General features: G+C 37.8%; 1 protein-coding gene, 1 long non-coding RNA gene and 2 other non-coding genes across 10 annotated transcripts; 2 read left to right on the forward strand and 2 right to left on the reverse strand.

Annotated features, from left to right (window-relative positions):
• Positions 1-14,994: 14,994 nt before the first annotated feature.
• Positions 14,995-16,976, reverse strand: LOC110007702 (uncharacterized). Its single transcript, XR_002281782.2, has 2 exons — positions 16,827-16,976; positions 14,995-16,185 (listed from the first exon to the last, which is right to left on the reverse strand). It is a non-coding gene; the product is annotated as an uncharacterized LOC110007702 (long non-coding RNA).
• A 1,864-nt stretch (positions 16,977-18,840) lies between these two features.
• Positions 18,841-34,659, forward strand: LOC18439063 (uncharacterized). Of its 7 annotated transcripts, none has more exons than XM_088854634.1 (7): positions 24,552-26,679; positions 26,768-26,843; positions 30,209-30,263; positions 30,348-30,662; positions 30,755-30,913; positions 31,778-31,903; positions 34,221-34,659. In XM_088854634.1, exons 3-7 carry the CDS (start codon positions 30,261-30,263, stop codon positions 34,371-34,373), a joined length of 756 nt encoding a protein of 251 aa, XP_088710760.1. In that variant the 5' UTR covers positions 24,552-26,679; positions 26,768-26,843; positions 30,209-30,260; the 3' UTR covers positions 34,374-34,659. The 7 variants fall into 7 exon arrangements, with proteins under 7 accessions (XP_088710762.1, XP_088710760.1, XP_088710759.1 ...); XM_088854633.1 differs by having other exon boundaries at positions 24,552-26,459; positions 26,553-26,843; XM_088854635.1 differs by having other exon boundaries at positions 24,552-25,995; positions 26,103-26,843.
• Positions 34,660-45,345: 10,686 nt separating this feature from the next.
• On the forward strand, positions 45,346-45,493 carry LOC148779472 (small nucleolar RNA snoR135). Its single transcript, XR_016046645.1, has one exon. It is a non-coding gene; the product is annotated as a small nucleolar RNA snoR135 (small nucleolar RNA).
• Positions 45,494-60,255: 14,762 nt separating this feature from the next.
• LOC148779473 (small nucleolar RNA snoR135) lies at positions 60,256-60,404 on the reverse strand. The gene has a single exon (XR_016046646.1). It is a non-coding gene; the product is annotated as a small nucleolar RNA snoR135 (small nucleolar RNA).
• Between the last annotated feature and the right edge of the window lie 11,685 nt (positions 60,405-72,089).

Below are 72,089 nucleotides of genomic sequence, written 5' to 3' on the forward strand. Positions count from 1 at the left end.
GATAGCTTCTGGTGAAGGGCGTGGTGATAGCCCTTTGTGAAGCGCACGATGATAGCTTCTGGTGAAGCGCACAGCGATAACTTTTGGTGAAGCACGCGGCGATAGCCCTTTGTGAAGCACGCGATGATAACTTCTTGTGAGGCACGCGGTGATAGCATCCGAAGGACGCAAGGTGATAAGTCATAGCGATAGCAACATTTGGCAGCAAATTCATGAGGCACAGTTGGCAGCGATTCGCATTCGGGCCTCGGGCATGACCCGCCCCGGCCTGGACTTATCACCATCTAAAGACGAGGACTTGGAGCATCATTTCAAACTTGTGAGGGGCATTTTGTGGCACTTCATACTATAAAAGGGGGTAAAACCCCATTTTACTATTTTATCGAAAGATAAAACAATGAAGAGAGTTTTTAGAGAGAGCCAGAGCTTCCATCAAGAGACTTTCGACATGAGTTTCCTGGCCAAAACCCACAGTGTGCAGGCATTCAGGAGATCTCCAGGAAATTTCAACGAGTAGTGAGCCTTCAATGAGCGCTTGCGAACTTCTTCAGAAAGTGCTGAGACCTTCTGTGCAGGGAATAGGGAGCTTCACAGGGGTTAACCGAAACTCTAGCAAAACTGTAAGGACAGTGGTTCGTTGCCAGAGTTCCAGTGATCTTTCGGTCGTTCTGTGGTTGCCGACAGGTTGCAGAGAGGCCAGGGGACTCTGACGATTCTTCTAGTTATTGAAAGAGAACAAGAAGGAGCTGCAGTGAGCTCATCGGAAACACAGTGAAATTCTGGCAAGTTGAGGCATGTGAAGAAGGGAGAAGGGAAACCTGCTGGGTCACAGGGGAATTTCTACAGGAATTCTGATGGTTTTTGTTAACTTCAATAATCGGTGGGAGAGAGGGAAAATCCTGGTAAGGGTTTCTTGGAGAGTAAGAGCGAGTTCTCGACGAGGAGAGGAAATGCTGATAGGGGAAAGAACAAGGTCAGATGGTGGTTCTCGGCAGATGGAGAAGTGTTTCCGGCAAGGAGAGGAAGCGTCGGTAGGGGAAAGAACAGGGTTAGATGGGGATTCCTGAAGGACGGAGGTGAGTTTTCAGCGAAACCCGAAGGATTGCAGGGGAGGCGAAAGGTCGTGAGAAAGTTGACCGTCACAGAGGGGTGATAGTTGGGGAAACCGAAGAGGGGTGAGGGTAGGTTAATGCCCCCTGGGAATTGGGGACTGTGGGAACTGAAACACGACAAGGGCATGCACGACATTAAGTCGCATGTAGTGCTGCCTTCGCACGGTGTTAAGCTTCTCGCAGCGACAATCATGCTCGGTAGCATGCCGCTCGTGGAAATGGTCGCTCGTGGTGTTGGCCTGCCCATAGTGATGGTAGAACACGGCATTGAGTTGCGCACGACGATGGTTGCGCACGGCATTGGGTTGCACGCGACGATGACCATGGACGGTGATATCTCGTGGGGATAAGAGTGATGGAAAACGAGAAGTCTCGATCACTGTGGTTTGTTGGAAGCCAAGTCCTCCAGCACAACAATGAAGTCCATGTTTGTTTGGAGGAAGGGAATCCATCATAGGTCAGCTCCTCGGCAGGGAAGTCTACTTTGTATGTCTGATAGACTCTATCAAAGTATTTGTTCCCTCTCTTGGAAATCAATCATACTTCGTCAAATGAATTGAAGCTGACTCAGAAATGGTTGGTCCTCCTTGGAAGCAAGAGTAACACTTCAACAATAATCCTCTTTTTCTCTGAAGCAAGAGCAACTGTTGATACTATATTTGTAACTTCCTTAATAATGGGTTTTTGCAATAAAAGAAATGAATTTCTTTTGAGTTGGGTTGCTATTTTTCCTTTCTTTTTACTGCATGCACAACATTTTGAGAGCACATCAGGGATAGTACGTCTTTAGGTATCGCCCATTGATAGGGGGCATTGCCTCTTCTCCATCAAAGTTTGCCATTATATAGGCCTCGTTTGGCGTGACCTTTTTTATTATGAAGGGACCTTCCCACTTGGGTTCAAACTTTCCTTTGCGGTGCCCCATGCATGACAATTGGTCTCTTGACTGCTAAGACTAGATCTCAACGAGCGAGCACGCGAACCTTGACAAACTTCTCAAAGGCTCTCTTCAATCTTCCTTGTTGAGCTTGAGGTTCTACTTGGGCTCTAGTCTCTTTTCGTCAAGGGCATCCAACTCTTGATAACGGAGCTTGACCCTCTCACCTTTAGTCATTTCCTGATGTATAGCGACACGGAGTGAGGGTATTTGAACCTCGAGGGGTAAAACTGCCTCACCTCCATAAACAAGGGAAAAAGGAGTAGAGTTTGTAGCATTCCGAGTGGTGGTGTTATAGGTCCACAGAGCTTCAGGAAGCCTCTCATGCTAATTCTTCTTTGACTTCGAAACTGACTTCCGGCGCACCCCGTACAAGGTTTTATTGAATGCCTCAACCGAACCATTGGCTCAAGGGTAGTACATGGTCGAGTACCTCCACTCAAACCGAATTGGTTAACTAAGCGATCAACGTGATGGCTTTTGAACTGAGGGCCATTATCAGAGATTATTCGGTCTGGAATCTCGAACCGGTATATAATGTGGTGACATACGAAGTTGACCACAATGGCCCCTGGAACGTGCTTGAGAGGGACCGCTTTGGTCCACTTGGAAAAGTAATCTGTCACTGCTAGGATGAAGACATGACCCGAAGAAGAAGGAGGGTCGATGGGTCCTACAATGTCCATACTCCACTGGGAAAAGGGCCATGATGTCACTGTAGAATGGAGAGGCTTTGGGGACTGATGAAAGAGGCTTGAGTGCATTTGGCACACCTGACATCTTTTAGCATAGTTTTGGGCATCAGCCACCATTGAAGGCCAGTAATAGTCGAGTCTGTGTATGCGTTCATAGAGCCTATGGCTGGATTGGTGAGCCCACAGATACCTAAATGCACTTCTTTTAGTACTTTATTTGCTTCTAGTGCATCAACACATCTGAGTATAATTCTGTCAAATGATCGGTGAAAGAGAACATCCCCATCGAGAAGGGTGTACTTGGTAGATATCCATCGTATACCGTTGCGTTTCGCCCAATCCTCGAGCAGCCTTCCATGCTTTATGAAGTTCATGATAGGATCCCTCCAGTCTTTGGAGTTGCTTTTAGCTCGTCATTTTATTCTGGCGAATTAGAAGTAGAGGTAGAGGCTTCATCTTCGGGAGATGACACCATGACCTCGGAGAGGTGGTAAGGTATACTTGGGTAGATAAGAGTCAAGGGGAGGATATTGCCTTGTCTTTCCTCTTCTTTGAACATATTCATAGTCATTTGCCCAAGGTCTTCAACATCCTCATGAGACGAGGGTCATGTCTCTCTCATAGGCTTTCGATCATCATCCTTTGACCTTTCTGGTGCTAGAAAGTGTGTGAAATAGTACTTAGCATCAACATAATGAGTCTCAGCTACAGGGAGCGGTCCCTTATCAGCATAGACCATGTGATGTATCCCATCTCGACCGTACTTGAAGCATTGGTGGAGCGTGGAAGGGACCAACCCCTGATCATGAAGCCAAGGGCGGCTGAGCAAGACATTGTAAGATGCATCGCTGTCGATTATGTGAAATTGGGCGTAATCGTTTAGGTCACCGATCTTGAGGTGAAGATGAACTATCCCAGCCGGCTTTTCTCCTGATTGGTTGAACCCTTGCACAATGATGTGGGTAGGAGTGAGGTCGTCAGATCCTAATCCCAGTCGGGTGAGGATCCTTCTTGGGATCAAGTTGATTGCTGACCCTCCATCCAGCATAATCTGATTGATAAGGCAAGCGTATAATTCACCATTCACGAAGAGGGGGCAATTATGAAATTTGCCTCCCAACTGTAGGTCATCTTCGGAAAAGGTGATTACCAAGCACCCACCCAGGATGGCTAGGTCCACCTCAATAGGCTCTACCTCAGTCTGGTATACTTTTGGGTTAGAAAGGGCTTGAACCAGGGCCATACGATAGTCTCTGGACAACATAAAGGTGTCATAGATCTTAGAAGGGCTAAAAGCTTTTCAAATGCCCAATTACGTCATATATCACCTTATCCTCATTAGCCTTTTGTGTTCCTAATCCAGTCACTGGTTTGGGTGGTAGGATAGGTTTAGGAGTAGGTTTTGATTGAGTTTTGATTTGTGACACAGGCCGACTTTGTTGTTTGGTCGGTGCTGTCTGGGCTCACTGGGAGGTAATAGGGATTTGTATTAGGGATGTAGAGGTTTGAGGTTGGGGTTTAGGGAAAAGAGAAGGATCAGGAAACTTGAGGATCTTGAGCTTCTGAGGTGTGGGCTATAGCTTCTTCCCTGATCTTAGGCTCATTTGCCCCATGCTGGATGGTTCTTCCAAGATCTACACGATATGGGAGGCCACCTTGGAACAGGAACTTGAAGATGGCTAGGACTTGGCTTGGGCTGCTAGGGCGTCGGTGACTGACAAGAATCTAGCTGCCTGGGTCAGCATCTTGCTTCTGCTGCGATCTGCTGATGTTGGTGTCTTCGAGCTCTCTGTTTAGAGTGTCGAAGTCTGAGCACTGTCGAACTGCACCTGTGAAATAAATAGAAGAGGAGGGTGGAGAAGAAGGCAAAGTGGAGTTAGAATGTCCTGGGCAACTTTTTACATAGTCGCCAGAATTGGATGTGTGCAAGGGGTATTTTAAGCCTTGCCCTGGCTCTGACTGTTGTGGGGTGCTTTTATCGTCGTCACCCGTATTGGATGAGTCTAGAGCAGCTGATGACTCATAAATGTCCATATGATTGGATGAAGGGATAAGGTGAGTTGCGCTTAGGATGAAGTCCCGTAAGGTCAAACAGTGGAGGAAGGGGCCCGAGGAATTCTTCCTCTACTGGAAGCTGACGAATATGATTTCTTCGTTGAGCTAACCTGGGTGCTCATCTCCTTTTGGATCCCTAGGGAAGTGTTTAGTTCGTCCTATCGAGCTGATGAGTAGCCCTGGCTTCATGCTTCTAGGACTTGAGCCTACTTCGTTCATGGTAGACTTCCTAGGGCTGAGAAGTCGAGTGCTCTGAAGGGTCTAGTGTAGACTCATAGAGGACCTATAGTGGGACTTCCTCTTGGATGGAAGTGATGGCTTGAAAGAATTTCGGGAGAACGACACAAACAATGTGGCCTTTCTGTACCTTCTCAGTGACTATAGCTTTGAACCCAGAGCATTCTGCGAGCTCATGGCCCCATACCTGGAGACATGGGCACCAGAGATTTTCTGTACCTTGGGCAAGAAGCCTAGGTTGCCTGACGGGCTAGAGAGTGACGAGACCCTGCTGGATCATCACCTCAAAGAGGGCCTGCAGAGGGTATAACTCACTTTGCTAGGCTTGTGTCGAGAGGTCTTCTTGCACTGGTGGAGCAGGGACTTGAGGGTGTCCTTCTGGTTTACCATGAAATTCTTGGTGCTGTTGCATCTTCTTTGCCAAGAGCTCGTGGAAGCCAGTGCATTCACTCAGGTCATGGCCTCGTATCAGATGATACGGACACCAGAGGTCCTCAGTTCCTAGAGGCAGGAACTTAGGCTGCCTTGTCGGCTTCGGCGTGATGAGACCTTCTTCAAGCATTACTGAGAATAGTGCACGGAGGACAGCGGGTGTCTTGTCATCCTCTTGGATTGTCACTATGTGGGAAGCCTCAGTTGCCCCGAATGATTTCTTTAGCTCTTCGCGCTTTATCTAGCCCTTGTTAATATGGGCTTCAATAATGTCTTTGAGCGTATAACACTCTTGAGTGGGGTGGCCTACTTTCTTGTGATAGGTGCAGTACCTCTCGTGTGTCTCCTGTCCAGTTTGTTCTGGGGTGTTGACCTTTGGCAGCTGGATCATGTTTTTCTTTAGTAATAATCGAAGCAGCGCAGGAACCCAATCCTTCGTGAAGGGGTACACCTTGTTCTGGTGTTGGATCTAGTAATCACTTCGATTTATATTTTTAGGGGTGGGACTTTGTTAGAAGACCGCTGCTGCTGGCCTCCAGCCTGAGGTGTCTGTGCCTTAGAGTGGTTCAAGGTTTGAGGGGCGGCTTTCTTAGTGTCAGTGACAGCCACACTAATCACTGCTTTTTGCTGGTTTTCCCCGATTGTTGAAGCGAGAATTGCCCTTGCCCTGATCATTTTTCGAGCTAGAGGGCTGCTGACGAGATCCACCATGGTGTTTGGATAGACCTTCTATGCAAACCACTTTAGAGATGAGCTCTGACATTGAGGGTGGATTGGAAGCCTCAACATGCAGGGCAATCTCGTTTAGCATATTCGTATGTAAGTCTGAACTACTTCTCCTTCAGTCATGGGAGTGGCGTAATAGGTTGCCAACTCTCTCCATTGGGCGATGAACTTAACAACTGGTTCACTAGGGTCTTGAGTCAGGGTGAGGAGCTCGATGGTTTCCATGTTTCTCTGGACTTCATAGAAGCGCTGGTAAAACAATTGCTCCATTTGCTTCCATGTGTGTATCGAGTTTGGTAGCAACTGAGCATACCACTGGAAGGCTGGCCCTTCGAGTGTTTCGACGAACTGACGGAGGAGGAGTCGCTCATCAGTTGCCGTCTCTAGACAAGTAGCTTGGAAGTGAGCGGTATGTTGGTGTGGGGAGAGCTTCCCTTTTTTATAGTTCTGAGGAAACAACACCCGGTCGATGTACGAGGGGTATGGCTTTTGGTAGAGCGGTGCCGCTTACATGCCTGGGACTTTATTCTTGAGACTGTGGGTCACCATGGCATCTATATCGGCTTGCGAAATCTTGTGGGGAGCAAAGCTGTCTTGGGAGGCCGGTGGGGGAGCTTGTTCAGGAGCTGTGTCCTCTCCAGGCTAGGAGTTGGCCTCTTGGTGAGGAGGAGAAGCAGGGGACTTGGAGGCCTCCAAGCGATCCATCTTTTTGAGAATGGACTGCATCATTACTTCGAACTTGTTCATCCGCTCTTCTTGGGCATCATCCGGGTCGTTGATCACCATGACACTAACCGTTTCTTTTGGAAAGCCAAAGCCAGGTGAAGTAGTGGACTGCCGGGGTTGGCGAGTTGTACGCGACAAGTCAGTCTGTAGGGGCTCAGCATGCCTTGACTGGACTCGAGCCTTGTATGCTGATCATGTGAGGACCGATTCTTGACGGTCTTAGGACCGTGATTTCTTAGCAGCTCGTTCTTTTGCTGTGACGGTGACCACCGAGCAATCTTGGACTTCTCGCTCAGGTTTGGAATCCAAAGAGGTAAGAAGAGATTGTGAGGCAGGAGGTCATCAAGAGTGATAGCCTCAACTTCCTTGGGGGCCTATCTAGTCAGGAGCTGCAGGCCTCTCTTCTGCTTAATCTTGAGGCTGCAATAGACTTCAGTCCAGAATTGAGCTAGAGATTTGGACTGCCCCATCTTTCTTGAGCACGTGAGGGCTGTGTCTATTAGCTGGGGCAGAGAGTGAGGTCCCAAGACAGAGGGCAATCTAGGCTGCTGCCTTAGAGGCTGTAGGCTTCTATCTTCCATTAGACCTTTGCCCCGAATTCCTTTGTGAGGTCCGGGTGCATGGCTGACATGAAGATTGTACTCTTAGAGAAAACCTTTGAGTACCAGGTCTTGAGGTACTTTCTTGGTGAAGGAAGAGCGACAGAAGAAGGAACTGGTTCACAACTCTGCCAGAGTCAGGATTCGGAAGGAACCTGTGAAGCTGGTGCGTGTTTACCTTTGGAGTTCGCCATCTAGGTGACTTGGGGGTCAGCCTAGGCTCGATTTGCTGGTTTGACCTTAGAAGGCCAAGACCTACGAGCTCGTGTCTGTTAGAGACCAAGTGGGAGCTCATCTCTCAAAGGGTGGAGCTGTGTGCTGAGAGAGACAAAGTGGTCGACCCTGGTGTGCTCGAGTTGGTGCGGAATTGGCGCTGCCCCAAGCTATGGGATGCAGATCCATGATGCGTGCAGGGTTCGGCCTGAGAAGGCCTCTCCTTGGACACAAGCTCAAGGCAGCATGAAAGTTGCCCCCAGCTGTGGCTCGAGTGGTTGGACCACGAGCCATCAGGTGTGTGCGAGAGGTGGAGGCCCCAGGATCTCCACCTCTGTGTGTCGAGCCTCTAGGCATAGAGGTTCGGGGTGGTGAATGAGTATGGGGAGTGGCCTTGCAGCAACCCTCAGAAGCGATGGCAACCTGCTTGCCTTTCGCGAAAGCGGATAGGGCAGTCTTTCGGTGTACCTCAGCAAGATGACTGGGAAAGGACTTGCCAGTAGCAGGGTGCATGTTGTGGGTTCTAGAAAACGTGCTACCAATGCAAAGGGCCTTGGTGGAGGGTCCACCAGGACTAGAAAGTGGGGAGATAAGGACCTTCAAGTCCCTTCTCGCACTAACCTAGGAGAGAACTTAGGAGCCGGACTGTGAGTCCTGACTCAAGAGGAGTGTAAGGAATGAGGCTTGAGAAGCTCGCTTCACTGGGACGGTCACGAGTGTGGGAATGAGAAAATCCCCAACTCGGATGAACGGGGTGAATAACCTAGATGCCATTAATGTAGTACAGAAAGTAAAAGGTGATCCTACTGGAGCAAGAGCGAATCCATGAAGGGGTAATAAGTCCTCAGTGCAGTCGCCAAGCTGGTTAGGTACCTCGATCTTACCTTCTCAGATCTAGGTGATCTGGTGATACGTGTCTTAGGTTCGGAAGACCCGGGACCTGAGACTGCTCTCTCGGGAAACCTCGTTCACAGAACAAGGGCAGGTGCCCAACTGGTGAGAGAAAAATTTTAACATGAGGTGGGGATTGTCTTATTCGGGCTGACTCGCGAGGGTGTCGTCTTAGATCATGACGGAAAGCCCCCCGACTGCTTCAGCTAGTTCGGAGTCACGTCCCTTGATCTGTAATCTCATTACTTTCTGCACAACACTATCATGGTTAACTTGCAAGACAAGTGGGCTGAAGGACCCACCTTTGTCTTAAGGCAATGCACATTCATGAGAAATTAGGATGATGAAGAAGAGAGTTTGAATAAAGAGAGAAAAGAGAAGAGGGTTTGACAAGGGGACAAGACTAACATGATAGCTGAACCAGTACAATGACCGACTCAGAGTGATAGCAAGACGGGCACGGTAACTCAGACCGGCACGACAGCAATACTACTTGAAACCAAGGATGACATGACTATCCTGATCTGGTATGGCAGCACGACGGGAATTGTACTCAAGGCTAGCACGATGGCAATACTACTCGACAACCAGACTGCTATGACAGTGCTAGACTGAGTCTACCCTTCAGTCAAGCGATAATGATGAGAAAAGAGAAGAACAGAAGGGGAGAGACGATGATGAGGGACGGTCCCGATGGTGTTAAGCATCGCCACCACTGCCATGGATTAATAGTGTTACAACCGTTGGACGGAGCTGGACATGCTGCTTATGGCAAAAGGGGTAGGCAGCGAACCTCAGATGACGTTAGGCATCACAGTTGGCAACACGAAAAGACAACACATCCCTCCGCGGGCGGTGATAGGCATCGCCGTTGGCAACACGAGAAGGCAGCACATCCCTTGCAGGCGGCGATAGCTTCGGGTGAGACGCACGATGATAACTTATCGTGAAGCACATGACGCTAGGCGTGGGATGCAAGAGAAGTCTGTGGACAGCGATAGGCATCACTGTTGGCAACACGAGAAGGAAGCACATCCATTGCGGGCGGCGATAGCTTTTGGTGAGGCGCGCAGCGACAGCTTTTCATGAAGCGTACAGTGATAGGCGTGGGACACAAAAGAAGTATGTGGATGGCGATAGGTATTTCCGTGACCCTTCGCGGGTGATGATAGACATCACCATCTGCGATAGGCCTACAACAGGGTGAGACCCCTACAGGCGGCAATTAGCATCACTGTCTGCGCTTACGCGGGACGTTGAGGATACGCCTACGGACAATAAGCAGCGTCGTCTTCAAACCTCATTGAGAGATAGAGACGAATGATGAGAGGGAGAAAGAAGCTCGCGTATGGGGCTGCTATCACCATGCACAACCTGTGAAACCACTGCAGGGGGAAATAAAGGAAGAAGCATGCACGGCATTGCCACTACTGTGCATGGCCTTTGAGAAAAGCTCGGATGAAGAAGAAGAAAGAGAAGAGGAGAGAGAAGAGAGGGAAGAAGAGAAAAGAGATAAAAAGATTTACATTAAGCCTTAGGGTACTGAACCAAAAGTTTCTCTCTCCTTCTCTCTCTCAAGATGTGACCCAACAATGAGAAAAGATGAAAATTTTGTTGAGCAAAGTACGAGTCGATGTACAATAATAGTACGTGATATATAAAGAGTTTTTCCCAAACATGGGTGGATTGATCAAAATTAAACGTAATTGCCAAAAATTGATTAAATAAAATGAAAAAATAGGGTGCAAAATGATAGATTTGCCCCTTCTTAACAATTGGACAAATTTCAGAATAGTCCCTACTGCTGCCCTAGAACGTGCGTGATCTTTCATGGATGATCTGGTGTTGCTCTGGTGCCCACTTGTCCGAAAGATGATTGTTTTCTTGTACGGATCGGCATGACGATCGATTTGATACCAACTTCGAGCCATAAATTATGTTTTTAAGCCACGATCATGTGACTTGAAATTTGGATGAATCTTGTAAACTTCGGATCGATAATGTGCTCGTTTCTTGATGTTTTTTTGTGATTTCTTCACTGGATCCAATTGAGCATGCCGTCACGATCACGTGGCAACAAACACAGCTCGATTTAATGTCCGGACGAGGATTTTGCAACTTTGGAGTTTTAGCCAAAATCTGAAATTCTAGCGTCGGAATTTACACTCACTTCATCGGCTTCATGTATAAAATCCGACCGTTCATCATGTGCGACGTTCGAATCAGTGATTTTTCTACAACTTTCTTCACGAATCGACAACTTCTCTCTAGCTTTCCTTCATGCTCGGGTATTATCACGGGGCGTGCCACCTATGGAAACGCTCATCTCGACGCGAACATGCTCCAACAAGTTTGAGCATGATCCAACCTCGAATGAGTGAGATACGAGCATTGCAAGTCACTATTCGTGACTGCCCCTTTAATGCAGTTTATTTGCAGGGTGGCCGCACAGGAATAGTGTGCAGCTACTCTTGTTTTGATCTTTTACCCGGAACTTCTTCCTGGAGTGTTTGTTTAAGCTAAAATTGACCCTTGAATGTTTTCAATTATGTCAGTTCTAATGGAGGTGGTCCCACAACCGTTTAATGCTCCGAAAGTAGGATTCCTATTATAGGGGTCTTTTTCAGGGTGCTAGAGGCTGATTCTGCCGAAACTGTTTCTCAGTATTCACTGCCTTAGACATTTCAAATGCGACGAAACTTGGCAAAAGACTTTTTGGAGTTCTTATGAAGATCATGACCTATTCTAGGGCCATTATGAGACTGTCGATATTTCCGCTGTCTGTCAGGTTTTAAACAATGATGTAAAAGAAACCCAATCACATCGAAAGAGAGTGAAGACGTTAAAAACCCCTTCTAGTCTAATACAGGTGATGACCCCAAAAGCTACCTGGCTCAATCCAATTTGAGTGATGACCATAAAAGCCCTCTCCCCTATTCTATCTGTAATTCTTTAAACCCTTATTCTCTCAACCCATCTCTCTCTAAACTCACTCTTGAGTGCCCAAACGTTGAGGTCCTTGATGAATAGCTTAAGAGCTGTAATATCAATAAGCCATCAAACGCAAGTGAAGAAGATGGTCGCACAAGCTGCTGGTTTTCTAGTTGTTGTTGACACTCTAGCCTCCAGGTCCAGAAAGAAACCCTGCCCACTCTCGAAGAGTTGATTACGCAATACCCAAACCTGAGACCCAAAATGTCTCGATGGCCTCTCGAGCCCAATCCAAAACAGCAATGGACAGATACAAAAAAGAAAAGTTTATCCTCTTATGAAGCATGCCATATGGTGAGAGTCACTAGAGGGATGGTCAATGTCAGTTAGATCGATTTGAGATCCGGGAAAAAGCTTCAACCACTCATACAAAAACCAAAGCAACCAAGACTCTTGAAATACCTAGGTCCACAACTGATGTCATACCCAAACACTCCATCCAATGCACCAGCTCTCCTTAAATACCCTAAACCACCATTAGTTCCATACACAAACCCATCCCCAACTTTCCTCATAAACCCTCTATAGTCAAACCAACCTCAATTCTATTGCCACCTGTCCCAGCTATGCAACCAAGCCCGCCTGTACCGATTCCACCCATCTCATCTGATGAATCTACACCTACCACTGCTGTGTAATCACGCCAATCTATTCAACCCGTCCCGGCTGCACAATCTAGCCAGTCTGCACTTACTCAACCATACCATCAAAGCCAGTGGCCAACTCAGGAGTCCATGAACCAAATGATGACAAAGTCATGTATGATGTGGTTGGACACCTAATGAGACTCTTTGCCCTATTGAGTGTCTATGACGCTCTCATGTTGTCAGGTGATTACTGCATGGCTCTCATACAAGCTCTCTCCCATCACGAAGTATACGAGACTGAAGTTAAGCAGATTGAAGTGGATCCAACAATCCTTAACAACAATATGGCTGTCACTTTCTTTGAGGACGACCTTCAGTTGGGAGAGAAGTTTCGCAATCGGCCCCTCTTCGTGACTGGCAAGTTGCATTCCCATCCTATTAACCGAATAATGCTCGATGGAGGTTCTGCAGTATACCTCAACCCAAATAGAATTCTCACTCACATAGGGTTGGGGCCTGGTGATCTCACCTCAACAAACCTCACGATCCAGGGGTTCAATCAACCAGGGGAGAAGCTAGCTGACACTATCCATCTTCGTCTCAAAATCGGTGACTTGAACGACTATGCCCAGTTCCATGTGATTGAGACGGATACCTCGTATAACATCTTGCTCGATCGTCCCTGGATGCATGATCAAGGGGGTGGTTCCATCCACACTGCACCAGTGCTTCAAGTACAGCTGGTATGGGAGATAATACACGGTCTATGATGATAAAAGACCTTTTCTCATCATTGAAACTCATTACTCGGATGCGAAGTACTACTTTGCCAACCTAGAATCACCTCAAGAACTAATGACACCTGCATGAGCAGATCCCATGAAGAAGGTGGAGGGGTCTTCTCATGATGATGTAGAGGATGTGGGAAGGACACTCCTCAGCATGTTCCAAGAGGATGAGAGGAATGGCAGAACACTCCCTTTGACTTCGATTCATGCAAATATCCCCTACTCTCCCTTGGAGGAGCCACCCGGATGCCATGAGGGGCAAACCGCATCCCCCATTCTCCCAACTTCAGAGTCACACCTAGTGACGACCGAGTCGGAACCCGGTGCAAAGAATGGGGAAGTAATGGACATTGACACTACCACGGTCACTTACATGCTAGATTACCAAAAAGTCCTATGTATTGCTATCTCCCTCCTAAAGGCAGACGCATCACGCTGAATCATTGAGGCTAACCAAGCCAACCACAAGGTCTTATGCATCCCAACCTCCTTAAGAGGGGAGGACAACATTTACCTTACCCAAAGGTCAGCTTACATGTGTGATTCACAAAAGGTCTTGCACATTCTGGACTCCTTGACTAAAAAGGATCTGATTAACGTGGTTACAAATGGGACTTCCTCATCACCAGCTCAAGCCTTTAGCAATGTTCCACTTCCTCAGCTTGACCACTTAGATCGGGCAACTATTGGTAATCTAAAGAAGCAAGCTCAAGAACTTCTTGGTTTATTGGAGGTCATTAGAAAAGGGAAAACTAGGCTAGAAGAGGTCCCCTTGAAATTTACAGCTTCGAAACCATTGCTGGGGTTTCATTTCATAGACTCAAGATCCTGAGGTGCTTGGGGCCACTAAAGGACCACCCTACAAAGACGCTAAGGTGCTACCATAATGGGGTCTTTATAGTCACCAAGCCCATCAAATCATGAGGAAGATGGATTATGAGCCCACGACCAATCAAGGACTAAAAGACGACAGAGGGACGATTTCTCCATTCAAAGCCATTGAGGTATCTACTGCTCAACATGACACAAGAACAAGGATGGGATATTCCAAAATCTCTAACCCAATGTGAAGTCTGTCATACAATCAGTATGGTGGCCCTTCCGATTCATCACCCCCATATTCTAAACCTTCAGCCCCATCTCCTTCATTCATGAACCTCCCCTCTCTCGATATGATGTTCACTAAGCTACCCAAGCTCCTCAAGATCCTTCCCTCTCATCTTCTAAGCCCTTTCCCTTTGACCCAAGTCTTACGGTCTTAGAGGCAAGACCTTAAAACATGCTCTCAGGTCTTGGTGTACGACCCTAAAATACACTACCATTACGGTCTTGGAGGCACAACCCTAAATACGCCCTCAGGATACGACCTTAAAACACACTACCATTTCAGTCTTGGAGGCATGACCCTAAACGCACCCTCAGGTCTTGGTGTACGAACTTAAAACACACTACCATATGGTCTTGGAGGCAAGACCTTAAACTTGCCTTCAGGTCTTAGTGTATGACCTTAAAATACACTACTATTACGGTCCCGATGACATGACCCTAAAGTTATCTCCCCAAAAGACGGACATTACGAAAACCCGAAAGGGTGTCATGGGTAAGAAAGTCAAAAGAAAATAAAGGAAAAGAAAAATAATGGGGAACGGTAGCACCATAAGCTAACGTGGGTAAAAAACATCAAAAATAAAAAACAGGCTTGATGAAAACCCAAAAAGGCATCGTGAGTAAAAATGAAAAACGACATAGATGGTATAAAATCCATGAGCAAAGCGCTACAAAAAAGATCTCACGAGGTTTTAGGAAAAAAAAAAATGGCGCACACTCAAAGGGCTTGAACGAAGACCCGAAAGGGTGTTTAAATCAAAGACATGTAAGGTGTAGACATGTCCACAAAAGAGACTCTCAACAGCTCACCACTCTCAAGGAGACAGCGATCGAAGAGTACCATGGAAATAAGAAAAACAAGACACCCAAGGTCATGAAGGAAAGAAAAGAGATGAGGTTTAAAGTAAGAGGGAAAAGGCTTCCATTCCATCACAAAATAGACGTTACAAGTTGGAGTCCCGCAATCTCGAAAATGCCTTTTTAAGAGAGAAACATGCATTCTCAAACCACGGCCTAAAGCCTTACATTGAGATTAAAAACAAGAAAGGTGAACAAAAAAGCAAAAAAAAAAAAAATGGGGTCCCAATGGCAAGGAAAGCACAACGAAACAAGAGTGATTTGTCAATCACTCCTTGTGAGAGCCAATCTCGGTGAATACGCGTTGCCTAATGCCCAGCCTATCTTTGAGAAAGCCTGCATCCCTAGCTAACAAGGGGAATGCACCTGATTCCTAGTCCGTTGGTGGGAGATCACCCATTTCCTCGTGAACCCGAGATAATAAGGCCTCTGTCTCAGCAATATGATGTCTAAGGACGATCATACTAGCCTCATTGTCACAAAGTGAAATCCCACCAAGCGCAGCATCCTCCCCTTCCTTCAGTGAATGGGCCTCGACGGTTGGGTGAAAGCCTTCCTTGTATGCCAATTCACCCTTCAACTTCTCCAGAAGACCTTCTGCGTAGCCAAAGATGGAGGGTTGATTCGAGTAAAAATCAAGCAAAATACCAATGGATGGATTCGTCGTCGGGAAAATCAGCCTTTCCAGTTTCAAGATCTATCCCGCCTCTTGAGCGAATTCCCCCATAATATTCTTGAGCTTAGAAGCCTCAAGAACTCCAAAGGCCGTCAAATTTGTCACGGTCCTCTCTAAAAGATCAAGAAGTTGTATCAACTCCTCGAGTGAGGATTTTCCAAGGAGACAGTGAACGACCTTTTAGGAGCTCTTTCCCATATTCCAACACGCCAATGTTAGCACTCAGGTAATTTAACCCCCTGTGTGGAAAAGAGGATCCTTAGCTGCTCAGAAACAATGCCCCTGCGAGTAAACCAGGGGGGCGTAAAGAGAACCCGACCAGAGTAGGGTAACATCCTCGTTCCACTCTCTGACTATGGTGGTTGAGACGAAGACGATGGTTCATTCGGATTGATGTTAGTCGCATGCCCGAGTTCCTCCTCAACCACTGCCACAGGTGGTTCATCATCAACAATGATAATGGCACCCTCTGGGGTATCATTGCCTACAGGGTTTCTCATCCGTAGGCCACAAGCAGCCCTAGCTACACGACGTGTGGCCATCGAGGCACATCATCTGAAGAGCCACGAGAAAGGACAAAGTCCCAAATAGGTCAGAGGTGTGTAAAAAGCTTTTAGAAAAGCAAAACAAGGAAGATACAGGGCCTGGCAAACTTTAGCAGAACCTCCCCAGTAAAATTGGACTTTTGACAAAGAAGGTCCCTAAACAATTCAAGGTACGCTGGAGGATGCTCAGGGAACTGAACTGTGGGACATAACCAAGCCAGACGAACCCCAGCAGAGCCTCCTGCCATCCAGGTGAATTCCATGCAGAAGTGCTCAAAAAGCATTAAAAGTGCCTAAAAAGTGTTGAAAGTGCCTTAAAAGCATTGAAAGTGCTCAAAAAGCGTTAAAAGAACTCCAAAGCATTTAAAATGCTTGAAAAGTACATAAAATACTTTAAAAACACCTAAAATGCTAAAAAAGAACTTAAAACGTACAAAAGCACTTAAAATGCTTAAAAAGCGCTAAAAATTCTTAAAAGTCATTAAAAGTGCCAATTAAGTGTTAAAAATGCTCAAGGGAATGCTAAGATTCTTGATGAGCACAAGAAATACTTCAATGCTAAAGGAGAAGCATTAAGGTGCTAAAATAAGCATCTAAAGTGCTAAGGAAGCATGGGAAGAATAAAAAGAAGCATGGGAGGAAATGGCTTACCAAACTCCCGAGTACTGGATGCCCCCGCCATCGACCTTGCCTCACAAGGAGAAAGCCCTTTTAAAAGCCCTCAAAAGCTCACTTTCTCACTCTAGAAAGCTCCCCCACTTTCTCTTACTTCAATTTTAAAAATGAGTGAGAATGACAAAAAGTGAGCCCGCTCCCACTCTTATATCCTCACTTTCAAAAAGGTGCTTTTTCACCTTTCCTCCATACCCCGTACAAATCCCATATTCCAACCCAATCCATTAATACCTTTGTGTCATTTCAAGAAAAGAAAGAGAACACTTTGGGAAGGGATTAAGCAAAAGGACACATTTTCCCTTGAAAATCCTTCTTTACCCAAAATTTGACAAGGGGTGAAATAGTCAATGGGGGTCAAACGACGTCAGAATCAATCAAAACCGGCGCCAAGACATGCAAAAAATTGGCCAAACAGGAAGGGGCTCACTTGCCTACGAAAATGGGCTCCGGATCTGGCAGTTAGGGCCAACGGACACCACGTTTTCTCTCTTCTCTCTCCTTATAAATGGGCCGGGTTGAGCCTACGGCCCGAACATAAATGGACCGGGTTGAGAGTACAGCCCGAAGCCCAGCCTGAGCTCTCTTTCTATATCTCACACACGTGTCCACGGGCACGCCTGTCACCCTCTCCTCTTTGCGTTCAGGCCGAGCCAAGCTCCTGCCCGAGCCCGAGCCTGAGCCTGAGCCCGAGGCCATGTGTTCGCCTCTCTCTCTCATGCTCACGCATGCATATGCCTCTTCCACACTTGCGTGTGACCGTTTCTCTCTTGCGTGCGTGCGTACGTGCATGTGCAGCCCTCTTTCTCACACGCATGTGGTCCCTTTTCTCTCGCACATGTTCGCCGCTATCCTCACATGCGTCGAAATCTTTCTGTCAACCGTCCTCTCATTTTTCTCTCTCTCCTCCACACCTCATGTACGTGCCTCACCCCTTGCGTGCGCATTTCTACCATGCACACATTTCTATCTCCTCCTCTCATTCTTCTCTCTCTCCTCTTCACACCTTCCCGCACACGTTTCCCTCACGCATGCCATCCTCTCTCACACATGCACGCATCCCTCCATCTGTCCGTGTATTTCTCTCTCCTCACCGTGAGATTTTCTCACGAACCACCCCCACTTCATACACATCTATCCCCCGTGCAATTCCCATGCTCCCCATCTCATGCTCATTTTACCATCCCTTTCTATTACACCCCAATCCTCAAACACTATCAAATATCCCATTAAATAATTACCCCAAATTATCATGCTCATTTACCACTTATAGACATCCCATTTTAAATTTGGCAAATTTTATGGTTTCCTGAACCCTGAGGATCTCACTTAAATTAGTAAACCCAAATCCATAGTTCACTCAACCTACCTTGTGACCCAGAACCGGTCTGCCTGCTCGGAACCCTATAGAAACCCTGTTTTGACCCAGATTTTTGTAAACGCCCTGTTTTACCAAACAAATCATTAAAAATGGTAAAAAAAAGCCTTTGTGACCTAACTTTTCTCTGAGAGCTTCATAAGAGGTAGAGAAAGACATCCAAATTGCAAAATATCAATTTGGAAAATCTTTGGTTTGGGCGACACAGGGCGTGCCAGGTGACACAGGGCGTGTCACCGAAGTCATCCTACAATTGCCCTATTTTACCAAAAAAAACATTAAACATTAAAAAAATCTGTTTTGACCCAAATTTTCTCTGACCGCTTCAAAAGAGGCTGAGGAACACACTAGAAGTAAGAAATCTCAATTTGAACCAAAATTTGTGTGTGCGACAAGGGGCTTGCCACGCAGGCGACAAGACCCATGCTGCCCAGCCTTAGGTGACATAGGGCATGCCGCCCAAGCGATACGACTTGTGCTGCCCAAGCGACACGACTTGTGCTACCCAAATCCATGACCCTCAAAATGTGAATCTTTGACCAAGGGATTTGTTTGTTACACGTGCATATCCTTCCCAACAGAATTTGACCCCTATAATGCCACTTTTCATGGTCATTTGGAGGAGGGAGAGAGGGAAAAACCCTGGATAGAGAGCAAAACCCTAAGATAGAGATCAGAAAGCTTCAGAGAGATAGAAACCTCAGAAAAATTCAAAGAGAAACCCTAGCTTCCAGAGACGAACCTTAAGCCAAAAGAAAGCCTAGAACAAGGGACATTTGGAGCCATCCATAGGGCGCAACCACCCTATATTGAATAAACTTGCTGGCTAACATCCGGATCAGAGAGACAAAAGAGGACTGGTTTTGATATAGGCGAACGCTAGAAGGCTCGAGAGCCCGGGCTATCCGGCCCGGTTCTGTATCATTTTTCCTCCCATTTCATTTCTATTGCTTTATTATTTTCGTCTTATTTTAATTTTTCATTTTCTTAAAAATCATGTTTTGGTTGTTTTTGGTTCTTTGGCACAGATCTGAGAACAGATCTCCTCGTTTCCTGACAGATCTAGCCTCAGATCTAAATTTGATTTGCCCCACCATCTCTACCACATTATTTTAATCGTTTATTGTTTATCAGTTTAAGGGGTCAGATCCGAGAGATATTCATTAGAAGATCTGTTAGATTTTTCATTATAAACATTTTGGCGCCCACCGTGGGGCATTTTGAGCTTGATCCAAGCGCCAAATTACGATTTTTTGTTCACTATTTTTCACTGTTTTCAATCCAAAAAGGCCAAAACCCGGCTGCAACAAGGACCCAGGGTTTCTATGCTCCAAAACCCTGTTTACCTTGTGAGACACGAGGCATTCCGCTCAGGCGACACGAGACATGCCACCCAGGCGACACAAGTCGTGCCGCCCAAGAGACATGGGCTGTGCCGCCCAAGTTATGGGTGACACGCCCTCGGGTGCCCCTCGTCTCCCAAGTCAAAGTTTTTTGAAATTTTGCAGCCTGGGATTCTCTTGTGATTGATCAAAACATTTCGGAGCAAAATAATTTTTTTAAAAATACCAAAAAAATATTTTACTTGATATTGATCTTTTATATCTACTTTTTCCTGTTTACTCTGTTTTAATTTATTTCATCATAAATTTTTTCTTCATTCTTCTTCCAAGTTTAAAGTAGTCTTAATTCATTAATTTTAACAAGATAAAAATAAACAAACAAATAAATAAATAAATATATATATATATATATATATATATATATATAAATGTTTTGAGTAGCATTGGCAGTGTCACCCACCCTGCAAGGGCGACACCACTCGTGTCGCCCAACTGCAAGTGTCCAAAAAACTTCTGGGACCCCACAGGCCAGCTCCAGGGCCTTTTGGCTCTCTGTTCACCAAATCTTGGCTTAAAACATTTTTTTAAAAAATATAAAAAAGATATTTTTCTTCAAATAGGTCTGTGCTGTTTTTTACTTTTTTTATTTTATTTTAGTTTGTTAATTTTTATTGAAACCATGTTTTCCCTGCTTTCACCATCTTAGTTTAACTGTGTTCCATAAAAAAAAAATAGGATAAACAATTAATAGATATATATGTAAATATATATCGAGGGCTCTTGCACCCTCCTTGAATCGTGTCCCATTCGAGTTACCCTCGACTTGGGCCGTGCTCGACTTAGCACGGACAATGCCTGGTCTCATTGTTCTGACCTTACCTTCTTACATGTTACTTACCCCTCCATCTATACTGTGCTTCAAGCGAGTTTCGCCTCAAAGTGCACCTCACTAAGCACGATCAGTGCCGAGCACTCTCTTATTTCCTTTCTTATTTTGTGTGAATTGTGTGCTTGACTTTATTTTAATTGTGTGCTTCTTTACACACTCCAGCACACACCAGATCGGGAGTGCCCGGGAAACCAACAAACAAATATTTTGAAAACCCCCAAAATCCGCATTAATGGTGTGAGGGGAACCTAGCTTTGAGAGTCGAGGCGGTTGGGATTCGCATAACTTTAACTGTGAGTGCCCCTCCGTAATCATTTGGCTCAAAGCAACTCCACGTATAGTAGGACCTGGTGAACATCCTATAACAGGAGGTCAGAACCTATGTGGGGACTTATATCAGCTTAGCTGCATTTCAATAGTTAGGAACCTACTCTCAAGCCAAGCCTACCTATAATATTAGGTCAAAATTTTTCGTGTGCTTGCTTGCTTACTATGGTTGGTTAATCTTTGAACTTAGTCTGGACCCACTTTTGGTCCAAGTTGAACCCTCTAGGTCCAAGTCCAGGCCTGTACCCAGCTTAGCCCAAGTCCGAACCTAGGTCCCCTCTTGGTCTGAGTCGAAGGCTCATTCTTAGTTCATCCTTGATCCAGTAAAGGGCCATACCGGGGCTGACCATCAAAACTCAATGGGTCCAAGTCCAGGTTTGTACTCAGCTTAGCCCAAGTCCGAACCAGGTTCATACCCAGATTCGAACTAAGGCCCCCTCTTGGTCCAAGCCTAGAGCTTGTGCCTTAACCAACTTTGATCCAGTCCGGGTCCACACCCGATCTGAGTTTCATAATCCTCTAGGTCCAAGTCTAGGCTTGCACCCAGCTCAGTCCAGGTCCGAACCAGGTTCACACCTGGTCTGAACCCAAACCCACTCTTGGTTTGAGCTGAGACTCGTACCTATCTAATTTAGATCTTAGTCTAGGTTCTAGCATAGGTCTAAGCTTAGAGTAGCCTCTAGAGCTAGACTAGGCTTACCCTGGTTCAGGGTTCAAACAAAAACCTATTGAGTCTAACAGGTTTCATTCAGTCTAGTCCTAGCCTAGATCTTTGTTAGGGTTTTGCCCCTAGAGACATAGTAGGTCTATCATGAGGCTTTGAGTCTAGATCTCACCAAGTCTAGGAATTATGACCCAGGATCATGGCAGACCAACGTCCAACTCTATGGACCCAGCTCAGTCTAGATTTAGAGAACCTGGTCAGTTTGAGAGGCACCGTCACAGTGCTCCCTCACAAATCATCCATAACACTCATGTCAGTGAGCCGACTCTCGAACCGCATGGAACCAAACCTAGCCGTCCAAGCCGCCTTCAAGGCCACCCTTTAAAAGTCACGAGCCAATAGGTTAATAAGGTTCATAATACCCTAAATAGTCAAGGGAGGTCAAAGGAAATCCTCCAAGACATAGCGGTTAACCTCAAATCCAATCGGCACAACAAGAATAAGGACCCGGCCCAAATCTCTGAGTCAGCCGATCTTAGTCTTATGAACCCCGAAAGTCATATAGAAGCTTAATACTCATAGGTCCGTTTTTTGAATTACATAACAATTTTTTTCAAAAAGACAAAACTACCGATTTTCGATTTTTGAAAAACCAAAATTTATTAAATTTTCGATTTTAAAAAAACCAAAATTATTAAAATTTTGGTTTTTCAAAAACCGATTTTATTTGTTTTTGGTTTTTGAAAAACTGAAACTTCTCTCTCTAAAAATGCAGTCAATTTTTTCCTTCCCTAGAGTTGGTCCAAATCTCGTGCTCCTAATAGATTATACAATGCCTATTTCTATGACTATTACTCAAATAATGTATTGGTAAAAGTAGTGTTTGAAAAAACGGCGAGTCGTATCATACTTGCTCAAGTCGACACGGGAATCGGTCTTCCCATGTGGATTCCTAGAAAAAATGTAGAGTCTCCCAGTTCTAGAGAAGAACCGGTGATTCGCTACAGTGAACTGCCTGAGTCACTATTTAAGACTCGGTGAATAGTATAAAGTGTGAAGAATCATCAAAATTTGGACTTTGTTTATCAATTATTGGATTTTGCAAGCTTTGGATCGAATCTTTCAGGATTTAGCTATCACTTTTCAACCTTATTGATCATTATATTTGAGTTGAAAGCTCGAATTTAGATCACAAATTATCGGTTTGGGAAGAACACGATTGTTTTTAGGTTATCAACCATTTGTTGGATTGCAAATGAAATAGGACACTATTTTTTATCAAATAAGAGGGTTCTTACTCCTGATAGCGTTATTAAGCATAAATTATATACCATTTTCGAGTATTTTGGTCGATTACAAATCAAATTTGGGTTTGAAGTCATGGTTTCCGAAAAACAGGTAAGGGCTTCTTCTTTTTTGCCATTGAATCGATTCCAATCGATTTTTAGCAAATATTTTCTTCATATCATAGGGTTTTGGTTCTTTATAATGTTATTGATCATAAATTGTATCCCATTTTATCTTTTTTGTTCGATTTGAGGTGGATTTTTTATCTGAGTCACGGTTTTCTGAAGAACAGTTAAGTTTTTTCTTTCTTTTTTTTGCCATACTATTAATTTTACAAGAATTAAAGTACCATTATGAATTATTTCAGAAGGTTTTTTTAAGTTAATATTGTTTTTCATATGATTTTGGATGTAATTTGTGGGATTGACCAATTTTTATTGCTTGATTTTTTGAAGAAATGGAGTTGTGGCTGCGTTTTTAGAAAAAGAGTACAAAAATCCGTCAAACTGAAATCTTCAGCCGAATTAGAGCATCATTGTACATGATTTCAAAGGGGTTTTGAGGAAAACAATATCATTCAGACGATTATTGGTGTTATTTGTGTGATTAACTAAATTTTGGTGATCAGTTTTTTGAAATTTCGTGATTGTTGGTGTTTTTCAATTTTTTTTGAAAAAACATGATTTTCTGAAAAATCATGACTAAGTTTTGATTATCATGAGAAATTAACTTGTATTTTTCAATTTTATTGTTAAATTTTTAATGCAAAAAAATGTATGTTGTTACATAAAATGTGTATATATTCTTGATACATATTGTATAATTACATATCTTGAATTACTATATCATTGTAAATATTATTTGTGGCATTGTGAATGACTATATCATTGTAAATATTAATTGTGGCAACTCTACATGTAGTGGCATTGTGGATGACTATATTATTGTATTATTATTTTTATTGATTCTATATCATTGTAATTTTTTTTTCTTGATTCTAAGTTTGGCTTATACATACTATTTTCACCTAAAATGTTGCATAAATACTTTTTTTTGTCAGTATGATCTAATTCATGCTTGTCAAAATGAAGATTTGTGGCGAGTCTACATGTAGTGGCATTGTGAACGGTTATATCATTGTAAAAAAATTTTGTTGATACTATATCATTGTAAATATTTTTTTTTCTTGATTCTAGGTATGACTTACACAGACTCTTTTTATCTATAATGGTGCATAAACAATTTTTTTTCCCAGTAGGAACTAATTTATGCTTGTCAAAATGAAGATTTGTGACGAGTCTATATGTAGTGGCATTGTGAATGACTATACTACTGTAAATATATTTTTTATTGATACTATATCATTGTATATTTTTTTTTTTTTTCCTTGATTAAAAGTTTGGCGTATACGTACTCTTTTCACCTATAATATTGCATAAATAAATTTTTTTTGCAAGTACGATCTAATTCTTGCTTGTCAAAATGAAGATTTGTGGCGAGTCTACAAGTAGTGGCATTGTGAATGACTATATCATTGTAAATATTTTTTTATTGATAATATATCAATGTAAATATTTTTTTTCTTGATTCTAAGTGTGACTTATACTGACTCTTTTTATCTATAATGTTGCATAAATAAAAATTGTTTTCAGTAGGAACCAATTCATGCTTGTCAAAATGAAGATTTGTAACGAGTCTATATGTACTGGCATTGTGAATGACTATACTACTGTAAATATATTTTTTATTGATACTATATCATTGTAAATTTTTTTGTCTATATGTAGTGGCTGATATAGACTATTTTTATCTATAATGTTGCATAAATAAAATATTTTTGCCAATAGGAACTAAAATATTTTTGTCAGTAAAAGTATTTTGCATGAACAACAAAGATAACTTCATGTACTACCCCTACACATTATCACAATACATAGTGATTATTCTTCATGTTCAATTGTCAGGTTCATTTTTAACCATTTACGTATTAAAACAGTTGAACCATGACAAGATTCAGGGAAGACCCTGCATGGCAACATGGGGTCAGACTTGATCCCAATAAAAAAATAAAATTAATTGTAATTAATGCAAAAAAGTGATAAGTAGTGGGGTACATAGGTTCAAGCAACACTTGACATGGGTTAAGGGATATGTTTCTGCGTACAATGGTGTCCCTAGCAATGTAAGAAAATAGATGGTGGTGATTCTCAAGGATACCAAAGGTACAAAAGTAGCAAAGCAGAGGAGGGATGAGGAGATAGCTGACTTATATACGCCATCAAGGGGTATTGATCCAGAAGAGCAACATAACATTGACTTGGAGAGAGCCACAAGAATGAGCTTGTATGAAACATACCATATAGAAAGTGGGTTTAGAATGCCTGGTGGTTATGACATGGGCATGCATAGTGGGCCCAGCCCAAGCATGCATGATGGGCCCAGCTCAAGCATGAATGGCGGGCGCAGCTCGAGCATGCATGACGGGCGCAGCTCGAGCATGTATGGCAGGCCCAGCTCGAATATGTATGGAGGGATTGGTGGCAATATATATCCAGAGACACCAGACGTTGAAGAAATTGTTCCTGACTTATCTAGAAGCACCAATATTGCAAGTCATGGTTGTATAGACTCATTTCTCTCAAAGCCCAAGTCACTACAGATGACCCTCAAAAGCATGGTGAAAGATACAAGGAACATATAGGGCAGATATGTTGGTAAATGGTTCTACGATAAAGGGATACCCTTTGATGCAACCATAGCCCATATTTCCCGCCTATGGTCAATGCGATCCAAAGAGTCGAACCTGGGGCAAAGTCCCCCGACCACAAATGAGCTTAATGGGTCGATCTTGGATAAAGAGGTGGAGGAAGTTAGGAAGTGAATTGAAGAATATAAATAGAGTTGACCAAGAACAGGCATTACTCTCATGAGTGATGGTTGGCTGAATAAAGTTAATAAAAAAGATTATCTTAACTTATTAGCCTATTCTCTAAAAGATACAGCCTTTTTGTCTAGCAAAGGCGTCTCAAGGAAAAAGAAGAATGCAAATTTTTTTATACGACTATATGACCAAATAGTGGAGGAGGTGAGAGATACCAGTTTATTACGAACAATGTGGGTGCTTATGTTTCGGCGGGTAAGAAGTTAATGGATAAGAGGAAGCGTCTAGTATGGACAGCGTATGCTGCACACAACATTGATCTTATGTTAGAGGAGATCAACGAGATCAAAATTGTGAAGGAGACTCTAGAGGCAGCGAGGTTCGTGTCAAGATTTATATATAAGCACTCTAAAATCTTATTTTTATTTAAAAAACAATCTAAGAAAAAAGAGATAATCAGGCCTGCTATAACATGCTTTGCGGCAGATTACTGGGATGTAGACTCCATTTCGGAATTCCAAGCTGCATTAAAGAGATTGTTTACCAGCGAAGAGCAGTCAAATGACTGCCTCTCGAAGTCCAGAAATGAGCTAAAAGCGGAGGGCATAGTCACAGATAGGAGGTTTTGGTCTCAGTGTTCCAGTGTCGTAGAGGTCACTGTCCCTTTGGTCACGGTGTTAAGAATGGTGGATGCTGACAAGAAAGATACCATGGTCATCCTTTAAGAAGGTATTGAGAGGGCCAAATCAACTATTAGGGAGAACTATAGTTTTGCTAGTAAAGTGATTGAAATTATAGATAGAAGGTGGAACACCAAATTTGGCCGTCCAATTCATTATGCAGGTACATATATATTTATATCCTTGGACAGTTTAATTCTAAAATATTTTTTTAATGAAAATTTAAATGACATTTCTCTATCTATGTATTTTCTAGGTTACTACTTCAACCCAAAAGTTTTCTATTTGACACTTGAACATCCCCACAAGATTATGAAGGGGTCAGATACATTATTGTCAGGCTGGAGAGAAGCCATCAAAAACAAGTAGTGGCAATCCAGTAGGTAATATTTAATATTTGGGTAATAACTTCATTGAGTTGTTATATTTGTGAGGAACAACTAATGCATTAAAACAAAATATTTTGTTTAGCTTTCTATGTATAGGGATGTTGTAGGATCCTACGGAACTTGACTTGCCAGGAATTCTTGAGCTGAGATGGATCCAGGTTAACCCCTAACTAATATTTTGTTCTTTCATATCTTTAATCTTATAAATTGTTCTTGCTCTTACAATGCTTTTTGCATTTTAATTCAACTGAATGGTGGGAGATATATGATAGTGACGTACCTCCCCTAAGGAGGGTAGCAATCAAGGTGCTCTCCCAGACATGTTCTGCTACTTTTAGTCTACATTCATTACAACTTAAACTTCCGAGAATGACAAATAAGAAGGAAGCATAAAGACTACGTGCCGATAGACTTGGACACAATATTTATCACAGACACAATAGAAGAATGGGCAGTAGAGGAAGATGAGTCAGTGTTGTACAAGAGAGTGTTCCTTGAGGCTATTGATGAGGAAGATCTTAAAGAAGTTGATGAACAGCGTGAAAGAGGAAGCAGCCTATTAATATATCCACAATTCGTCGGAGATGTCAGTGGTATTACACCTAATGAGGGAGAGTGAGAAGGGAGTATAAGGGAAAATGAGAGAGATGATGATTTTGAGGTCACCCTATCCTAACCAAATTATTCACATACCAAGTCCCAACAACAAGAGGTTAGGGACAAGCACGACAGTGTAGGTGAGCATGAAGGATGGACCTGCTTGGAGGATGTTGGATTAGGAGCACAATAAAACACTAACACTCAAAGATTTTGGTATAGTCAGGTGCCCACTAATTTGGATGATTCGTTCTTAGATCGAGTCAATGATTGACACACGAATTTAATCAATGACACTAATGTGACCAAGATTAAGAATGATATCGTCTTTCATTTTATTATTAGGTCATATTTTATGAATTGTATGCTTTATTGTAGTCCATGGATGATGATATACTTTATCCATGATAAATCTATGCTTCTCCTTTTGTGTGATGTAAGTTAATAGTAGTTCATGCAGGGAAATAACATCTTAATATTCGCATATTGATGAAAAAAAGTGAAAGTTCTTAATGGAGTACCCCCATTTCTTGTTGGATTCCTAAAAAACAACATTTATAATGAAGTTTAATAATTTTTTTGGATCTTTTTTTTAAGGCTAAATCTGACCGATTCAGCCGTTTCTTGATCTGAATTGCCGATTCACTGATCTGGATGGGTTTTGGGGGTGCCCGATCCGGGGCACCGATCCATTTTTTAAACCACTGGGTAAAAGCATACGGGCCTCTTTAAGAGGTTTGGGATATCCAATCCCACATGTTCCATGATGGAGTTTTTATTGTGCTTTTTTAGTAAAATAAAAAACATCCATTTTTATTGAAAAAAGTTAGATTGCATATCAAATCCCGCCTGTTCCATGATGGTTTTTTTTTTTGTGCTTGTTCAATAAAATAAAAACATCAAATCCCACATGTTCCATGATCGGGTTTCATTTTGTGATTTTTTAATAAAATAAAAAAAATCAATTTTTTATTGAAAAAATTAGATTGCATATGGCGGGGACTCAAACCCTTGACATGAAAGTGTAGAGGCATGCATGATAACCAAAAAGCCAATTTATCCCCAAATTGAAATATTTAAGCTATATAATATTGATAAAAAGTCGGTACATAGGCCGAGGCCAATTAACTTGGCCAAGATCACAAACAGTGAAATTCGGTTTTTCAAAATTCGAAATTTCTTAAATTTCGGTTTTTGAATAATTAAAAATATATTTTTAAAAAAAGTGTTACGAAGTTTAAAAAACATATATATTTGTAATAACATAAATTAAAAGGTACTTTTGTAATAACAACAAATATAATGGATATATATGTAATTTTTCCTATTTTTAAACGGAAAAAGTTTATATAAGGATGCTGCCTTATAATGTAGAACTACGGATGCCCGTAAAAAATCCATCAGAAAAAATAGTATTAAAGTTGAAAAACCCTTTGATTGATCATCTCAACATCGAGATGTATGACTGAAAAATAAAAAGATTTTAAGTCTCAAGAATAGTGCATTTTACAACATATTATATACACCGCCTATTTTCAAGATTTTCATATGTTTATAGATCTACTTGATTTTAACAATTTTTGAAATTTAAAATTTTATAATTAGATCTAAAAATAGATTTTGAGATAGTCCTAATAATATTTTAGAGCAAAATTATATACCATGATAAAATTTGAAGGGCATCGTACCTCATTTGAAGCCATCAGCTCATATAAAAATAAAACTAATAAAAAATTACACAACACAATTATAATAAAAAATTTCACACAACATAATCATCATAAGAGATTAGTAAAAACTCAATTGAAATAAGATATCTCTTTAGGCTCCACCCATGCTTCAAATTTTTTTACTGCAATTATCAAACCTTCTAGTTTATTGATCAAACTTCCAAACCATCTCTAATCAAACTTCTTCCCATTTTTTAACTTATACTATAAAGATTTTGATTTTGGTATAATAAATTTATTGCTTATTTGAAATTATATATAGAGAGACATTTGAAAGACTTCTATAAAAAATAAATAAAAATAAGGCTTATCATACTAAAATCATGTTATTCTAATCATATTATTCCAATGACTTATCATGTTGAAAGCAAAATCTAATCATGTTAGACAAACATAGCCATATTTTTCATATTTGGTTGTTAATGCATTTCCCATATTTCTTTGTAACAATCCATTTGCAGATAATATATTACACATTAATGTATTACGCGAGTTATATATTTAACAAAAATATATGTTTCCATGTATCTAAACGGCCTCTAAGGAAATATTAATGGGAAATAATGATCTCACTAATTTTGCCCTAACAAAGAGGTTCTATTACTTTCTCTTTCTCTCTCCCCCGCCCAACAAATCGGTGTATTATACCCCCTTCAAGGTTTCCGCACAATCTCCTGCCTATTTATTTGAAGCTTCTCTTCTCTTTTCTTCCATCTCTGATACTCTCCTCTCTTCCATGACTTTCTCTCCGCTTCTGGTTCACCACTTATTTCCTTCTTCTCTTTCCTCCACTCACCCTTTCTTTCTCCTCTCTCTCTCTTCTGTTGTGTTTCGCTTGTTTACTGAAGAGAGAGGATGGAAGAGATTGAATCAGGCGATTCTCGTGGGACAGGGAGTAGACTACCATTCTTTGATTTCTTTGGTGACTTGGTAACACCATCCCCCTTCTTTACTCTCTCCTCTTTCCTCTACATCCATTGCTTTTGCTTTCTACTCTCTTTTCTTTAAACGTCTCCCCAAACTCTTGATTAGTAATGGATGGTTCATAAACCACAACTTTAGGTATTAAGCTTAATAAAAGCTAAAGTTTTTTAGAAAAAATCCATCAATCTGCTACAGAGTTTCAGGCGGTGTCTTTCAATTGAAAGAGTATTTAAGTCAGAAAGTTTGGTGTCTAATTTTCAGTGTTTTTGCAGGAAGTGTCCAAGATTGGTACATATTGGAAAGAAAACTCCTAGCCCTGTGGACATGGTACCCATATCTCTCTTTTTCTCTCTCTCTGGATTCAAATTCTTGCAAGAAACTCCAAGTTCATTTGCTGTGGCTATTTCTCAGGACAAACCCTCCAATGATTTCATGGAGATCGATTCAGACGAGATGATGAGCACGAGAGAAGAAACTACTGAGGATGCAATGACTCTAAATAATTGCAATGGCGACGAGCATGCTTTTGTTGCCATTTTTCACCCTTCTTTTCACCTAACTAAGCAAACAAGAAGACTCTGCAACTTCGCAACGATGAGCAAAAGACAAGAAACCAGTGAGAAAACGACTTTAAACAGTTGCAATGGCGACGTGCACCCTCTTGGTGTAATTTTTCACCCTCCCTTTCCCCTAACTGAGGAAACAATAAGGCTCTGCAACTTCGCAGTACTCTCTCTCTCTCTACATGCAGTTTCTTTTGCCCCTTTTCACCTCTCTCTCTCATTCTCTCTCTGGTTTTCCGTCTCAATGGCACGCAGAGACAAGCTACAAAACGGAATCGTTCATTGAATTGCGGCCCTAGCGATAGTTTCGTTGCGATAAACACAAGTCGAATGACAAACGAAATTTCGGGCCGTTATTCGCGCGGATGGAAGACGGAAAACGATGGCCGCCATGCTGATTGCGGAACCAGGGCGGTAAGGATGGATTATTCGTTTGGGATATTTATGTCCGTACTGGTGTTTTTAACCCTTCAAATTTTTTTATATTTTAACAAATTTACCCCCCGATCCAATGATTAAATCGGACCACTTTGTAACATCAATTGTCCTTTTAATTTTTGAATTTTTTTTTAATATTTAATGCAGCCCGAACATCAAATTTTGAAGGTTTAAGATGGTTCGATATTTCTAAGATCGAATTGAGTTTAGACTTCAAATTTTGAATGTTTAAAGTGGTCATAAAATAAAATTAAATAAATTTAATATGCGGCCCTATATTTAAAACATTAAACAGAAGCCAAACTTGGAAAAAAAAAATGAAAAATTATGGAGGCAATGACCTCTGTATAAATATTGTATATTTTGGACCATCACATAATGACGGTCAAAGACGTAATTTTCCTTTATTCATGATAAGTTGTACATTGTTATACTCCGCATGACTATGGAAAATTGATTGCTTTGAATAACGTAACCGTTCAATGAATGGATGGATCGCCTTGGATTGAGAGCAGGACCACTGGTGGGTCCCCTCTTCCATCATCGTCCATCCACGAGTAGATTGGATGGTTATAGGTACCTATGATCGCAGATTTTCTATGTTCATATAGATCATTGTCAAAAAAAAAATTGATATTCGTTTTAGGGTTTATATCCCTTGTGCCAATGAAATTGAATTCGATGAAAACTTTATTTGTCCCCAAATTTATCCCTAATAAGTCAATCAATATGACGTGCATTTTTCTAAGTATTTGAAATTAGATTAAAAGATATAGGTACTAAAATGTTTCTCTTAGTTTATTTTGATAAATTTTCCTTTATTGTAATATATTGATGCAGGAACACACGTTTTATGATGCCATGGGGGTCAAGAAGCGGAAGGCAGAGGCTGATTCCATTGAGAAACCATTCATTTTACCACCTCCTCCTCCTCTCTCCCACTCACCATCATCGGAAGAAGCAAAGGTAAGAATGGTTTAAGTTGGCACTTGAATTTTGTTTTAGTGAGAAACCATTCATTTTGCCACCACCTCCTCCTCTCTCCCACTCACCTTCATCGGAAAAAGCAAAGGTAAGAATGGTTTAAGTTGGCACTTGAATTTTGTTTTAGTTATGAGTGTGGTTAGTATAAGGCTGAGGTTCTGAACAATCAAAATAAGGTGTATTTTTTAATAGTGCTAAAATATCATTTAATATTATAAATCTTTATGATGACCTGAAAACTTATTTTTATCTCCAATAATAAATTTTAAAGTTCAAAAATAATATTGATTGAGCAAATCTATGTACACTTGAAAATCTTGAAAATTGACAGTCTTGATAATACATTATAAGATGCACTATTTTCAATACTTGAAAACTTTTTATTATCATTATTATGTCCATACATTTTGAGGTTGAAATGATCATATTGAAGGTTTTTTCACCATCGCAACAACCTCTTTTAATGAATTTTTGAGGTGCTCTTATATAAACGTTTATGTAGGGGGAAGTTATTGGATTGTATATTATAAACTATTAATATTTGGTATAAGAAAGATATTAATCACTTTAATGACACGTCAATGACACGTCCCTACTAGTGTGATTGCAAATCTAATGGTCGATGATAAGTGTGACATTTTTGTAACAAAAAAAATAAGGGTGTGGTTTGTATAGAGCCAAGGCTTTAAACAATCAAAGTAAAGCGCACCTTCAAATAGTATTGAGAAATGTAGTTTCAATATTAGAAATCTTTGTGATAGCCTTAAAATAGTTTTTCATATTTAATTATGAATTTTAAAGCATAAAAAATAGTGTAGATTGAACAGATCTATTAAAACTTGAAAATCTTGAAAATTGATTGTCTAAAAATGCGTTACAAGATGCACAATTTCCAAACCTTCAAATCTATTTTTTTTCTCATGTCCATGCATCTTGATGTCGAGATGATCAATTTGATGATATTCGGGCAGGAAACAACCTTTTCTAGTGAAATTTTTGAGGCGGAGTTTATTTAATTGTTTAGAGCCTCGGCTCTGTATAAACTTTTTCAAAGAAAAATTTATTCTATAATTTATCGAGCTTTTAATATACTAACGATTTACAGAGATTAGTAAAATTAGATTTGAATGATTGAAATTAAGTGTACAAAAGAGGTTGTAAATTTTAAACATGGTAAAGCTGACAAATAGTTTCTAATTTATACCAAATTTCAAATGGGGAAAACCACCTTCCATTTTAGTATCTTTAACTTACACATCTATGATTATTTTGTTGTAACTTGCACCCCAGATTCCTTATTAATATTTTAAAACTATTTATAGGTAAGTTGTTACATGGTTCTTTACCAACACTAGTTGCAAATTTCGCTTTAAGATCACACGCGTGCAGTTCTATAGAACGTCTTTTATAGGTTTTGTGATGCAGAAAGCTTAGAACGCTGTACTCGGACTTTGCCGAGTCCACTCCGAGTTATTTGTCCTTAGAGGAGGCCGAGCATCCTCAACTTGGGGTATTAAAAATTTCAAGAAAAAGATCATCATTTGGGGTTCGCTATAGAAAAATAAAGATCATCATCATCATCTTAGCTTATTTTCAATTAATTCGGTTATAGAAAAATAAAGATATTTTATACAAATTTTTTTTGCAGGATCTAGATTCATTTATCCAGGATTAGTAAGTATTTTTTTGTCATAACCATGTTTTTATTATTTTATTTTTCTGTATATTTAAAGTATCTTAAAGTATCCTAAACTGTAAATTGGATCGTTTTAAATTTATGGTTTCTATACTTTTTTTTACCATTGTTTTAACTTTTTAAAGATGTTTTAGGTTCCAATTCACTATTAATAAATTTTTTATTTTTCAAAATTTCTTAATTTTTGTAAAACTATTTTGGGGGTTTTGTTGCTCAACCGTGTAACTTGCATCGCCCAATGAGGGAGTCCTCTAGCTGAGTTGAGCCCCTATTCAATGGCATAGAATATAAACGGATGATTTTAATGGGATATTAATTGAAATTATTATTAATATTAACAGCCTACTCTAAAGAGGTTAGATAAAGCACGGGTGATGATGATGATTATCACCGTTAGTGTTAATCATGATAAAAATAACTTTATCATAGACAATTGTCCCTAAACAAGAAGTTGGTCATACCGGTTGGACATATTTATATTCCCCTAAATTTACACACACATTCATGGCGAGGAAGAATTTAGCCTTTGCCAGAGTTTACCCGTAGTATCCAAATGCTTCAATGGAACCAATATATGACATGTAACTTTGTGTGGATTTGCAGTATGGGCAGGAAAGCATTTCAAATGAAGAAGTCTCTAATGAATCTTTGAAGCCATTCTTGTCATCTTTTTCGTCATCGTCAGCATTTGGCATAGGACTAGGATCCGATGAGTGTGACTTAGACCTCAGAATCAAGAGTTCATCGTCATCATAGTCACAAAATCGCAACAGTGTAACATTCATGATTCAGATATCACCAATATATGGTGCACAACATTGTTTATGAAAGATATCACCAATATATGGTACACCAATAAAAGGATTAAGGACCTTTTATTTCTTTTTTGGAATTGTGTTTCAAAATAATTTGTTTAATCTGTTTTTGGCATAATTTTCATTTTGAACCATTCTGCTTGTATAGATTTATATTGTCATTGATGACTACTGTTCATATCTGTCATGATACCGTAATAAAGGGTTCATACTATTTTTTTAGGTCCTTTTTTTGGTGAGCGTTTCTCAATTTTATGTGAAGCGAACCTTTAACTCTTTGGGGCTCATGAATGCATGTTGATGACGTGATGTTTTGTGGTCTGCGACATTTACTGCATGTGGTTGATTAGTCGTTAATTTCATCATTTTCTTATTTACACTATAGTATATTAATAAGCCATAATTAGAGGTACTACTAATGTTATGCATGTGCATTACATATGATATTAAATATTAAATAATTGCATATTGTATTATTGAGAGAGAGAAAAGCACCATAAGCCTTAAAGACACCATCTCAATGACATTTATTCTAATTACATTCTCTAAAAGGTCGGTACATGCTTTCATGAAATTGTATGAACAATAAAACAAAAATAAAAAATAAAATAAAATAAAATTGAATGTAAAATAATTAAAAGAAAATAGAAATAAACGTCCTGTTTAGAGAGAAAGACTATAATTACATGTATTTGGCTTCAAGTAATAGATAGAAATTTTAAGAGAGAGAAAAAAATAGAAATTTTAAGAAAGAGAGAGAGAAGTCGCTCTCCCTATTATGGCTAAAAAATTAATAATAATAAAACTCATAAGGCAGGTCTTGTTCGTACTAAAGGTTGGAGCACTTTAAATATTAAAGTTTTTTTTTTTTGCTTGGAATGTAAGGGGCTTTCGAGGCCTGCGTAAAATTTATGATATTGTAACTCTCATAACCCAGTAGAATATTGGTATTTTATTTCTTAGAGACCAAGTTGCCTGTAAAGTAGAATTAAGTGTGGTAAAAAAATGGGGGTTTACAATAACTTCATAGCAAATTAAGTTAATGACAAATCCAAAATTACGATGTTAAGGAATTAATTGATATATTCAGTTAATGTGTTGGATGCAAATGATTAAATGTTAACAGTGGAAGCCACTAAAATTTGCAATGGTTGTGTGTCTATAATTTTGGGGGTATATGCCTTTAACTCAGTATCTCAGATAGTTTTGTTGTGGAATCATATAAAGATTATAGAGGCAGCTATTTCAGAGCCTTGATTATTGATAGAGGATTTCGATACATTATTATACAACTCAGAAAAAATGCGAGGGGGCAACTCTTTACCATTAGACACAAGTGACTTTTGCCCAAGTCATAACAGATTGTGCTTTATCTGACCTAGAGGTTGTTAGGGGATGGTTTTCTTGGTCTAACAATTAGATTAGCAATAGGTGCATAAAAAGAAAATTAGATCGTGAAATGGCAACCATTGATTGGGTCCTAGCTTTACCATAATCTAAGGTGGAGCTTCTTCCCAAAGGCAACTCTGATCGTTGTTTGATAATGGTAATAGTTTCTTATAAATGACCGATCGAACCAAAGCCCTTTAAATATTTCTCAATGTGGGAAAAGTACCCCGGCTTTATGGATACAGTCTCTACATCATGACAAATTAGAGTTGGGGATACGGTCATGTACAGGTTTGTGATTAAACTAAAAGGATTGAGGATTGATTTACATACATGGAATAAGGAGGTCTTTGGTCACGTATTCTAATGGAAAATGAGATTATGTCTCTTTGTTATAAGAATTCAACATGTCCTAAAATGTGTATGCAGATTGATCTGAGTAGTGCATAAGATAGAGTGCGTTAGGTGCCTCGATCTCGCCCTTTGGGTCGGGTTGACTTGGTGGAATGTTTCCAGGTTCGAGATAGACTCGAGACCTGAGATCGATATCTCGGGAACCACATAAAGAAGATGTGGGCAGGAGCACCAATCGGTGAGAGAGGATCTAGGGTCGTGAGGCAGGACTTACCTCACGTGGGTCCGTGACACGCTCGTACTGGCTCGCATAGATGCCCTCTTAGATCACGTAGGAAAGCCCCCTGGCCTATGGCTAGTTTGCAATCGCCTCCCTTAATCTGTTTCTCCTTTCCTGTAAACACACACATAAAAAAAAGAGAGGTGTGGGTCATAGGACCCTGCTTTGCCATATAGAGATAAAAGAAGTGAAAATGAGAGAAGAAGTTCGACCAGGCGGCTAGGCTAGCATAGTGGCAAGACCAATAGGTGTTGACCCAGCGTGGTAACAAGACAGACACAATAACTCAGACTGACACAACGACATTAGTACTAGACGATGGAACCAACACCGATCAGCTTGGCACGATGGCTAGCCTGTCGTGACAATAAGACGGGCACGGTAACTCAGACCGACACAACGGTATTACGACTAGACGACAAGACTGGCAGGACAGCATGAGGCTCAGCCTGCTCTCTGATCAAACAAGTAATGAGAAAGAGAAGAGATGGAGACTAGCTCGACTTTTGCTAGGTTCTAAAAAAGAGACGAAAGTGAAAATAAGAGTGATGGTGAAATAAGGATAATGAAAAATGAGGTGAAATGAAAATGAAAGAGATGGATTAAAATAAAATGTTTTAAAAAAATAAAAATAAATTAAACTAAGATGAGGTGAAGTGAGATAAATAAAGTAAGGGAAGTGAATGAGATAATAAAAGAAGATAAGATAAAATGAAGTAAATTATGAATAAAATAAGATGGAGTAGAGCGGAATAAGATAAAAAGGAAGGGGTGAAAGAAGTAACATGGGATGGTCTAACGAAATAAAAAAAAAAGAAAATAAGATGGCTTCATAAAAAAGGACACGTTAGTTGAGTGAGAGAAAGAAAAGAAATTTTTTTTGTGGGGCTTGAAGTGCATAAAGGACGGTTAAGTATTATAAAGAAATGGGTAGTGCTTTTGGTTAAGAATGAGAGAGGGCTATACATTGGAATTCTTTTATTGTAAGAGGAGGAGTGAGAGTTGGATATATGGATAAAGGTCAGGGGAAATAAAATAGGGTATATTTGACATGTAGAGGAAGGTAAGGTAAAGTAAAATAAAACAAAGAAAAGGTTTGACTTTAAGGGAGTGGGAGAGATGTCGGGGTATATGTGGATGGGAGACAGTATAAAAAAAATGAAACTATTTGATTAAAAGAGAAGGGGGTTTATTTGGATAAGAGAGAAAGGGAGAAGAGCATTGGGTTATTGGGTTTTTAAATGAATGGGTTGAGCGTGAGGTACGAAAGCATGAGAAAACGAGAGGTTCTAGAGAGAGAAGGTGGAAGTTGCGCAGATGAAACCACGAGAGAGCGGAGAACAGCGAGTGAAGAAGGGAGCAGCAAGTGAGCAAGCGGGAAGAGAAGGGGGATGGAAAATTGGCAGCGATGATTGAGTATGCTGAGATCGTAGGAGGTTGCTGATTGGAAGAAGAGAATGGGTGGAGAAGATGATGGAAAGTTGCCTGCAGGTAATGGTTACTGTTGAGGGAGAAACGAAGGTGGTTGGTGGCGAGAGAAGAGGAGCGGAGATGGTTGGAGCAAAGATGGAGGCAGGTGAGCAGCTGAGAAGAGAGGAGAGAGGCTGGTGGTGATGGTCGCAGGTTAGCGAAAACTGACCACAGCGAAGGAGATGGGGAGAAAGAAGGGTGGCAGTGACAGGAAGTGGCGAAGATAGAGATGAGGGAGTTGCCAGTGGTGGTGATTGAGGAAGAAAGAGGCGGAGAGAGTGTAGCAGGCTGCCGAGAGAGATGGAGGACAGGGACTGAGATGGAGAAGGTGTGGCACGCTGCTGGTAGTTGCAGTTGGTGGAAATGTAGAAGAGAAGAGCAGGGGCAGAGGTGGGTGCCGCCAAGGTGAAGGTTTAATCGAGTGGGGAGATGGTTGCGAGTTATGGAAAAGAGAGATTGGGAGGTAAGAGTGAGGGATACAACAACGAAGATGGGAAAGGGCTCGGCTGTGGTATGGAGAGAGGCACACGGCGATAGGGTTTTGTCTACACAGACGGCGTTGGGTTTTTACTTTACACACACGGCGTTGGGTTTTTGTTTACACACACCGCGATGGGTTTGTTTCACAGACGGCGTTGGATACAAAGATTTCACAAGCGGCCGAAGATGAGTTTCGTAACTTTAGAGTTTTGGCTGGAGTCCAAATTTCAGTGTCGGAATTTATAGTCACTTCATTGGCTTCGTATGTAAAATCTGACCGTTCATCATGTACAAAGTTCAAACCAATAGTAGCCCTGGACCTTATGCACACGATGGAATTGGTATCATGTTAATCCGATACGTGAGCGTCGTGATTTGGCTACTCGAGAGAGGCATGTTACTGTTGATTTTCCTGTAATTTTATTCACGAATCGGCAATTTCTCTCTAACTTTTCTCCCCGTTCGAACTTCATCACGGGGCGTGCCACATATCGAAACGCTCGTCTTGACGAGACGAACACGCTCATAAAATTTAAAAGAGATCCGGTTTGGGACGAATGAGATATGAACCCTAAAAGTCACTGCCCAAGATTGCAAAAATAATCACCTTTAATGGTGCTTTGGTCCAAGAAAGCCACACGGGAATAGTGTGTGGCTTACCTCTTTTAGGTATTTTTCCCATAACTTTGTCTTCGAGAGCCCGATTAAATCAAAACTTGATCCATAGGGTTTTTTTACTATGCCAGATCCAATAGTGGTGGTCCCACAGCTGTTTGACATATCAAAAATATAGTTCTAGTTACGAGGTCCGTTTTAAGTTACTAGAGGTTGATTTTTCGAAATTATTTCTTTGTTTGCACTACCTTAGACATATCTAATTGCGATGAAACTTGGTAGATAGCCTTTTGAAGTACTTAAGAAGATTTCTACCCATTCTGAGGTAATTTTGAGACTATAGAGAATCCTCTTCATTCCGCATCAGGGACCAAGGTACTAAAAAATGTCTTCAAACAAGAGTCTCCTGGGAGTTTATTGTGAGGAGGTTATATGCTTTGGGTTTACCATATCTATTTATTTCTTGGATTCAGTCTACGCATTTCAACTACCACTTTTTTTGTTTTGAGAAATGGCACCTCTAAAGGTTTTTTCAATGGAAAAAGAGATTTGAGATAGGGGGGTCCTATCTCCTTACTTATTTATGCTAGCTATGGATTTCTTTAGAGACAACTAGACCAGGCTATGATGCAGGGATTGATACCTAGAGCTTTCCCCTCAGGGTACGACTATGAGATTTATCACTTATTTTATGCTGATGCTGCCATAATTTTTTGTGGTGCATCTTATGCATCTGCCATTGTTATAAAGACTAGTATCACCAATTTTTAGAATACTACTGGCCAGATGCTTAACTTTATGAGGAGCAAGGTTTTTTTCTTTGGAATTCCATAGGGCAGTAGCGTACAGATCTTGAGAAAACTTACGATTCAGTGAGGGTTCCTTGCCAGTACGTTATTTAGGCCTACCTCTCATCGCTATCTCCGACACAGTTATTGTCAGAGTTTGATTGGAAATGTGATTGACAAGATAGGATCATGACAAGTGCTATGTTTATCTTATGCAGGATGTTTCCAATTAGTTAAGTCAGTCCTCAGTGCTTCAGCTAGTTCTTGGATACTATCTTTTTATGTTGTTAAAAAAGACCTGCAACATGATAGAGAGGCTTTAGCGGAACTTTCTATGGGTAGGACTTGTAGAGAATAAGGGGCTCACAGAGGAGGAGGGAGGCCTGGGGGTGAGAGAAATGATGGATTTCAATCTTCCAGCTATGATGAAGCTGGCATGGAGGATTTTAACAAATCCATCTTCTTTAGTTGTACGTTTCTTCAAACACAAGTATTTTAGAATGTGTTCGATTTGGGATTTTGTAGCTAAGAGGAGTTGTTCTCATGCTTGGAAGGACATTCATGTCGGTTTATCTCTGCTTAGAGATAATGTCCAGTGGTGTATTGGGAATGGTCAAACAATGGATTTTTTGATGGACTCTTGGCTATCAGTGCAATCAATCAGAGATAGATGTAAATGGACAGATGGATTTGGGGGAACTTGGAGGACGAAAGGTTTCTAAGTTTGTTGATGGCAACCCCAATCATGGGGGCAATGCCTTCACCTCCTTCAACTTTATTGAATAGTATATGGGGAGATGTGGACAAATATACTCTTCCCTTGCAACCAAAGGATGATTCATTGATATGTATTCATTCAACCAATGGAATTTTCTTAATCAAATAAGCATGGAACTTCATTCGGTATAAAAGCTCATCTCAACCTTTATTTCGTGCTCTTTGGTCTTCGAAATATCACCCATAGGCTAAGTAATTTTCATGGCTAGTTCTGTAGAATCGATTACCGAATTCACCCATATTTCAACAGCGAAGCATACACATGGCTATTATTTGTTCTTTTTTTATAAACAACGAAGATGATCTATGTCACCTCTTGTCTCATTGTTCTTTTTTGCTGAATGTTTAACGATTTTTAACTTAGCGGTATGATAAGAGATTTGTACCTGGTACTACGGCCCTGGATATCCTTCATCGATTGCTAGCCTTCAAATTCAAATCACAGGGTTTACTCGATATCTGGATGGCTATCTTTTTCACAACAATTTGGTATCTGCGAGAGGAGCGGAACAAACGACTCTTTAGATCTAACGCTCTAAGGAGGGAGCATGTTGTAATTTGTATCACTTCTCATGTCAAGGCTTTAGCAGATGTTAAAAAATAGGCATTCCATCTATCAAATAAGGCAGTTATTGAAAACTTACTGATTAACTGTCTCCAGCAGAAGCCAAAATCCTCAATCCCAGTTACATGGTCATTTCCTAAGTCTCAAGGTTGTAAGTTGAATATTGAAGGTACGTCCTTGCACAATCTTGGCATGGCAGGTGGCGGTGGGGTCATAAGAGACAAAAATGGTGGATTTGTGGCAGCGTTTGCTAAAACTTTGGAACTATGTCAAATAATTATGCACAATTCTAGGCTCTAGAGGAAGGTATTCTCTTAGTTATTCAGATACAGATAAAAAGTAACTCATCTATGCTAGTAGATGCTATTCAGGATCATTGCAGTGCCCCATGGAAATTACAGACGTTAGTTGACAACTGTCGTTCAAGGCTCTCGTCCCATATGTGGCCTATTGCTCATGTCTTTCGTGAGTCGAACATGGTAGATGATGTTTTTGCTAAGAGAGCATCGGTTTATACAAGCGCTACAATTTGGCATTGTCAATTGCCAGACTTTCTTTCTCTTTCATTATTACATGACTTGACACAACTTCCCCATTATAAGGTTGTAAAATAATGTGTTCTTCTCTTTGGCCTTTTCCCTCAGTGACTTACCCCAAAATAAATAAAACAATATATAGGTTATTCATTTGAATTATATTTATAGTAATTAATATAATTGTTATTAAATATTTTAGATAATGCTGAATTTCTATACAATCCCTCTATAAAAAGTAAATTGAAAATTTTGGAAAAAAAATTAACAAAATTTGCTTGGTGTATAATAAAAGAACCGTAAAAGGAAAAAGTAAGATGTCTTGGTAGCATTTTTTTTTTTTTTTTTTTCTAATTTTCAATTTAGGCTTGGATTTTGGACATTAGAAAAATCAAGAAATAAAAGATAAATAGAAATAAATAGAAATCAGTAAATATTTCTCTTTTTCTTTTATAATTTTCAATACAAGTTATATTATACTGTAATTACATGTCACATAAACGAAAAAATATGATTATAACTCTGTTGAAGGTATTAAGAATTTATAATATTTTTTCCATAAATATACAAGATTTATAATATAAACAACTGTTTGCTAATTGAATTTTTTGTTTCATATCACTTATTAAATAATTATGATTAAAAACTATATCTATAATTGACAAGAATTAAAGTTATGGTAATTCAAATGTCTATGCATAGCATGCACACAAAATCCATGCTTAGCTTTAACTCAGGCAAAAGCGAATGCTATAAAAAGCATACTTGCATATGACGAAATTTAAATAAATACGCAACAATCTCAGCGCACTCATGAAAATCTATTTTTAATTTTTCAAAAAATAGAGATGAAGTGATAATTACTATATTAGGAATTATAGAAATAGTGAACCAAAAATTTTATTTGCGAAGCAATGGAAAAATTCATTCATGTACATTTTATAGGGAAATTGTTGGAAGTAAAATAAGGAAATAAAAGATGGGGAAAATATGGAAACCCCCTTGACTCTACCATCCATTACTCTAGCACTTTCTAAACTATACCCTTAACTCCAAAATTTTTTTCTACTAACCCCCTATTCAAAAATTCTATTTTTGAGGACAAAAGGATCCCTTTTGGTACACATATTTGTCACATTTTTGTCATTTGTTTTCACACGCACCAGCTTTTCTAACCCAGTCCAGCACAATTTGTGTCAATGCCAGACTGGCTCTTGACAAAAAAATATGTTGGCCCAGAATGTGTCGAACATGCACAAAAAATATGTTGGTTCCCAAAAAAAATGTGCCAAATATCACAAAAATGTGTCGTAAGGGCACATGAAAACCGGTTCGACAGAAATAACATGTTGAATTGTTTCTGTATTGAAATTGTGTCAGACTGGCTTAGTGAGAGAAAGTGGGAAATGTAAAAAACTGTGAGGGTATTTTCGTAAAAAAAAATTAACTTTTGTACTTGGGGAAGAGGGATGGCTGATGAAAAAAAAAAAAAAGACAAAGAAAACGAAAAAGAAGGTATTGGGGTTAAATGTATGGTATGAAACTTTTGGAGGGATAGGATGCCTAGAAAGTATAAATTGACATGAAAGTATCATAATTTTCCCTAAAAAATAATAAATTCACCACTCAAAAAAAAATCTATATGGTTTGCCACCATAGAAAAACGTACAAAAGGCCAGCCATGGGAAAAATAGTGTTGGAAAATAAAAATCAATTGTGGAAATTTGCAATTCACTTGTTGCAGCTAAAACTGAAAAATAATTCATTACTATCAAATTCACCAAAATCTAAAAATCAATTCATTACTATTTATGGTAGTCATTATCATTATTGTTGACTTGTTTTAGAGACAAGTTAGTGTCATTAGAGCGTTGGGGTTTGGCATATGCGTGAGTGAGAAAGACAGAGATGCATACCTTTTCATAAGTGACTCCGTATTTATAATATCATAATAGAGAAATATCATTTATTATCTATGTCACAACAAATGTTTTATGAATACAACACAAAAATTAAGATATAAAAATTATAATTAATATATTAACAATACCAAACTATGCTTAACTTATAATCTATTTTATAATTAATTTTTTAGCAATATAACTAATATTAGAAGAGTAATGCTCCTATAGGACCCTCCCCCACCCATGTGTGTAGGACCTCAAAAGATCTTTAGAAAGTTATCATATAGGTGTGAGACTTGACTTTTCTATAGATTTGTGCCAAATTTAATGGTGATCCTTTGGGGTCCTACACACATAGGTGAGGGAGTCCTATTGGATTATTTCTCATATTAAAATATTGAGATAATTATCCTCTAATGATTAATTACAAATTAGAATTTCAAAAATTCTTAACAAAAGTTAAAATTATCAACTAAAAATCATTAGCAAAATTATTAACTAAAGCTATGAATTAACTTGAATTTATTAGCTAAAAGTATCAATTGAATTAACTAAATTATGATTTTTAACTAAAAGTTATAACAATATCATATGATAGTGATGCAAAAATATGACTATCTCTATTTATCCTATGTCGAATATTAGAATTTTATATATAAAAATTGAGTATCATATTAATAAATATTGTAATTACATACAAACTTGTATAATTGTCATTACATTATTACCATATTTAAGAATGCGCAAGTCAAAATGTAGTAACACCATATGATTATCACACTTTTACTAAAACAACAACAATTCGTATGGTTACGCTATATGTATATTATATATGTTTTAGTTCCAAATTAGAATAGATTTAGAATTCATTTTACACAACAATATATGAAAATGAGAATTAATAAATCAGATGGGATATTACTCTTTAGTATGAAGAAAGTAAGTTATCATCAAAAAACTTTTGTCTTCACATTAATAATGGGTAATTCACGGGTAGACATTAATTTAAGTGGATCCCATACTCATGCTATATAAAAGTCGTGTACTGGTGTAATGAAGTAAGCGTTTTTCAATGTGATAGTTGTTTTTTAAAAGTGTAATGGTTGTTACAATAAGCTGAGGCTGGAAAACAATTGTCATTCCCTATAATGGCCATTTTTTCATAAGACACCCTTATCTACATTATAATGGCCATTTTTTCATCAAAATAGCTTTTTCCAAACGGATTTTTTATGTGCATATTAATTCTATATTTTAAGTTTGTGACCTTGGATAAACTTTTAAATACTATATTTTTTTTGTGTAGCTAAGTTTTATATTTGAAGAGTAATGATCCTCTGAAACCCTCTCACATCCATGTCCATAGGACCCCAAACGATCACCAGTAGATTTTGACGTAGATCTCTATAAGAGATTTTAAATTCACCAGTAGACCTTCTCGGCAACATGTTGCCCTAACCCATGCCCCTCTCGTATATGTTATTTTCCTTTTTAATTTATAACTCTCTCTCCCTCCCTCTCTCTCTCTCTCTTTCTCTCTCTCCATTTCTCCTAACCAGAACACAAAAGGGCAATGGCTTTTTTATCCCATGCCTCTCTCTCCATTTCCCCTAAGCAAGAAGCCAACGGGAAGTAGCTTCTCTAACATTCATTTGTTCTCTCTAACTCCCACTTATTTTACTAATCTCTCCATTGCCTCTGCTCTTGTCTCCCCAAATCTCTCGGTATTATGCCTATTCTTTGTGATGTATTTTTAAAGACGTAGGTATTGTGTATATTGGCTTTGTACTTCCTAATGTATTGATGCCAAAAATGTTTTCTGCAACATCGATTCATGGGGAGAATGGGCAATCGAGCCTCTGTTATTGTTGTTATCAGCACCTTTACACTCAATTTCCTTACATTCTGATGGTGGTTTTTGCATGGTTTTCTTGCAATTTTCAGTTAAGTGCTGATACCTTGTTTGCTAAAATTACAGACTAGGATTATTGTGTTGATATGACTCAAGATGGTGGCCAAAACTTAATTTTAGGTTCACAAAAATGGGAAAGTCCTAAGCCCTAATTTCATATGCAATAACCTTAATTTTGAAGTAGCTTTCTCTAACAGGTACTCCATCTCTCTAACTCCCACTTTCTTCACTGTTCTTTCCATTGCCTCTGCTGTTGTCTCCCTAAATCTCTCTGCGATTTGTATCCTCCCCAAGTCTGTCGCTCTATATTGGTAGGGTTTTGATTGTTTATTGGTTATAGGGGGAGCCTTGGGATTCTGTGTTCAATTTGTGTTGTGCTCAGGAAACCTTGGTATACATTTTTATGTATTTAGTGGAAATTAGCTACTTCTTTTGATATTTTTTTGTATGGTTAGTGTAGAAGATGTGATGGATTTCTATTTGTTTAGTGGAAGTTGATAAAATTGACGTTGAGGCTCATATTAGAGCTTGGGATGTATTGGAACCAGTATTAACTTTATGGCTTAAATTTATTTAAAAATTGGGAGTTGCAATTCACAAATTCTGAGAAACAGTGGTGTTCTGTAGAATTATGGAATGCAGTCATGTGGCTATGACCTTGGCCAAATACATATTTAATTGTAGCAGGCCATTGTATTGGATGAACTCTATACTGCATTTCTGTAATTTTGGTACTGTATTGCACCCAAAATTCAAGATTTTGGATGAGTTCTCGTTTTGATCTAGTGGCATGTATTCAATCACTTTCATAAAGCCCTTGTTGTCCACACTCTTCGATTCATATAAATTAAGTGTTCTTAGGAAGTTATAAAGGGCGATTTATTTTCATTTTCTATATTGAAGTTGTTATTATTGTGGTGGTATAGAGTATGACACATGATACGTCTTTTGAACTATACATGTTTTCCTAGTTGAATTGATCGAGTTTGCTAATTGTTTCTAAAGTCCAAATATTTCTGTTACACTTCATTGTATCATTCTCATTCCATGCTGCTGATCTAGAAAGACACCAAAAATGCTATAAGATTTCCTCCTAATCATGGAGGCAACCATTGAGGATCATCCCTTATGGTATGGTGCCAATGCGGAAGAAATTGATAGTGCTATCAAGGTAATCAGTACTTCAGAATTGGTTAGTTTTTTGTTCATGTTGAAGTCTGACCAATCATTTGAATGACAATAGGCACCTATGAAATGCCCATGTGCACCAGTAGAATCACATATAAAAGGGAGCAATAGCGATGGTTCTAAGGAGGTCAGTGTTATAAACACTTGCAGTAAGGAAGATGAAAATGGAAGAATGGGGAGCCTGAATGCAAATGAAGGAAATATTGGTTGTGAACCATTAAAGGGTATGGAATTTTCATCTGAGGAAGAAGGAAAATTATTATATAATGAATATGCAAGGTGAATGGGATTTAGTATGCATATGGGAAATACAAAAAACACGCAACATGACAGGGTCATGCGCTTTCGTAAATTTCTATATTCAAGAGAAGGATTTCGTTAAAGGAAAGTTGATAGTGAAAAACATACTCGAATGTACCAGACACAAGAGTTGGTTGCAAAGCAATGATGAAAATATGTAAGCAAGATATTGATAAGTGGATTGTTACACAATTTGAGAGAGACCACAATCATGAATTTGTGAGCCCAAGTAAGGTGCATTGTCTCTGATTGCATCGGACTATTTCTGAACATAAGAGAAGTATTATAGATACTTTTCATAAAGAGGGGATTCTTACTAATAAGATTATGATTGTCTTTAGAACAGAATCTGATGGATATTATAATTTAGGCCTAATGGATCGTGATTATAGAAATGAGCTTAGAAAGCTCAAAAATAAAAGCTTTGACGATGATGCTCAATTGCTCTTAAATTATTTAATGCGCATACAAAGTGAAAATCCTTCATTCTTTTATGCACTTGATGTAACTAACGATGGCCATTTAGCAAAAAAAAATTGGGTTGATGCTAGGTCAAGGAATGCATATGAATGTTTTGGGGATGTGGTGATGTTTTATGCAACCTATAAGACTAATAGGTTTAAAATGCCTTTTGTCCCTTTTACTGGAATTTTCCCTCATACATATTCTGCTTTATTTGGATGTGCATTTTTAGGAGATGAAACTGAATCATTATTTGTTTGGCTATTTGAGACATGGCTTTCAACAATGCATGGCAAATATCCAATTACAATAATTATCGATCAAGACAACGCCATGCAAGGACCTATTGCTCGTGTATTCCTAAACATTGTCGATAGATTTGGCAAATGGCACATCTTAAAAAAGGTGAATGAGAAGTTGTGTAGTATTTGTGCAAAACATAATACTTTGGTAAGGGAGTCCCTGAATTGTATTAATTGGACTGAAACAATTGAAGAGTTTGAGAGTTCATGGGATTGAGCATTGATAAGTATGAGCTAAAGGAAAATAATTGGTTAGCATCATTATATGATATTCGATATCAATAGATACCAGTCTACTTCTGTGGTACATTTTTGTTAAATTGTTCTATTACCCAGTGAAGTGAAAGTATGAATCATTTTTTTCATGGGTTTTTAACTATCAAACTACCTTGCAAGAATTTGTTTTCAAATATGAAGAGGCCCTTGATCGCCGGTACAACGATGAATCCTATTTAGATCATCTTATTTCTTATTCTACATCAACCTTGAACATAAGACTACCTATGGAGAAACAAGCAGCAGGTACTTCTACCAGGATAGTGTTCCTTAAGTTTCAAAAGGAATTGAATGAAGTGATATCAATTGTGGTAAATAAAATTGAGGAGGATGGGTCAATCAACACATACAAGTTGACAACATATAAAAAAAATAGCAAAGAATATATAGTTGTATTTGACGTCTCCAAAATCGAAGCAACTTGTACCTATAAAATGTTTGAGTTTTCTCGGTACCTTTGTAGACATATATTAGCCGTATTTCATCGTGAGCATGTTCAAGAAATCTCATCGCGATACATTCTGAGGCGATGGACAAGGAATGCAAAGAAATGGTCCTTATTAAATGAGCATAAAAAATGAGTGATGAAAAATTCAATGGATTCTCTATTCTCACGATTCAACTATTTAAGTTGCGAAATAATTATCCTTGCAGAGATTGGCTCAAAATCTGCACGTGTTTTGATGTGTTATTGTTAGGATTTGAAGAATTGAGGCAAATAGCTATCATAACGAAAGTATTGAAAATGCAACACAAGTTTGCCCTATAGGCAATGAAAGTAAAATGTGAGTAGCTACGACAACAAGTGAAATAAATTTAGATTGTTCAACAAGTAATATTATATTAGCAACAACAAAGGGCCACCCTTCGACCATAAGAATTAAAGCACCATCAGAGAAGAAGCCGCAAAAGTTTGTTACATGTCATATGTGCAACAAAGTAGGACATAATTCACACACTTGTTCATTGTCAAAAGTAGTGATTCACACCTTGCAGGTAAAATATTAATTATGTTGTAAATATTGATTACCTGATACTCTCTCTATCTACTTTTTTCCTACTCTCACTACTTGTATGATCAGTTCTTTTGTTTTTTAACTTACTTTATATATTTCAACGATAGATGCCATGACCACGGGTCAGTCCTCGAATGCTATGATTCAAGATTATAGTGGTGCCTTTTAGGTAAGCTTTTATTATTATGGTTTCTTCCCAATCACATTCATGAAAGCTAGTTAAATATATTTTGTTTCATATGATCATTTCTTTTGTATATATCTATGATTTATTTTGGCTATGAAATTTAGAACCTCTTAGTGATAACCTATTATTATATTGCTTCATGATGATTTTTTTCTCTTTACATGCAATTTGATGTAACTATAATATTTTATTCCAACCCTTGTGGATGAGTCCTACTTTTATTATGGAGCTACTTATTGGGAGAGCCCAACCTTAGCATTTGAAGTTCTTGCTAAAGAAGGAGCAGCACAAGACAACAAACAAGGGATTTTTTTTGTCACCTTTTTTAGTATATGGCCTAAACTTCTTATTTATATTTTGTATGTAAAGAACTTTTTTAGCCCTGCGACTTTTATATAGAGCAACCTCATTGTGGGCTGCTTAACACTTGTAAATGGCACTAGCATTTTATTCTTTTGCGGTTCTACTTTGTGGAAAAACCATAGAGAATGATAATTACATGCTGAAATTTGATGTGTATATCTTAGCCTCCACCCTCAAGTATCATGAGTGTGGATGGTCTCTTTCTCTCTATATATATTGTTATTGGACACTCTAGATTGGACCGAAATCATTGACAATGAGCACTTAACCAAGTTTCCAATTGTAAATGAACATAAATTATAAACCACATCCAAAATCATTCATTCCAAATAGAAATAGGAGAAAACAATTGTGTAAACAGGGTAACAAAGTGTCATCTTGTTCGATAAGAGTAGAATAATGTCTCTGCTCACAAATACTATATGATGCTTATAATACTTCTCTGTAGGGTTGTCCTTCATAGATATGGTACAACTTGGTAAGCATTGCTTGTCACAAAGGTAATGCAAGTCTCATTAGAATAGAGGCTAGAGAGAGGGAACAAGATAACTTTATTGTAATAGGGATCACCTTTATAATGCAAGTTCATAAGCCTAGTGGGTCGTTTGGGACCATGTATACAAATATACTGGCCAATTAAAAATATTTTCTAGGAATATTTTCTAGGAATAAATTAAAAATATTTTCTAGGAATAAAATATTTTCTAGGAATAAATTATCCATAATGTAAGAAATTATTTTCTAGGAATAAATTAAAAATATTTTCTAGGAATAAATTATCCATAATGTAAGAAATAAAGTAGATGGTTCAGACCATATTTTCCGATATTTTTATAGGTCAAATTATATTTTTTTTCTTTTGTTCTCACTCTCTCTCTCTGCCTACACGACCTATGTTACATCATATCCATAATATTACACCTCATTAGATAACAAAAAAGTTAGATAATGAAATGTTAAATACAAATTCTCCTATAATTGATTAAATAATGTTTCACAATACCAACATAATGTAAAAAGAAGTTGCTCTATACAATTCACATTTTTACACTCAATGTGGGACATAAAAGTTCAACTGGCTATTCTATCCAATTGAACAAAGATGTCAACAGCCAGGGCCTTATCTAGCCCATGTAGTTCCACCCCAAGTTTGGATGTTATCTTTTGCTCGAGAAGCCTGAAACAAAGCAACCAAACATTTGATTTAGTCTCTTGTGTCAACAATAAAACAATGGAATAAAAATCAAACATGCAATAATTAGACAATCCAAAACTCTAACCTTAACATAAAGGGCACATGTGTTACCTTGTAAATTAGGATTTCCTAGAAATATGTGCAAGAATGTCACGCTCCAAGAATTTACAATACTGATATTCCTGAGATGTGACGGTCAAAACCTATATACATCTCTTGATAGGACAAATTTACAGTGGCGAATTCTTACAAAGTAACAAAAGAAACTCTAAGCACAACTACAATATCTTCAAGAGTTGATCCTGACGAGCAATCAAAATGAAACCGCAATTATCCTGAAAAAATGTTTACCATAATTTGATGAGTTTGGCTACTCAGTACATGATTATCATAATCCAAAAAATAATCATGGTTGAAAGATATCAATATTTTCAAAAAGGAGATCTATTAACGGAAATGCATCAACAGTTTCACTTTAAACAATGCATAATTAAGTATAATTCGAATAATTGAAATGCGTATAACATTTTAACGTCAGTGCATAATTCAAAAGATTTCACAAAATACCCTACTGGCGTCCCAAGTAGGTCACCTATATACCCCATCAGCGTCTTGATGGGTCCACTTAATTCTTATCGGTGTCCCAGATAGGTCTACTTAATCCCTGCAAGTCCACTTATACCTCACCGACGTACAGGATGAATCCACTTAATGACAGTCACTTTCAATAACATTTCAAAAATAACCAGTCAAATATTTTGGGCTCAAATTTAGAAAGGTAGCAGTTCGTAAATACATTCTAGCATAATTTCCAATCTAATATGTATAGAAAAACTCTTATAAAAATTCACGAATACGGAATTATCACAATTTATGGGATGTCAATTCGCAAATAAACATTTCACAGAAGATGCTATAATCAAATGCAAAAATATCAGATAATAAGGCAATCATTTGCCCATGAATTTTACAACATCGAAATATTCAAAAACAGTAGAATAAAATCTCACAATTTTAGTAAAGCAAAACTATCACATTTATTTTTAATAATTTTATTTCTAAAATTTTCTAGAAATAGACAAGAAAAATAAATAAATAAATTTATTTCTAAGAATTTACAGCATTTAAAATTTCTAATATCATAATTTTACTAAAAAGATTATTTTTCAAAATAATGAGGTCGCTTGCACATAAAATTTATCGCGCCTAAAATTCATGATAACAAGCAGAAATAATTATTTCATTTCTTTTTTAAAAAGAACGGATTATTTTTCAAGATAATAAAGTCACTTACCTAAAATATTTGAGAAGAAGCTTCCGATAAAAATTCGGCTAGAGAGAGAAAGATCTCAAAAATTTTCTAGGGTGGGAGTCTTCGCCTCTCCTATGTAAATTCTTAAGTTTAGGATTGTTACATTCTTCCCCCGTTAAAGAAATTTAGTCCTCTAAATTTGTATACCTGATTACTGAAAAAGATAGGGATATTTTTCTCTGATATCGTCTTCTCGTTCCCAAGTCAACTCCTCTCTTGAATGGTACTGCCATAATATACAGACCAAAGGAATCTCCTTATTACGCAACACTTGTACCCTTCTATCTAGTATCAAAATTGGCTGCTCAATGAAGGATAGGTCCTTCCTGATCGGCAAAGGTTCATATTTCAAGATATGGGATGGGTCGGGCTGATATTTTCGTAGTGATGATACATGGAAGACATTATGAACGTTTGCCAATTCGGGTGGTAAGGCAAGTCTATAAGCGACACCGTCGATTCTTTTCAGGATTTCAAATGGTCTGATGTAACGTGGGCTCAACTTTCCTTTCTTGCCGAATCTCATAATGCCTTTTATTGTTGAGTTCTTTAGAAAAACTCGATCACCTTCCTCAAATTCAAGATCTCTCCTTAAGTTATCGACATAACTCTATTGCCTACTCTGAGCTGTCTTAAGCCTTTCTCGAATTAATGCTATCTTATCTGTGGTTGCCTGGATAATTTTTTGCCCCAAAAGCTTTCTTTCACCAACCTCGTCCCAACAGATGGGTGACCTGCATTTCCTTCCATACAGGGCTTCATACGGTGCCATCTGAATACTGGCCTGGAAGCTATTATTATAAGCAAACTCAATCAGGGGTAAATGGTCATCCCAGCTTCCTGTAAAGTCAATGACACAGGCCCTCAACATATCTTCCAAGGATTGGATGGTCCTCTCCGATTGTCCATCAGTTTGGGGATGAAAGGCAGTGCTAAAGGTGAGTCTCGTCCCCATGGTTGACTGTAGCCTAGCCCGAAATTTAAAAGTACCGAGTATCCCTGTCCTATACAATACTGATCGGAACTCCATGCAACCGCACTATTTCCTTAATGTACAACTGGGCTAGTCGATCCAAAGTGTACGTCGTGCGAATCGGGAGAAAGTGGGCAGCTTTGGTCAGTCGGTCCACAATGACCCAAATGCTATCATGTCCTGAATTTGTTCTAGGCAAGCCAAAGACAAAATCCATAGAGACGTGCTCTCACTTCCACTCTGGCACGGGTAAAGGCTGCAACAACCCAGCGGGCCTGTGATGCTCAGCTTTTACTTGCTGGCATGTTAGGCACTTAAATACAAATAGTGCTACCTCTTTCTTCATATTATTCCACCAAAAGGTTTTCTTCAAGTCCTGATACATTTTAATACTTCTGGGATGTATCGTATAACGAGAGTGATGTGCTTCTTCCAATATAGCTTTCTTCACACTCTCATCATTCGGGACACAAACCGACTTTTGAATCTTAGCAAATCCTCATTACATATAGAGAATTCTTCTCTTTTTCTCAGCTTCACCTCTTCTACAATAGTTATAAGCTGAGGGTCTTTCTTTTGTGCCAATCGAATCTGTTTGATTAATTGGGGTTCTGCTTAATGTTGGCAATCATACTTATCACACCATTAATGGATGGAGTCGGATGCCAATCCATTATTTCCTCTAACAATCTCATTTCTTGGATCATTAGATGAGCTAAGACTCCCATAGATTTTCTACTTAGAGCGTCGGCCACAACGTTAGCTTTTCCTGAATGATAATGGATTGTATAATCATAATCTTTTAAGAAATCCATCCATCTTATCTGCCGCATATTTAAATCCTTCTGACAGAAGAGGTATTTCAAGTTCTTATGATCCGTGTATATTTCGAATTGCTTACCATATAGATAATGCCTTCACATTTTTAAAGAGAATACTATTGTAGCCAGCTCCAAGTCATGAATTAGATATTTTTTCTCATATTCTTTCAACTGTCTGGATGCGTATACCACTACCTTCTCATATTGCATTAATACACAGCCCAAACCTTTATATGAAGCATCACTATAAATCACAAATCCCCCACTCCCCTCAGGAATCGTTAAAATAAGTGTTGAAGTTAATCGAACTTTTAGTTCTTGAAAACTCTCCTCACATTCACTTGTCCACTCAAATTTGACATTTTTCTGTGTCAATCGAGTCAATGGTGTTGCGATTCGAGAAAATCCTTCTATAAATTTTTTGTAATATCTTGCCATTTTCAAAAAGCTTCAAACTTCAGTCATATTACTTGGTTGTTTCTAATTAACAACGGCTCCAACCTTTGAAGAATCAACTGACAGACCTTCCTTTGATATGACATATCCTAAAAATGTCACTTGTTCAAGCCAAAATTCACATTTACTAAGTTTGGCATACAATTTTTTTTCTCTTAATATTTGCAATACTATTCTTACATGCTGCTCATGTTCCTTCTGATTCTTGGAATAAATTAAAATATCATCCATGAATACCACAATAAATTTATCCAAAAAGGGCTTAAAGACCCGATTAATTAAATCCATAAATGCAGCCGGTGCATTGGTTAATCCAAAAGGCATGACTAAAAATTCATAATGGTCATACCTTGTTTTGAAAGCTGTCTTGGGAACATCTTCACTTTAATCTTAAGCTGATGGTATCCTGATTTAAGATCAATTTTTGAAAACACTTATGATCCTTGTAATTGATCAGATAAATCATCAATTCTTGGTAATGGATACTTATTTTTCACTGTCACTTGGTTCAACTGTCTATAATCGATACACAATCTCGTGGTCCCATCTTTCTTTTTAAAAAAAAATACCGGAGCACCCCAAGGTGACACACTAGGCCTGATAAAACCTTTCTCTAATAGTTCTTCCAATTGTATTTTAAGTTTTAAGTTCTGCAGGTGTCATTTTGTAAGGTGCCTTAGAAATTAGGGCTACCCTTGGCAATAATGCAATAGAGAATTCAATTTCCTTGTCAGGCGGTAATCCTGGCAATTCTTCAAGGAAAACATCGGGAAATTCTCGGATAACCGGAGTGGTATCCACATGTATCTCTTCCTTCCTATCTTCTTTCATATAGGCAAGAAAGCCTTGACACCCTTTTCGAAGGAGGCGATTATCTCGAATACAGGAAATTAAATATGATGGGGAGTCTTCTTTGATACTATTGAAGTAAAATACTGGTTGATCCCGAATACTAAAGGTAACCATTTTCTTGTAACAATCAATACTTGCATGGTATGCAAAAGTCAATCCATGTCTAAGATTACATCTAAATCTTGAATTTCTAGAAGTATTAAATCAACCAACAGTTCCTTTTCTTCTAACACAAGATTTGTACACTATATTGGTGTCACTTGAATTTCCCATCGGTGTGGCTACCTCTAGAATGTATTCTAATTGTTTTGGTTCTACCTTTAAGTGACATGCAAAGTGTGGTGACACAAATGAATGAGTAGATCCAGGATCAATCAAAACTTGAGCTACTTTTTAGAAGATAATAAGAGTAACTTGGATCATTGATTTTGAGGCCTGAACGTCTTGCTGGGTGATCAAAATAACTCTTCCCTTCATCTGAGGCTTTTGAGCTATCTCTCCCTGCTTTGGAAGCTGTTGCATCTGTAGGCTAAGACATTCTCTAATCTGGTGCCCCAATTTTTCATATTTAAAACAGGCTTCAGTATTCCAATAACAAGGGCTCGATCCATAGTTTTTCTCACATTTTTTACATGGTTCTATTGGGCTTTGAAGTGGCAAGAGCCTTGGCTTCTTGTTTGCCCTTTCAAGCTGTTGTCGCTTAGATGGTGTGGGTTTAACCTGACTTTTTTGATTTTTCATCTTTTGGTAATCTTCGAAATCTTTTTCGACAATTTGGGCTCGATCCACTATTCCAGCATAAGTTCTCAATTTTAAGACTGATAATCTACTTCTAATGGCTGGTCTGAGACCCCTTTCAAATTTTTTTCACCTTTCTTGCCTCATTGTTAATCATATGTGGTGCAAACCTGGCCAATTCAGTAAATTTGGCCTCGTACTGTACTACTGTCCGGTTTCCTTGGATTAATTCCATAAATTCCATTTTTTTTTGGTCTCGAATAAAATATGGAAAATAATTTTCATTAATGCCTCTAGAAAGACTTCCCAAGTCAAGGGTTTATTTTCTTTGACCAATACTCCTTTTGCCATTTGCCACCAATGTTGAGCTTCACCTTTTAATATAAAAAAGGCCAAGGCCACCTTCCTATCATCAGAACATTCCATTACCTCGAATATTTTCTCTAATTGCATAATCCATCCCTTGGCTTCCAGTGGATTTACAACCTTAAAAGAAGGTGGGTTCAATTTCTTAAATTGTTCGATATTACTTCCACCATTTCCTGTAACTGACTGCCTGGGTGGATTGTTGTTTTCCATCTGATGTTGCATTAGAGCAACCATATTTTCCAAGGCTTTATGAATTCCTTCCATATTAGCTTCAGCTATTCTGGATCTTGACTTCGTCCCAGTTTGTACATGCAATAAATGTGATTTTAAGTACATTCGCTTTAAATTTCTTAAGAACCTTAAACCTATTGCTCTGACACCATAAATGTCACGCCCCAAGAATTTACAATACTGATATTCTTGAGATGTGACAGTCAAAACCTATATACATCTCTTGATAGGATAAATTTACAGTGGCGAATTCTTACAAAATAACAAAAGAAACTTTCAGCACAACTACAATATCTTCCAGAGTTGATCCTGACGAGCACTCAAAATGAAACCGCAGTTATCTTGAAAAAATATGTACAATAATTTGATGAGTTTGGCTACTCAGTAAGTGATCATCATAATCGTAAAAATAATCATGGTTGAAAGATATCAATATTTTCAAAAAGGAGATCTATTAATAGAAATGCATCAACAATTTCACTTTAAAAAATGCATAATTAAGTATAATTCGAATAATTGAAATGCGTATAACATTTTAACCTCAGTGTATAATTCAAAAGATTTCACAAAATACCTTACTGGCGTCCCAAGTAGGTCACCTTTATACCCCATCAGCGTCCTGATTGGTCCACTTAATCCCTATCGGCGTCCTAGATAAGTCCACTTAATCCCTGCAAGTCCACTTATACCTCACCGACGTACCGGATGAGTCCACTTAATCCCTACTGCGTACCGGATAGGTCCACTTATACCTCACCGACGAACCGGATAAGTCCACTTGCATACTTAAAGTATTTCTAAATCTCTTTAAACATTCGAAAGCAGCAATATCGCGTACTCAACATATCACTGAAATTATTAATATGAATTTCACTGAAACCATTAATAACAGTCACTTTCAATAACATTTCAAAAATAACCAGTCAAATATTTTGGGCTCAAATTTAGAAAGGTAGCAGTTCGTAAAGACATTCTAGCATAATTGCCAATCTAATATGTACAGAAAAACTCTTATAAAAATTCACGAATACGGAATTATCACAATTTATGGGATGTCAATTCGCAAATAAACATTTCACAAATAATGCTATAATCATATGCAAAAATATCAGTTTTCAGATAATAAGGCAGTCATTTGCACATGAATTTTACAATGTCTAAATATTCAAAAACAGTAGAAAGAAATCTCATAATTTTAGTAAAAGCAGAACTATCACATTTATTTCTAATAATTTTATTTCTAAAATTTTCTAACAATAGACAAGAAAAATAAATAAATAAATTTATTTCTAAGAATTTACAGCATTTAAATTTTCTAATATCATAATTTTATTAAAAAGATTATTTTTCAAAATAATGAGGTCGCTTGGGCATAAAATTTATCGCACCTAAAATTCATGATAATAAGCAGATATAATTGTTTCATTTCATTTTTAAAAAGAATGGATTATTTTTCAAGATAATGAAGTCACTTACCTAAAATATTTGAGAAAGAGCTTTCGATAAAAATTCGGCTAGAGAGAGAAAGATCTCAAAAATTTTCTAGAGTGGGAGTCCTCGCCTCTCCTATTTAAATTCTTAAGATACCTTATTATATTATCTTATTAAGTTATACCTGATATATGAGGTGTAACAATTATATTACACCTAAACGTTTAAAACCCACGTCCACTAAAAGACGTGGCAAGGCAGAAAAAACTTAAACTAAAAGCTTTTGAAAGTAGTGATAGTCCCTAAGGACCATCATGCTCATATGGACCATCACTTATTAAAAGTTTCTTTTTTTTTTTTTCTTTTTTTTTTAATTTTTTTTGTTGAAAGTTTAGAATTGTTACAAAGAAGCAATAGGTTATAGCATTTTGCACATAAATAGTTCAACAATACCTGGATAGTTTCCATTATTAGTTAAGGCATGATTTAGGGTAATTACAATTTTAATTTCAACTTGCAGCTAGGATAGATCTTTTGATTGAACATATTTTTTGCAAGAGAGGTTACACTCACCTATAAAGCATGTTCAGTGTCACATATGAAATAATAATTATTAGAATTCATTTTTTGCATTGGCAAGTCCTTGATGCACATAAACTAGAAAACAATATGGTAATATCTGTCAAAAAATTGACATAAAACTAAAACAGAAAGGCAATTGGTCCAATATTGTAATCAGGAGTCGCATATTATAGAAAATTGACTACAATTGTATCAAAAAATTATAATTTTATAATAAGTACAAAAGCAAATGTTATAAATATAAAGAGAAATCTGGCATGCTTAGGAATTCTCTCTCAACAGACTTATAATACAAAGAAATTATCCCTTGACAGCTCGCAATACGAGCATACCAATCAATAACAAATGGAAAAAACAACATGAAGGGAGTCACACATACATGATTCACACAATCAAACATCAAGAAAGTTCCTAAGTTAGGTGCTTTCAATCAAAATTTGTTAAGAGACCAAAATCTTGAATTTTGGGTGCAATATGGTACCAAAATTATAGAAATATTGTATAGAGTTCATCCACTACAATGGTCTGCTACAACTAAATATATTTTTGGCCAAGATGGTCATAGCCACATGACTGCATTCCACAATTCTGCATTCCACAATTCTGCAGAAATCCAACAGTTTCTCAGAATTTGTGAATTGAAACGTGCAAGTTTTAAATAATTTTAAGCCATAAAGTTAATACCATGGTTCCAATACATCCCAAGCCCCAATATTCTCCTCAACATCAATTTATCAACGTCCACTGAAGAAATAAAAATCTATCACATCTTCTACCACTAACCATACAAAAAAATAAGGGAAAATTTGATATAGAACCCTAATTCCTTATATTATTTCATGTTAGAATCTCCTTCTGTTTTTCTTTCAAGCGGCATAAAAAAACCCCTTAAGATTTCACCATAACCCCTCATCTCTTATTTCTTTCTTTTATTGATTTTTTATCATAAAAATTAGCCACAATAAATATTTTAATACCATTTCAACACAAAAACTTTTTTAATGGGTGGAAAGGAAAAAAGAGAGGTTAAAAAAAGTTTTTGGGTTGAAACAGTATAAAAATATTTGTTGGGGCTAATTTTTATGGTCAAAAGTCAATAAAAGAGGGAGATAAGAGATGATGAGGTACAGTGAAATCCTTAGGGATTTCCTCATGCCGCTTTAAAGAAAAATGGATTGAGGGTCTACTATGAAATAATATGAGGAATTAGGGTTCTATACGAAACTTTCCCAAAAAATAAATAAAAGAAGTAGCTAATTTCCACTAAAAACATAAAATTGTTTACAAAGCTTTCCTGAGCACAACACAAATCGATGACAGAATCCCTAACCTTTCCCCTATAACCAATAAAAAATTAAAACCCTAATCGAAATAATTTAGCTAAACAGATGGAGTGATAGATTTGGGGTGGATACAGGTCGCAGAGGGATTTAGGGAGAGAAAAACAGAGGCAATGTAAAGAATAGTAAAGAAAGTAGGAGTTAGAGAGCGAAAGTACATGTCAGAGAAAGTTGTTTCAATATTATATTTCTTTAACATGAAATTAGGGCTTAGGTCCTTGCCAGTTTTGTCAACCTAGAATTAAGTTTTTGCCACCATCTCGATTCATCTCAACGCAATAACCCTAGCCTGTAATTTTAGCAAACAAAGTATCAACACCTAATTGAAAATTGCAAGAAAACACATACAAAAACCACTATCAGAATGTAGGGAAACTGATTGTAAATGATCTGATGAAAATAATAAACAGAGACCCGATCGCCAATTCCCCCCACGAATCGATGTTGCAGAAAACACTTTTGGCATTAACGCATTAGGAAGCACAAAGCCAGTATACACAATACCTTCCTTTTTGCAAATCCATCATAAAGCACAAGCGCAGCACCAAGAGATTTGAGGAGATAATAGCAAATGTAATGGAGAGATTAGTCAAATAAGTAGGAGTTAGAGAGAGAAAATACTTGTAGAAGCTACTTTCCTTTTGCTTCATGGTTAGGGGGAATGGAGAGAGAGGCACGGGAAAAGATGCTATTTCCCTTTTGTGTTCTGATTAGGAGAAATGAAGAGAGAGAGCGAGAGAGAGATAGATCGATAGATAGAGAGAGAGGCACAAGATAGATAGAGAGAGAGACAAGATAGAGAGAGGGAGGGAGGGAGAGAGACTTATAAATTGAAAGGGAAAATAATATGAAGAAGAGGGGCATGGGTTATGACTAGGCAACATGCTGTTGAGAAGGTCTGCCGGTGAACGTAAAATCTCTTTTAGAGATCTGCATCAAAAATCTAGTGGTGATCCTTTGGGGTCCGATGCACATGGGTGTAGGAGGGTCTAATGATTAAATTTTAAATATTATTTATTTTTTGTTAAAATTATATAACGGCAAGGCGAAGGTGAAGGCGAATGCATGATATCTTGCATTATAACTGATGTTTTAATCATGCTTTGTATCTATTAATTATCTAAATTACGTCATATCAAAGTTCATGATTTTTTAAACTTTGTTTGTACATTTGTCTTTCTATTATGATCAAAATCATATTTGAGACTACATGGTGCAAATAGTAATTTCAAAAGTATATGTTTTAATTTGTATAATAATATTCACTAATTTATATATAGAAACATCCAACAATCATCAAAAATAATTTCTAGCACAAAAACGAAAGCATTAAAACCTTAAAGAAGCCAATCCACGCACACACTTATCCATTTTACATGCTCTAAAAAAAAAAATGAAAACAAAAATACATAAATAAATTGAATGTAGAACAACAAAGCAAAAGGGAAATAGACATACCCATTTAGAGCGCAATCGCCTGTAATACGTAATCACCTATTTGGGCCAAAAAACTAAAAAAAGTAAAACTCAAAAATGGCCTATCTCATTTTCTCTTTCTCTCTCTTACTTTCTTCTTATCAAGAACACCATCACTGGAAGATGCGACAGACTTGGGTGTACCATGCTTTAATAACGTCTCTGCCTCATCCTTTGTCTCTCTTCCAACACTTCTTTCTTTCTCCACGCATCTTGTTGCTCTCTCTAGAACCACCATCTCCCCCCCTTCTCTCTAAAAAATAGTCAAAAGTATTGTAGTTGCGCAATCCATTGATTAATCATCACCATTCATGGACCATGACTCCATCTCATACATCTAATCTATAGCATGCATTAATTCATCATTTACCGAAGTGTGTAATAATTTATCCATATCGATACGTGTATTAATTTATCATTCATATCCATGCATGCATGAGTGGCATATGTGATATAGGAGAAGTGACAAAGGTTGTAGTTTTAAATGGAAAGAGTGAGAGAGAATTGCAAGGCCACGCATGCGTGGTCATACTTGATATATAGGAGGTTACAAGAAAAGGAGAGTCGAGACAAAAGGAGAGAGATATTATTAAGAGGAGGAGAGAGAGGATAAATATGGATAAACGGTGGGGGAAAAAGAATCAAATGTTATATATATATATAGGGAGTGGATTATGCCCACTAGCTGACTGCTACAATAAATGCCAATGGCCCAGATTCAACCTGAGCCAGTCTGATAGTCACAACCTCATTTTGTGTTTGAATTTTAAGTTTTTTTGTACAGATCAAAATCACTTGAAATTTTAGATGTCTATTCTTCTCATCAACGCACACTCAATTTGGTCAATTTGTTTCATGTAAAATACTTTTTTAATATTTTTCTTAGATTCTCCTATTTTTTATGAATATAGGTCTAAATTTCAAGTGATTTGAATTTATCGAAAAAATATTAAAATTCCAATAGTATAAGACATCCATGATCGTCAGATCGGCCAAGATTCAATTTGGGCTGTGGCCATTTACTATAGCAGAACGCCCATTGGCATACAAGATATTTTCCCATATCTATATATATAGGAAAAGTCTTTCCAACGCCTATAGGTGAAAATGAATAGTGATTTTACCTATCCTCATCACAATCCAATTTCATTGAGCGGTCACGATTGTTTGGTAGTGTTTTATTTTTTATGTTTTTTTTTAAAATAAAAATGACTTGAAATTTGGAGAGTATGTATATATTATTGAGGCATATCTATAAAAATATAAAAAAAATTATCCGTGAAAAATAAATTGACCAAAGTACCCCTGAAACGTTTTAGCGGTATTTTGGTCAATATTTTTCAGGTAAAATTTTTTTTATATAATTTTTTAAGATTCCCCTATTTGTGATGAATACACGTTCCAAATTTTAGATCATTTCAATTTGTAGAAAAAAAATTAAAAATAAAAAACAATTGGACAATCGTGACCGCGCGATGAATTTTGAACAGTGATGGGGGTCGGTGAAATCATTGTTCATTTTCGTCTATAGGCGTTGCGTAGTATTTTTCACACACACACACACACACACACACACACACATATATTTTAGCCCAAGAATCTCCCTAGGTATTTAAACTGGTAAAAAGATTGCGGAATTTATAATAAGTAAGAAAAGATTGTAGTATTATAGGTTATTAATTGCTGAAGTATAGAAATGTAATAAAGAAATGCAAATATTATAACAATAATTGGTAATACTGAAATGTCAAAAACAATCCAAGAAGTATGAGTATAATCAGAGATTTTGAAAGTAAAAACTAACTTGAACTGCATTACTCACTGATTACAAATACACAGGCTTGCGAATTTCCTCCACTCGGAAGGCAAATAGGAAGGTAAAGAGGACTGATTACAATCACACATAATCACATATAAAAGTTATGGAGGTTACCGACTTTATGAAGTTCAGTCGTCTATGACCTTTCTTAGATACAGATTGAGAGGAGAAGAAGGTAAGAAGAAGAGAAGAGATCTTATGAGAGAGAAAGTATGAGAAGATCTAGATCTAAAGAAACTGTGCAGCTGTGCTGCTGTGCTGTTGCTGCTGCTGAGATCGTCTGCTGGTATGCTGGAAGATATCCTTGATGCTCTACTATCAGTGCGTATAAGAAAATGTTGATTGAGAATATCGGTTTGGAATTTGCAAACACAATGGATGATAGCAAGTAGTTCCTTTTTAACAGTGGAATAGTTCTTTTGAGTCGGATTCCAGGCTTTTGAAGTGAACCTTATTAATTGTTCTTTAGAATTATTAAGAGATTGTTTTAAGATGCCTCCAAGGCCAAGATCAGAAGCATCGCATTCAATGATTTTAAATGCAATGGGATTAACTAGGTTTAAACATGGAAGTTCATTAGCTTTAAGTTTAAGGCGTTGGACGGCTAAAGTATGAATATTAGTCCATGGGGGAGGATGCTTTTTTAAACGATCATAAAGAGGTTTTGCATCTAAAGCAAGATTTTGGTAAAAATCACTTATGTAATTTAGACATCCTAGAAAGCGTTGTAATTCAGTTTTATCTAAGATTTTATCAGGGAATTTATCAGCAAAAACTATTGAGCGATCAATTGGGATGATAGTTCCTTGATTTATATTGTGACCTAAGAATCTTATTTTTGTTTGAAATAAATTTAACTTAGTGGAGGAAACCACTAAACCAGATGTCTTTATTAAATGGATAAAAGTATGTAAGTGTTTGAAATGCTGTTCTATAGATTCAGAGAAGACTAAAATATCATCAATGTAAACAATCATAAATTTGTAAAAGGGATTGAATATATCATTCATGATTTTCTGAAATTCAGATGGAGCATTTTTCAATCCAAATGGCATGACATTCCATTCGTATTGTCCAAAGGGAACATTAAAGGCTGTTTTATTTTTATCTTTTTCGTTTATTTGGATTTGCCAAAAACCGGATTTTAAATCGAATTTGGAGAAGATTACAGCATGTAATAATCTATCTAATAGATCTTTTTTATTTGGAATAGGATATCGTATCCATTTTAAAACTTTATTAAGGGGTTTATAATTGATGACTAGTCGAGGAACACCTCGTTCTTGTTCAGCATTTTTGTTAACATAGAAAGCAGAACAACTCCAAGGAGAAGTACTTGGACGTATTAATTTCTTATTGAGTAGATTATTTATTTATTTTTGACATGTTTGTAATAGTTCGGTATTCATTTGGATTGGCCTAGCCTTAGTTGGTATTTTTGATTCATCAAAACTAGTTTCATATGGTAATCCTACTATATGTTGTTTTCGATGCCAAAATGCATTGGGTAGTTCATTACATATTTCTTTTTCAATAATATTCTTAAGATGTTGTATTTTTTGTATTATTTCAGCAGATTGGAGGTTTTCGCTTATAATCTTATGTTTGATTTCCAATTGTAATGATCCTAAGAAGCTTTCTTTATTTTTGATATTTTGTTTAACAGTATTTATTTCTTTAATTCTTGGTTTATCAAGAAATTCAAATCTAATGGGTGTACCATGTATATTTGTTTCAAGGCCTGTATGGGAAACTGTAACTGGATATAATAAAGTAAGAAAAGGGACTCCTAAAATTACAGCTTGACTGAGTCCTTTGACCATGATGAATGGAGTAGGGAAGCAATGTCCTTCCGTACATATTTTTGCATTGGAAAGTTTGTATTTGATAAATAGTCTACTACCATCGGCTGTATTAAGGATTTGGGTGGTTTTATCAAAATATTTAGTAGGAACTAATCCTTCATTAAGACAATTTAAATCAGCTCCCGAATCTATTAATGCTAAAGATTGAAACTCAAATTCATCATTTATTACAATAGTTATTAATACAAACCATATTTGTGTGATTACTTTATTTATTATATTAACCGAATGTCTATTGGATGAAGATTCACCACAATGTATTTGATCTAAATAATCATTAGGATGATTTGAATAGTCATTGGGATGATATGATTTGAGTAAATGATTGAATTCTACAATGTCTTCCTCAGTCTGTATTCCAAAAGTATTATGAAGTTCAAGAATTTGAATTCGTGTTTTTAATTGGGATAATTCGATTTTGACAGTATTAACCTCAGCTTTGAGTTCAGCAATAGTGGGTTCTTTTTGGGTAGCTTCATGCTGACTGATTCTTTTCATAATATCAGAAAAATTATAATTATCAGGAGGTTTAATTAATGGTGTATGTTTTGTTTTTGATTTAGTTAGATTTATGAATTGAGTAATTATTTCTCTTTTTTCATTGGGATCGGATATTTTTTCTATTAAATCTAGAATTAGATTATCTTCTTTTGTTAATGTATGAATATCAGATGATATAGGACAGTTGCATATTTCATTAGCATCGTCAATATCCGAACTGTTATTTGACCAATAAAAATCATCATTATGTATTGTACCTATAAAGGAAGTATCACTACTAGAAGAAGTAGTATCCGAACTTGAACTTTCTGAATCATATAGCTGAATAATATCGTAGATTTTATTTCTAATGGATTCATCTAAAGTAATCGAGTCTAATTTTTGTTTAACTTTACATTGGCTTTTGTAATGGCCTACTTTTCCGCATTTATAACAAACAGGTAATTTTTTCTTATTTTGAAATGATTTAGAAGCAAATCGTTTTGTGAATTTCTTATATTTTTTCTGCTTAGTTGGAAATGATTTATACGTTTTATCAGGTTTATCTCGATGTTTTTTCCTTTTATATACTTTATGTATTTTATGCGGTTTGGTTCTATCTATATGTCCTTGGTCCATATGATAGCCAAATTGCTGGCAAAAATCTCCTAATTCTTTCTTGCCACTTAGATTTTGTTTATCGAGTTGCCTTTTGAGTTTTAGGTCTGTGCATAGGGCTAAGCCTTCAGCACAAATTTCTGAAGATAACTCGCCTAAAGTATATTGGGAATAATTGATCATACCGCTATTTTTATTTTTGAGACGTTCTTTTACTTTTTCAGCAAAGAGGTAAGGTAGTCCTGCTACAAATTTTTCTTTCCAGTGATCCAGGTGACTACCTTCTCGTATAAGTAATCGGGAGAAAAAGACGTCTTTATACCATTTATAATGTGACAATGTTGGACATCTTAAATTGGATAGAAGATCAGCAGTTCTTGCTGCGAGTATTGATGTATTCCCTATGAAATGAAGAGCAATGGTGTATATTAGAGAGTTGACAGCATCACTCTCAGAATATACCATATCCTGATTATGTTTATTTTTTGCTGTCCATTGCCTAGTATTATTGGTTAATATATTTTGTTTTGTTTGTTCATTTAAATATGAATCCCACCATCCTCTCAGCCATCCAGTGAAGCCTGAGACTATAGCTTTGGCTATTTCTTGGTCATGGCTTCCAGCCATTTTACAAGCAGATGCATACATAGTCATATGCTTCATTGTATCTAGGATCCTGTGATCAGAGATACCGTCTATATTCCAATCTATGATGGTTCTTCCAGAATATGTAGAAGTATGACTTGTTAAGTCTTCTTCTAATTGTATATCAACAGGAGTTGGTCTCTTATAATATGGGCGAGCATTTATTGGTTGCCAATTTGTACTATAATTAATCCGATTGATACTTTCTGGGATAAGTTGTATTTCTGAAAATGCCTTTTGCATATTTTGTATGGTATTGGCAATTGATGGTCCTATAGATGGTTCTATGATTTCATTGGTTTGGAAAAGTGTTTCTTCTTGTAATGTCATAGTATCATGTTCAGGGATTTTTTCTTTTCCTTTAGTACCATCTGGGAGAATAGGGGCGGATATTACTATTGTTGGTTTAGGTTCTTTTATTTCTAATTTTGATAATTTAGAAATTAGTTGTCCCATAAGGGTAGTATTATCTTCGCCTATAAGAAATTTTTCTTTATTCAAATCAGGAGGTGGTTTGAAAAACAATTGTTTTTTCTCTTTGTGACTAGGTGGTTGTAATAAATTCTCTATTCTATTTGATTGTTTTCCTAGGGTATGAAGACAGAGATTTGTATAATTGTTTTGTTCGATTATGTGTGGAAGTAACTCTATACGAGGTATATTAGCATTATTCAATTTGTAAGGTGTGGCTACTGTTTCATAGACAACTATTTGGGTAGATGGCGATCCTTCAGTTTGTTCTGAAGCTTTTGGTACCGTAGTTGCCATCCCTTGTATTTTCAGACTTTGTTCTGGAGGGTGTATGGATTTAATTGATTTTCCTTCTGTTGTATTAAAGGTAGTATATTGAGTTTCTACAGTATTTTTTCAAACCAATATAGAAAGATCAAATACGATCATACCAAAAACAATATCATGGTCAGATATAGTCCTACCCCATACCTGGGCTATTCATAATAACAACCAACCATCATCACAAAATCCTATACAGAATATCCCAGACAGAATTTCAGAATATACGGATGGAAATGTTGAAATTCAATTTACTAATAATAGTCTTTTAAATAAGACATCCACATCGGAAACCATAAGCAACCATTCTTTTAGAGACTTAGAACCTCCACGAAAATCCGTTACAACCTATGATCGGAATTCTCATATATCAGCTACTCCAATTTCAAAACCACAGTTAGAAGGGTTTTTACGCACATCTGATAATATTATTATACCTCAATATGAACAAGCTGAATCAGGATTTATCCAAGTGCTACAAATTGAAGAAACATTTACAAAGGAAGATATTATAAATGATTTTTTATCTCCAGAGAATGATAATATTAGAAAATGGTATGTTAAAGAATTCAAACCTAGATTAGTAGAACTATTCCATTCCCAGTTCAATAGTTGGAGACAAAAAGGAAATAAAGGAAAATGTTTTTTCGATTGGTTAAGAGATACTCTTAAACAACATAATACCATTTTAGCCCAAGAATCTCCCTAGGTATTTAAACTGGTAAAAAGATTGCGGAATTTATAATAAGTAAGAAAAGATTGTAGTATTATAGGTTATTAATTGCTGAAGTATAGAAATGTAATAAAGAAATGCAAATATTATAACAATAATTGGTAATACTGAAATGTCAAAAACAATCCAAGAAGTATGAGTATAATCAGAGATTTTGAAAGTAAAAACTAACTTGAACTGCATTACTCACTGATTACAAATACACAGGCTTGCGAATTTCCTCCACTCGGAAGGCAAATAGGAAGGCAAAGAGGACTGATTACAATCACACATAATCACATATAAAAGTTATGGAGGTTACCGACTTTATGAAGTTCAGTCGTCTATGACCTTTCTTAGATACAGATTGAGAGGAGAAGAAGGTAAGAAGAAGAGAAGAGATCTTATGAGAGAGAAAGTATGAGAAGATCTAGATCTAAAGAAACTGTGCAGCTGTGCTGCTGTGCTGTTGCTGCTGCTGAGATCGTCTGCTGGTATGCTGGAAGATATCCTTGATGCTCTGAATTCTTCTTGGCTGAAGAGGTATTTATAGAGGGTTTGGTCTTCAACGAGTGGCTGGTATTAATTGCTTGCCGACGAAGGAAAGGATATGATTGGCTGAAGGAGGTTGTGGCTCAGGATTGTTTGCTTGCTGGAGAAGGCTTCGTAAAGATAAGGAGATGATACGTGGCTATCACTGATTTGCTGATGGCTATTGGTTGATGTGATCTGAAAGGGAACAAGGTTGTCCTTTATGTGACGTGGCCTTTGTCGTCTTATGAAGAGGGAATCTTTTCCTGTAGAGGGAGTGCAACGTGGCTTTTGTCGTTTATGCAGAAGGAATCTTTCCTGTAGAGGGACGCGTTTTCTTTATTGAAAAGAGAATATTATATGCTGTAGTAGTCTTATCACTGTCGGTGTAGTCATATCAATGTCGGTGTAGTCATGTCGATGCTGAAGAAGGAATTGGACCACCGGGTCGGGTCATTCTGTGGGCCTTTGGCTGAAATCATCCAACAGGGGATTTCCTGATTGGACTGTTTCTTCTGATGATGTTGGTACGGCTTTATTGGGGGTGAAAACATGGAGCAATGTTTGCTCTATTTCCTCAAATGTAGCATTGGGTTTTGACTGTTTCAACCTTTTGAGATAGGCTGAGAAAGTAGGGAGACTGACTGTATTATATGTAGCAGAGTTGAAGGTTGTGGGTTGCGGAGGTATTCTTTTCAAAGGTAAAGTAGCAGGATTAGTATTGAAGATATCCCACCATTTAACCTTCACGGTTTTGCCAAGTTGGGGAATGTAAGTATAGTCAAGAGTATTATTTTCAGAGATTGAATATTCCCATTTGAGAATCCAGGGAATTTGATAGATGGCCATGAAATAAAGGTGGTAATCATCGGTTTCAGTGCAAGTATTATATTCAACAAATTTAGTTTGTAAGGCTTGAAATGGCTCTGGCATTATTTGGGTTAAGGATCCCCAGATTAAGAACCAATGTCGAAACCAGCTAGGGAATCTCTCAAGGATAGGGAATTTGAATTGGATATACCAGGAGTGTGTATTATTTTGATTTTGGTAAGCAAAGACTTTGTGCCATGCTTCAATATATTCACTATACTTATATGATTTATATTGGAATATTGGATTGAGAAGCTTTTTTCCTTGATTGGGATTGCAGCCCCAGTCTTCATATGAAAGTAACCTTTTGATTTGCAATTTTGAATATGCAAATATTTTGGTATTTTCTTGGTAGAAATGTACTATGGAAACTGAACCAGTCTCCATAAGTATGGCTTCATACCATTCTCGGTTCTTGATACCATAAGAAGAGTTCATATGGTTGGATAAATATAGGGGAGCTATTTTGCATGGGTCTAAGCCAATATGATTGTCTGAGATGATAGTTTCTGGTAAGAAAGCAATATCAATATATACTGACTTGGGAGAATTTGAAGTTTGTTTATTGGGATACGATGCTGGGGTCAATGCTGGACTTGGGGTAACAAATGGACTTTGTGGAGGAGATTGGATTATGTATTCTGGTACATTTGTGGACCTTAAGGGTGACATAGGGGTTAGGTCAAGAGGAGAATGACTGGGCATGAGAGGCCCATATCTATTGCTTTGAATTAGGTCCATTGGCTGTTTGCCTTTGGAAGAAGGATGCATTTTTGTATTAGTAATATGTTTAGAGATGTGCAAACCTTGAGAAAAGAAAACGGTAGGGCGAAATGATTTTGTCCTGTTGTCTTCTTTAGGATGATTAGGATGATGGATATGGTCCCCCCTGCAAAAATTCACGGGTTAAGAAGTCATGAAGGGAATTAGAAGAACCGTGCAGATGTTCAATGGAAAAGTCGAAGGCAGATAAAATTGCTTGCCATCGAGCAAAAATTTGTTTAGAAACAAGATTTTGGACATCTTTTTGCAGAATATCCTTTGCAGCTTTACTATCAGTGCGTATAAGAAAATGTTGATTGAGAATATCGGTTTGGAATTTGCAAACACAATGGATGATAGCAAGTAGTTCCTTTTTAACAGTGGAATAATTCTTTTGAGTCGGATTCCAGGCTTTTGAAGTGAACCTTATTAATTGTTCTTTAGAATTATTAAGAGATTGTTTTAAGATGCCTCCAAGGCCAAGATCAGAAGCATCGCATTCAATGATTTTAAATGCAATGGGATTAACTAGGTTTAAACATGGAAGTTCTTTAGCTTTAAGTTTAAGGCGTTGGACGGCTAAAGTATGAATATTAGTCCATGGGGGAGGATGCTTTTTTAAACGATCATAAAGAGGTTTTGCATCTAAAGCAAGATTTTGGTAAAAATCACTTATGTAATTTAGACATCCTAGAAAGCGTTGTAATTCAGTTTTATCTAAGATTTTATCAGGGAATTTATCAGCAAAAAGTATTGAGAGATCAATTGGGATGATAGTTCCTTGATTTATATTGTGACCTAAGAATCTTATTTTTGTTTGAAATAAATTTAACTTAGTGGAGGAAACCACTAAACCAGATGTCTTTATTAAATGGATAAAAGTATGTAAGTGTTTGAAATGCTGTTCTATAGATTCAGAGAAGACTAAAATATCATCAATGTAAACAATCATAAATTTGCAAAAGGGATTGAATATATCATTCATGATTTTCTGAAATTCAGATGGAGCATTTTTCAATCCAAATGGCATGACATTCCATTCGTATTGTCCAAAGGGAACATTAAAGGCTGTTTTATATTTATCTTTTTCGTTTATTTGGATCATACCAAAAACAATATCATGGTCAGATATAGTCCTACCCCATACCTGGGCTATTCATAATAACAACCAACCATCATCACAAAATCCTATACAGAATATCCCAGACAGAATTTCAGAATATACGGATGGAAATGTTGAAATTCAATTTACTAATAATAGTCTTTTAAATAAGACATCCACATCGGAAACCATAAGCAACCATTCTTTTAGAGACTTAGAACCTCCACGAAAATCCGTTACAACCTATGATCGGAATTCTCATATATCAGCTACTCCAATTTCAAAACCACAGTTAGAAGGGTTTTTACGCACATCTGATAATATTATTATACCTCAATATGAACAAGCTGAATCAGGATTTATCCAAGTGCTACAAATTGAAGAAACATTTACAAAGGAAGATATTATAAATGATTTTTTATCTCCAGAGAATGATAATATTAGAAAATGGTATGTTAAAGAATTCAAACCTAGATTAGTAGAACTATTCCATTCCCAGTTCAATAGTTGGAGACAAAAAGGAA

The sequence above is a fragment of the Amborella trichopoda genome, chromosome 12 (genome assembly GCF_054954075.1).
Source record: "Amborella trichopoda isolate Santa Cruz 75 chromosome 12, AtrichopodaSantaCruz75HAP2 v2.0, whole genome shotgun sequence".
In the NCBI taxonomy this organism is placed as follows: domain Eukaryota; kingdom Viridiplantae; phylum Streptophyta; class Magnoliopsida; order Amborellales; family Amborellaceae; genus Amborella; species Amborella trichopoda.

Coding starts and splice junctions, on each gene's coding strand:
- LOC18439063 (XM_011626913.3), top strand. CDS start 29,566: ATGGGAAATAATGATCTCACTAATTTTGCCCTAACAAAGAGGTTCTAT. Junction 30,264..30,347: donor CTCCTAGCCCTGTGGACATG/GTACCCATATCT, acceptor GCTATTTCTCAG/GACAAACCCTCCAATGATTT. Junction 30,663..30,754: donor TAAGGCTCTGCAACTTCGCA/GTACTCTCTCTC, acceptor AATGGCACGCAG/AGACAAGCTACAAAACGGAA.